Below are 72,089 nucleotides of genomic sequence, written 5' to 3'. Positions count from 1 at the left end.
TCTTGCCCTGTTGTCAACACTGCTTTGCACTCCTTAGTATCTGACTGACACTGATCCTCCTACTACTGAATATTGTGGGCCCCTGTAACAAGGTAGTAATCCATGAGAAACTATTACAACTGCATGCTCTAACTTTGAGCACCACCTGCAAAGGTAAAATTGTTCTCTCTATTGAATGAGAACTTATGGCCAACAATTAGCCACTTTATGCCTCCTCCAACATCCTATTTCCTTGCACAAATTTTAGATAATTCAAGCTCTTAAACAATAGGAAAGGTCCCTATTTCCTTGTGCAATTCCCAAGGATTGATCACCTGCCTGCATGCAAAATTATGCACACTCCATTAGTATACAAATAATTTTACACTAGCCTTAGTTCCTTCACTCCAACTAAGGAATTCGAATTCCATGCATGCATGAGCTATTTTGGGTTGATTGATCAGTGAACTGATAGATCTTTAAGTTATACTATTGTCTCACTAAACAAATGATCTTCAACTGACTCTATCGATAGTTAGAGGTCAGTTAACTGGGTATAACTGAAAATAACTGCACAAGATTGCTAAAATTTAGCAATCAACACATGCATGACTGAACTCCAATCTTACTAACTTGAACTTAATGGGATAACTAAGTAACAAGAACCATGTCACACTAGTAAATTGCCTCCAAGTTGTCCTGTTGAAGTGGAAATTCGATTTACTCAATTTGACTAAGGCTAAAGTCAAATTGAGTCTTTCTTGCTATATTTTTCAACAAATATGATATTACCAATATGTCAAACAAGGTGAGGTTTATATGCATTTAAATATTGTCAAATAAATATATAAGACACAATAATATTTCACTTGTATAAATCCAACTCAACAATTATCATTGGCCCAATTTCTTAAAATTCTATTAATTTTTGAAATCCAACTCATCAACATAGATTTTTCTTATGAGACACATTTTAGTCCTCAAATTTACTCTAATGTGATTGACACTACCAATCCCTCCACCTATACTAGAATTAAAATTTAGTGGTGTGCCTCTATTACTACTAATGTTACTCCCTCCACCTCTACTAGAATTAAAAGTTACTATTGTGCCTCTACTACTACTAATGTTCCACCCTCCACTCGATTGTCCACTACGCTATTCTTAATTTCCCTACGAAGCTATGCTTGTGAGCTATAACGAAAGGATAAATTAAGGGTCCGGGTTACCTTAGTATTCTCAAGATGTGCAGGGGGTGGTAATTTTTTTGGGTTGGCTTCATTGTCCTTGAGTCATACCATGTATGTCACTTGTTTGTCTTGTATTTCCACTATTTCTCAAATAACTAAAACACACCAAGCGCCTCTCCTTCTTGTGGCTCAATTATCGTTCTTTTCTTAGTGATTTGATCTATAATCTCCGCAGACAAAAAATCCTACCATAAAATCTCCAATCCATCTGACTAAACATGTCTACTTGCTTATTTCACTTCATTCATTGACTCCTTTGACTCCCTAAACATAGTTTCTCCCTCCTATCCACTCCTTAGACTATACCCCACAACCATTCCATGTTCCTTTAACAATTGTTTAGTATTATCTCTCACTTTTGCAACTCAAGTTAGTTCATGTGTGTTTTCATCCTCCCCTCCCTATTCTAATTCCTTCTTCACCACCTTCTCTCTTTGACAAATTTCCTCCATCTTGTTTGGCCACCACTTCTTGGTCATTCCATCTCTTTCAATACTCTATGTGCTCTATCGAAATCTTGTGCTTCCTCCATGGTATTTTTTCTCCCCTACTTTCTCACTTTTGTTAACCCCATCTTCGGTCAACCCCATGCACAAGGGTTTACTTTTCCAAAGTTTGAAATTCAAAGGGCATATACTCCTCTATTAGGAACATTTTCACCCAAGTCATGATCTCCTTAATCAGTCTTTAGTGGGCTCCCTTCTTGAACTAGTCTTCTATTCTTGAAAAGACTATATCAACTCCACTACAAACTCAATGAAATATCCTTCTATAGCCATCTTCGCCTAAAAGCCAACAATCCTTGCATCCTCATGATCAAGCCTATATAGCACAAGCAAAATTTGTATATTCCACTAGATCTTTCTTCTCCTTTTCCACACTAGTTTCTTTTTCTCTCCCAATATCTTTAGCCACTTTAATAATGCAACGGGGAACTATACCAAAGTATTTCATAAATATCATGGTTATCATGCATACATCAGGATTGATGACCCTTAATTTATTCTTTCTCAAAATAGTCAATTTTTTGGGACCATTAATCCTCTATGTAGCTTTAGATCAAATCATTAATCATGTTTCTAAAATGCAATACACATAATGAACAGTTCTGGAAACATAACTATTTGTTGACTCAATTTCAAACTAGAGACTACATAGGTGTCCAAAAAAAGGAGCTATTATAGTCTAAGAAATGGCATATTAAATCCCTAGGAATGGGAAGGTCTCACCCAAAGCACTATGCCAAGATTAAAAGTTGTATAGGGGTTGTGAAACATGTTTTTCGCAACTAACATTCAACTACATGTGCATAACTTCCTTACTCTATTGCACCATTGAAGTACCTATCTTTGCATCACTCTCATCTATTCACACAATGAACAACAAATCATCATAACTAGTACTCACATCTATTCCAGTGTGAAACACAATGGATCAAAGAGTGTCTATTCACAAGCTTAGTTAAGGAAAAACAATAAAACACATCATCACCATAAAAAAGAAGATAATGAAGATGTTAAACAAGGGATGTATTCCATTGATATTTATTATGATCCCATACATTTGCATACATCAAATAGGGTTATACCCATGCAAAACAATTTATGGAAATCATATTCATTCCTGGGCCAAAATCCCTTACAAAAACAGATGGCTATAGTAGCCATTAACTATATTTCATAGGTTAATGGATTGAGTAATAGTAGTCTTTATAATATATATCCTTGTGCCATGTTACTGCTCAATCTAGCAGGGATCCTAGGAGGGGTTCTGTTGTAGCAGCTACAACCACCCTCCAAAATTTTGGCTTGCACCAATTTTGGAGCCACTCTTAAAGAGTTCACTTGATGACTGCACACACTCAGGTTCACTTTGTGAGCTTGCATGAGTCCTTACATCCACCTTGCTTGTTCATTGCATTCAATTCTTTGCATACTAATGTCTTGGTCATGTTTGCGACCATGTTCTGGTTATGCTTGAAGTCCTCTCTTTGTATGTGCTTATTGTATTTGCTATGAAAGTATTTGTCGCACTCACACACGGAGTCACATTCATTGTTGTGCAAGTGTCATCTCGATCAATGAATGAGCAATCATGAGTCTCACGCTTGTCGCTTACACCGTCGATCAGTCTTGTTGAACATATGCGTCTAGATGGTTTGGTTGTTTCATCGTCAAGTCATGCGAGTGTGTGTCGTATGATCACCTATGCATATTTCGCTTGTTCACACACTTAGCCATTTTTTTAAGGTTCTAACGACTTGACTCCCCTCTGACATTCAAACCATCACCCTACCATTGACTCGATCGACTATCAACTAGAACAGCGCAGAAGCACCAAGCTAGTCTTTTCAAGATGCGCTACCCGCAAGCAATCCAATCAGCTCTCATGCTGTTCTATCGGATAGTCAGACCCGACAGTCACCCTAGGACTGAATCCCCTCAAAAATTTCACAAAGGCCACTAACCTCACCCGCTCAACTAACTGAGGAAATTGCATAGATAGGCTGGATAGACACTAAGTGCCTGTCCCTGTCTCCCTGAGAAAATTGTGCAATTTTCCTAGTCAGTCATCCCAACAGTCGACCAATTGTTAAACTCAGAAATTGTGTAGTGTTCATGAGTAGACCTTCCACTATCCATCAGTCAGCTCAACTCAGAAATTGCGCAGATATGATCAGCAAGCCGACCTCCCGGCCTCAGTGCAGTTTTCCTTGTCAGCATCCCCTAGCAGCAGACTGTCAGTTCCCTCTAGGAATTGCACAGTTTCTGTTGCCAGTATCCTGAACATCCAACTGGAAGTTCCCTCTAGGAATTGTGCAGTAATGGCTGCCAGTGACCTGAGCAGCTCCCCAGAAAAACTGCACAATCCCTGCCTGTTGACCCTTCATGCAGCCCAACCTATTACTATGGAAAATTGCGCAAATCTGGCTGTCCAGCCCCACTTCATGTTCGTTATGAAAAATGCACACATCATGTCTGCCTTGCCTTCCAGCAGCCCGGACTCTTCCTCCCAAAATTTGCGCAATTTTTCCTCACAACCGAGCCAAACCTTGCAGATAGTCACTGTCGACTCTGATCGCCTGTCTCCATCTCTCAGTGACTCTTGCACAGTTTTCATCAGCAGTTGCTCGGAGCCATCATCCCGCATCACGGGCTTGCTATCTCTCTCGGTCACCTGCACTGAAATGATCATGTGTCATGGCAGACTAGGAGGTTTTGGATTTGATGGTGTCTCGTCATGAATGACGGCAGGTACAGGTACACCAACGAACTTGGCAAGACGACGAATGAGATGAACGAAGAGAGCACATGTAGAATGACAGGTTCAACAATAGAAGAATGAATGAAGCATGTGAAGCGGAAGAACGCGACGAACAAGCACCTTCACAAACATATGAGCCTATTAAGTCTTCCAACATTGTTGGGCATGGAATCCCCCCAAGGCATGTTTTGGGGCTCAACGCCCAAGTTTTGACCCGATATTGTTGTAAAGACTCTGCGAATTGCGAGCGCAGAGCGCGAAATGTATGATAAAGTCACGGACTTGTCCGCCCTAGTCTTGTAATGTAATGTCAACCTACCAATGGTCCGCGGACCATGGGGTTGTATAAATAAAGCGAGGCTCTAAGTGTAAAAGGGAGTAAGGAAGAAGTAGAGAGAAGAAAGAGTCTAAGTATCTAAGTGTGTCTTTGGGTCGTAGGGTAGGAGAAAGCTCTGCAGCTAAGTGCGCAGAGGCCTAGTAGTCCGCAGCTGAGTGCACGGACCCCTGCAGCTGAGTGTGTAGGGCGAAGTCGAGTCTGCAACCAAGAAAGGAATTAATAAAGAGAATTTTGGTATCATATTTGTGTATTTGTTCTTGGGTTAATGCATGTTTGATATAAATTGCAAATATATTATTTATTTACTCCGCGCACCTCTATGAATTGTTTATATTGTTAAGTATAACTTAAAGCATGCAAGTAGGCTAAGTTAATCAACTAGCATTGGAATACTAGTAAGGACTTGGGTAATAACAGTGTTCGGCCCCTAATTAGGGCTACGCGAAGGTAGCATCTCAAGCTGCGAGGTATGGGAAAGTGTGCGTAGTGACGTGCGCACAGGGTCGAACCACGAAACACTTGAACTCATAAAACATCTCCAGGGTGTGGAAACCTAGTTCTAGCACCCTCCCATACTACTTCGGGTGAGACCTCAGTCCGCGCTCCACAGACTATTGCCGAAAGGGCCAGTAGTACCGGGATTTGTTTGGCTAAATCACCTTTGAACCTGGGTCAGGCCCCAATAAGCCAACAAATGGTTCCGTTGCCAAGACCGGGATCTGCATAAGAGATGTCTGATGTAGTGTCACTGGAATCCAATAAAGAAAGAAATTGAAGGGTGGTTGGATAGAAAGATTCGTGAGTTCGCGGCGCAGGAAAATAGGAATCCGTGAGTATCAAAGGAAGAGTGGTTGGAGTGCTAATTATATACGAAAATCCACGAAATATTCTTTGCATCATTCCCCTTTGAGTTGTACGAATGGATCGCAAAGCTAGCAGACAGTCAGGGAAGGTTTAGGCTCGACAAACCGATTGTGTGGACTCTAGAGTTGGTACACAGACTGGAAGCATCAGAAGATAAGATCATGTGCGTTGTGGACCATTGGCTCGATAAGATTATAGGAGGGCTTATCACTGAGTTTTTTGTAGATACTTCAGTCAGCTATAGCGAGGCGGAATGATGCTTCCTCAAAGGACCGCGAGATAAGTACGTTAAATCTTTGAACACTTGGATTAAAATGCTACTGTGTGAAAAGCGGGTTATGCGAATAAATTGATGTTTGGGGCTACGCGAAGTGGGAGGATCTACAGAAACGAAGGTAGCACAGGGATAGAAACTATCCCCTTGATTTCACCTCCGCGAGAAAGCGAGGAAGAGCTCGCGAAAGTTTCACCAAGAAGTGCAATCAGTCTGATAAGGCAGCAAATTCCGCGCATACCACCCCCACCTACACCACCACCAATTTCACCATATTCACCCCCATCTTTGCCCACACCACCTCTGCCACAACCATAGTTCAATATGGTGAGGGCAATAAAGTTTTCGGTGTTCAAAGGAGTTGGGAACGAAGATCCGGACCAATTTTGGTTCGTGGTAAAGGTTGTATGGGAAGTGCAAGGAGTCACGGATGACAACATCAAGAAAGCAACGCTGGTCAACAATTTGCAGGATCGTGCACTGATGTGTTACATTAAGCATTCCAACGACAATCCAAATGAAGGGATCGCAGATATCGAAGTTGTGCTAAACAGGGAATTTAGCATGCCAAAATAAAAGACAGTCGATTATCATATTTAAGGAAATCGCGATGCTTCCAGGTGAGACCCACAAGGAGCTAGATAAGATACTGAAGGGTACCATTCGTGAAGCCAACACAACCTTGACGGATGGGCAACACCACGCATGGTTTGTAGCGTCGCTAATGCCCCATCTAAGAACCCCACTGTCATAGTAGAAGCTATCCACTCAGGCTGAAGCTTTGGAGATTGCAATGAGACTGCACGAGACCCCAATACAAGATCCTAACATGGGAGTCCAATAGATCCACGCACAGTTGAAAAACCTGTGTCTTGAGATGCAGGGTTTGAAACAAGACAGGACAACTCGCCCAGAAGCGCGCGAGGAGGTATGGTGCATAAAGTGCAAAGGCCAGGAACATGACAAAGACCATTGTCTAGTATTCGTGAACTACCTCGCGGGAGGAGAGCCAATGTAATTAAGACCAGAGGCACAAGCAGGACCAAGTGTGGTGCCTACATTATGGTGTGTGATTTGTCAGATAGGAGGAAAGCATGCTACAAATAATTGCCAGCTATTACAGAAGTATATGAGGACATCCCAACAGTTATTCTATAATTTCTGCAAGTTAGTAGGCCATGATGAGCATACCTGTAGAAGTTATGAACTAATGATGGATCAGACTCCTACCTACAGAGTTCAGACCGAAACACGAGCCCTTGATCAAAATGTAGGGATGGCACGCAATGGATTTCAGGGGCGCGGATGAGGTCGAGGTGTAATGGGACCAGGAAGGGGTTGCAAACAACTGATCTGTTACAATTCTAGAGGGCCAGGACATTATGCCTGTGTACAAATCCGACGAGAGCATCATGTTTATATTGTACCCAGTTTGATCATGAGATGGAGGACTGCCCCACATTGATAGCGAGGTTGCGCGATAAAGGAACACTCCAACCTCCCCTGACTCAGAACCTGCAAATGATGAGGTCTGAGCCGCGTGAAGAGGACCCAAATGTCAATATCATGCTCTAAAGTGGTATTGCAATAGGAGATGAAAAAGGTAAGAAGCCGAAAGAGAGTGCTTGGGTTCTCAAGGCTCCAACAAAGGAACCAGAGTTCGATTTGAAGCGTGTGAAGGAGACATTCATGGAAGCTAAGAAGATCTTCATGGAGGCCTCCACTTCAGGTAGTAAAGACAAACTAGAACCGTAGATGGACCCATAAATACTCACTACCTTTCTAGAGACATGCATGAAGTTGCTGCGCGACAGCAAGGCTGTGAAGGGACTGCAAGAACTCATCACTAGATGTGTTGGGTCAGGAGAACCGTGCATAGTTCGGATGCTCGGGAAGCACACAACATGAACAGGAAGGGAGATGAGATTGACCGTGAAAATTGGGGAATATGAAATGGATCAAGTGATTTTGGATCTAGGATCGGATGTGAACATCCTACCAAAGAAAACATGGGAGCGCATGGGCAGGCCTGCACTGCAATGGTCACTGATCCAACTGTGAATGGCGAACCAGCAAAAGATCCTACCCATGGGAATATTGTAGGGAATAACAGTAGATATCGAAGGTGCGAGCACGCTTGCAGATTTCGAAGTGATAGAGATTGTTGATGATAGAAATCCCTATCCTGCGCTACTGGGAATAGATTCGGCCACTGACACGAATGGAGTGATAAATCTAAAGAAGCGCAAGATGATTTTTGAGAAAAATTCACTACGCATAGTGGTACCTTTAGACCCTATGGAAGGATCGCACTACACAGAGCGAGTGCACGACAATGCTCTAGACTATATCTACAAGATAACTGCGCAGGAGCAAGACTGGGTGAATCCAACATCGAATGGCAAGATTTCATGGGAGCGTGAAAGCTCCTGCACCTCAGATTCGGACGAGGAAATAGAACGATGGGAGAACCGGTTACGCGAGGTAACCATGCTCAACAGCAACATGATGATAAGATCACTACGCTGCGTGGAAACAGAAGTAAGAGATCTACCTATATATGATGGGTTGAGAAAAGTGGATGATTTCCTGAACAAAATTGAAAGAGAGGTGTCGGAACAGCAGTGGTTCAATGCTCTGAAATGGGTATTGCGCGCTATTTCCGCAAGGTGGTGGGGTCGCATCAAAGAAGTTTTGAGGACTGGCACGAATGCAGAAGGACGATGCTCATGCGGTTTGGAAAGCCTCAGATGCGGATGAAAGCCGAGTATGATGGACGAAACAGCTTGCACGCCCACCTCTCTAGATGCGTACAGGCATATGGTATGCAACCTGCATGAGTGCACATCGTCCTCGCGATAGGAAATAGGACCAACAAGTAGGAGAGGGAAATACGATGGCACGAACGAAGAATTATGATAAGACCAAGCGCACTGAAGATTATCTGTGTGGAAACCTTTGACAAAGTATGCGAAGTACTGAACACAGTCCACCATGTGAGATGCACTAACTGGGACCTGCACATACCAGCGATTCTATGGGCTTATAGGACCATGTGCAAAACCCTGACTGCGCAGGCACTTCTGATGTTGAAGTATGAAGCAGATGCTGTAATCCCTATGGAGCATGCAAAGCCTAGCCTGCGCATGGCAGCACTCGTAGATACTACGATTTACGAAGCCTGGAAAGAAGGAATCACACAGCCGCAAGAGACAGAACACATGAGACTTAAGGAAGAAATCCAACAGGGAAACCTTAGACTCCACGAACTTGAAAAAGAAAGGGTACGGTTAAGAGAGAAAAGCACTTTGATGGACACAAAGGTCAAGAAGCTGGAGGATGAGGTAAACGAATTGTTTCTCGCTGAAAACACTAGAATGGTAAGGCAAGGTGCGTATGATCATACTGACAAGTTTGAGAACTATCTTCATGAATTGGTTAGTCTGATACCTGGGCTTGGACTGCATATCGCCAAGCGTAGTGACCATTGTAGTGCATTGCAAATGGTGAAGTGCGCGATGCCGACCACAACAATAGAAGGTGGGGATTCTCCGAGAATCATGATGGAGGATAGGATGGAGCCCCACATAGGTGGTGCAACCACCTAACTAGCAAAGGAAAGGACAGTCTTAATGCTCCAGGCAGTTGGAAGGAAGCACGGGACTATAAACTATTCTGCCCAGGAGCTGCATGATATTGGAGATGCACGCAAAAGCAGAGAGTCACAAGGTTCGCAACCTCGCACGGGGGACTGCACTACCACCTGGATTGGCCAAAAAGTGACCGTTGAAGTCACTTTTCACGATGGGATGATCGACTTGAGGCCAAATGGAGTGGGCGGCATACATTAAGATGTGATTTATGGGCAAGATTTGGGAAAATCTGTCTCCAAGAAAGCATTAATGAACCGAAATTGGGTGGAACGTCCGACTTCGAATTCAAAAGGCACTATAAAATGCAAAGGGCTGCCTAGAAAACAACACTTGGTCATTTGTGAATTGAGCGATTGAGCAAAGCCCTGAGCATTATGAACTGAGCATTGATTGAGCCCCTGAATTCGCAAGCGACAGATTATAGCCTAGATACAATGACAGCAACTAAGGATGGTTTGGGAATAGAAGAGGTAACCACCGGTGAGGCCACGTAGGACCTAAATGTGGAGGATGTTCCAGAAGGTGTCGGGGTTGTAGCAGATATCCCCAAATCACCGCGTATGCCAAGACCCAAGAAGGATAAACAAGCAATGGCTCCTGTACGCATGTCCCCGAGGAACCCACTGCACAGCAAACTATCAATGGAAGAGAAGGGGAAAGTTGTCACGATAGAAACAAATGAGGAAGAAGAAGATTTGCAGGCCCTTATCATCGCAGAGGAAGAAGACGAAGGCATGGAGGAGGATATTCAACCTACACACTCTATGACAAAATTTTCCGCATATGTCCCCCCATGAAAAGGGAAGGCCAAAGTGCCCAAGGACCTGGACGAAACCAAGAGTTCACTCCAAACCCCGCTCCTCCCAGACGGCATTGTGTTTGAAGGCATGCACCTGGGCTGCGTGCCAACCATGAAGTTTGAAGATTGGGACCTCGCTGACTGCGAGAAGTTCCCTCACCTAGAGACCGGGAACCTCATGAAGCAAAACACCACGGGCGTGATGACAACGTTAGAACCACAGAAGTGGCTACATGGAGTGGAAAAGGCTGGGCCACTGAACCTACTATGGGTGTTGCATTTCCACCGCGCCCCAATAGCTATTTTCGTCATCAGGAAGCTGCTCTGCCTGGTGCATAATTGGTATCTATGGCTGGAGGAGCCCATCCCCATCACAGCAGACCTAATTTATCACATTTCTCGGCTACCATACAAAGGAAAGGACCCCGAGACCATATTGGAAGGGAAGGGTAGTGATTTGGCCCTCACAAAGGCCATGAAGATGAAGTACAAGCTGGAGAAGAAGAAGAGGGGCTATGCCATCTCCAACATCAAGGATAAAGCGGTATGCGTAGCAACCCAAATCCTGGTAGGCAAAGTTACGCAAAAGTGTCGCGCAGATGAGGTGCCTGCACTGGTGATCACACTGGCCGAGCAGTGCGTGGAGGGGGTCCAGTTTAACTGGGCTGAATTCCTCTGCACATAATTCTTGAAGAATTGTCGCGAAGCCCAGGAGTAGGGTAAAACCTTCCACTATGCGTGGTTGTTGCTATCCATAGTGCTTGTAGTGGGGGAATTGCCAGAGGACAGTCAATTCCCCACAATTGACAGAGATTTACCAGAGGCCGCGAAGTATGCTTCGCTCTGGGCCACGAAGGATGCAAAAAGGATATGTGATAGCAAGATCTTCTGGGTGCTCATGGAGATGAACATCTGAATGTGGATCAACCGGAAGCCACGCTTGTCGCCCACGGTGTACAACAATCTGCAGAGTTTTGTAGAATTTAAGGCAGACATGCACAACATCTTTATCAGGGAATGAAAGGACTCGACGTAGCAATGGACAAAGATACCTTTTCTAGCCATTGACGACACCATTTTCACTGTCTTGGAGGCATGGACTCCGGAATGGTGCGCCCCAGATCTTGCAAAACTCAAGAGGGCAGCAGCACAGAAGAAGAAGGACAATGCCAAGTTGCGCGTCACACAGTTGGTCGAGAAAAGGCGGAAGGAAACATCAACAGCTGAGGTACGGGCAACACGGGAAGCAGCACAGAAAGCCGCCAAGCAGAAAGAGGCCGCAGAAGCAATCGCAGTAGCACAGGAAGCATCCGCGAAGCCATGCGAGTTCCAATCAATGCCCTCATAGGGGCAAGATGCAAAGGAAGAAAAAACAACAGAAGGGAGTGCGGACCCAGGGACCACGTCCACATAGTTGAAGCACCCACACACGGAAGAGAGAACAGGAATGAGAAAGAAGGTCAAGGCCTTGAAATTAGCCATTGACCCGATCACCCTAACCGAGGGTGATCTACATGACATCGGCGAGACAGTGCGCGATGTCACCAATGAGGCTCTTCAGGATTTTATGCAAGAGCACCAAACTGTGTTGGGGGCCCTCAGAGCGCAGTTGCAGGAGTTACAGGTGCGTCCCCCTTAGGTGGGTACCCTTTCAACCCACCTCGCAGCAGGATCCTCGGCAGCAGAGCAGATGTTGCACACACGGATGGAAAACATAATAGTGTTGCCAAAAGGGGCCCTAGTGACATCGAATGAGGTCGATAAATTTTTGGTTAGCATGATGAAAGGCCTTGGCCTTAATCTGGCTACCCTTCCACGTGAGACACTATATCTATTACAGGATGGGATAACAGCAGAGCTACACGCTAGGGAGAGCCGCGCAATCCAAGTCCTCAGCAAGCAAAAGATAAACATGGAACAACTCAGCTTGCAGCGCGACAAATTGGTGTCAAAAAATCAGCAGTTGGTGCAAGTGGTAGGTGACGCTTGCCACACTGTTTCGGAGCTGGTCATCCTTACAGATCTACCAGCGAAGGTACGGATCCATAGGCTAGTAGCAGGAGTTTGTGAGGCCAGGGAATAAATGACTAAGGTTCAACTAGAGCTGAATCTTCATATTGTCGAGCTGCGATTAAAGACGCAGCCATCCACTACCCCAGAAGTCAGAGAACAACGTGCTAGCACTATCACAGCGGGACTGTAGAAAATCGGAGGTGCAATACGAGATTGTACCAGCATGTTGGAACAAACACTTGAGGTCCTCACAACTCTACAGGAGGACCCCAACATCCAGCGCTTGGAGACAGAAGCGCGCAAACTCCAACATCAATACGACAGTGTCCAAGGAACTGCGCAGATAGTAGTCTTCACCCAGAGGCTTGTGAGGATGCAGCAAGCCAAAGCACTAAAGGTGTAGGTGGACACGACGCGACACAAGGAGGTTGTTCTCAAAGTGCGCGTTCAGCCTTGGATCAACAAGGCCTTCACTATCACGAAAAACATTGAAGGAAAGCTCATGCACATACAGGGGATGCACACATTAATACAGAGAAGCACCCCAGACATAGAGGTCTTGGAACAGCGGATGCAGTAGATTCAGCAAGCAGCAACTCAGTGCATTACTGACCTCAGCATAGTTCGAGAATAGTTGAAGGGACTCTGTGCAAAAATTGCTGCACTGACCGAGTGACTCGAGGGCGAGTCACAATGTTTGTGTTGGGGGCCTGTTGGGCATGGAATCCCCCCAAGGCATGTTTTGGGGCTCAACACCCAAGTTTTGACCCGATATTGTTGTAAATACTCCACAAATTGTGGGTGCGGAGCGTGAAATGTATGATAGAGTCACAGGGTTGTCTGCCCTAGTCTTGTAATGTAATGTCAGTCTACCCATGGTCCATGAACCACGAGGTTGTATAAATAGAGCGAGGCTCTAAGTGTAAAAGGGAGTAAGGAAGAAGTAGAGAGAAGAAAGATTCTAAGTATCTAAGTGTGTCTTAGGGTCATAGGGTAGGAGAAGGCTTTGCAGCTGAGTGCGCAGAGGCCTAGTAGTTCGCAACTAAGTGCGCAGACACCTGCAGCTAAGTGCGCAGGGCAAAGTCGAGTCTGTAACCGAGAAAGGAATTAATAAAGAGAAGTTTGGTATCATATTTGTGTATCTGTTCTTGGGTTAATGCATGTTTGATATAAATTGAAAATATATTGTTTATTTACTTCGCGCACCTCTATGAATGGTTTATATCGTTAAGTATAACTTAAAGCATGCAAGTAGGCTAAGTTAATCAACTAACATTGGAATACTAGTAAGGACTTGGGTAATAACAGCATTCGGCCCCCGAGTAGGGCTGCGTGAAGGCAACATCTCAGGCTGCGAAGTACGGGAAAGTGCGCGTAGCGACGAGCACGTAGGGTCGAACCGCGAAACACATGAACTCATCAGACATATCCAGGGTGCGGAAACCTAGTTCTAGCACCCTCCCATACTACTTTGGGGAAAACCTCAGTCTGTGCTCCACAGACTGTTGCCGAAAGGGCTAGTAGTACCGGGAATTTCTTGGCTAAATCACCTTTGAACTTGGGTCAGGCCCTAATAAGCCAACAAAATGCAAGCAAGGAATAACATGCTAAAGCTTCATCAAGCGAACCAAGGACCATCAAAGACTCCACGCGCTTTGCCATGTGGAGGTGAAGCTATGATACACCATGAAGACATCCATTACCTAGCAGAACTATAGCTCGACATGCACTCCAACAGCAGCACGAATGTACCAGCATTGTCATGTCAAGTCATGTCAAAACACGTCATGAGTCACGTCGCCCACATCCTCACTATGGGCTTGTTGTAATCAATGTGATGTAATGTGGAAGTCCAAGAGACCCACTTGTTGAACAAAGAGCCATGTAAGTTGAAGAGTCATGGAAGTCAAACAGTCATGAGGATAGTTGAACAGCCACAAGGATCAGTTTCACCCTTGGCTATAAATACCCCCTCATGTGTACATATAAAGGACTTTTCACCTGAGCGCCTCCCACATAGCCAAGAGAGTCTGTAATCTTTTCTTTGAGGAGTAACTAGTGGCTCCAATGCCCTGCTGATGGGTTTGTTGATGTATAGTGTAACGATGTGTCTTGGAACTTTCGCTTAATTCAGAAGCCTGTTAACAGGCCAGCATGTTTTCACACATGTATTGTATTTGTTGTAAGATTGCTCTTTAACACTTGTAATGCATGTTTCTTTAACCTGTGTTCTACATTTGAACTGCTTCATTTGTTGTAATACATAATCTATTAATGGAAATGTGTTTTATATGTTGTTAATGTTGTCCCGTCCATGTTGACTTCTCTGCCGGACATCAGACAGACCTTTCACCTAAACCTTGTTGTAGAAATTATTTCACTCGTTCGGACTATTACGTGAGTGTTGTACATGTTATCTTACCTTGTATGTTGTAACTGTCGCATCCGAGTGGACTGCTCCACCAGAAGCTGTGTATGTCCTTTTGTGTTGTGAGTTCCTAGCCAAGTTGGGATTGATACCTTTCAACTTGAAAATCACCTTCACCTTCTTCCCCTCACAGTGAAAGAACCATTGACACAAGTACACTTACACTCACCAAGCACCCGAACATCACTTCTCGAAGACAAAGCGAACCACTCTCATGTGCTGACAAGCAAGAGTTGATGCAAATCCTTAAGACAATGGCAACCGGGCCATCATACTGGATGGGACTCCCACACCAAACAGTGTGAGGTCTAGTTGGGACTTCATACCGAGGTGATCCCCTGAATGTTGGTGGGTCCAGCACCGTCAACAGGTTTCAAAGGGGTAACTATAGACCAAATGGAAACAATGGGATAAGGACCCAATGTCACCTCAGTCAATGTCCCCTCCTCTTTATTGAATTTCACCGATGGGAGGAGTCTCGGTATAGAGGAAATAAAAAAGATTCAAGATAGTTCAATGATATGATTACATGTAGAAATTTCTTGTAGATTCAAACAGCAGATTGTAATATGCTAAAACAAATGACTTGAATCTACTCTACTCATTAGCAGAAACAATAAACAATCGATGAAATCACGAAGCATATAAGAAAAATAATTCTATCACAGATAACACAATGATTTTTTGGGGAAAGACAGTTAAAAACCCTTGCTATCTGTATATAGAATTAATCAGAAAATATGAGAAGATTACAATTCTTTTCTCAATCCTGAGAAACCTCTACACTATCTCTATCTATCTCACTGCTTCCTAGGCAAGCTCAAGCCAATACTTAGCCAATTTTGTTGCCTGCCAAGCTCCTATTTCCTTGTGCTATTACTTTGAGAATTAGCCCATATTTAATTGGGAAATCCCACAATTATGAATTGTGCAATCCTCATAGGCCTTCTTTTGATTGCATGCACCACCTCTACAATTCGCATGATTATACAACTGATAGTACATTGTCCCTGAACTCCAACCTCAACTGGGTATTTCTCTCTGATCTGACATGCATGAGTTCATTATGAGTGAATCTTCAATTTACTAATCAACGCTGGTTGCACCCAACTAGTGCTAGTTACACCTCACTACAGTTAGTTACACCCCACTACAGTAAGTTACACCCCACTGATACTGGTTACACCCCACTTTTCTGATCTCCCACTAATTCTTCCATCAATTGGAACTAGTTTAACTGAATTTAACTCAATTAGAATGAATTAAATAATTACCACTCAAAATAAACTCAACTAGGGCTCCTAAGTGTAGGAGACATTCTACATGACTCTAGTTAGACCCTCAACTCGAATTAACTGAGTTAACTAAGTCAAATTAACTTAGTTAACTATTACAAGTTGTCATGGGATATGGAATTACAATTTAATTGAAGGACAAATTAAATTAGGATTTTTTCTTGTTGCTTTTTCAACACTCCCTCTAAACAAGAAAGGGATTATTTTCTACCCCAATCCTGCCTCTGTGAAACTTGGATTTTCATCTTGACAATGCCTTTGTCAAAATATATGCATCCTTCTCCTCTATAGGAATGTACTCCAGCAACATGATTCTCCTCTGCACACAATCTCGTAGATGGTGATACCGGATGTCGATATGCTTGGACCGATCATGAAAAACTAGATTCTCAGAGAGTTTGATAAAACTTTTATTGTCACATTTAATCATTGTAGGATCCATCTTCTAACAAAATAACCCAACAAGGATCTTCCTCGTCCAGATAACCTCACAAGTTGCTTGACTAGCAGCCATTTACTCTGCTTCTGCTAAACTGAGTGCAACTAATCTCTACTTCATGTTGTACTAATAAATTGTTGTTGAAACAATACTAAAGATTCCCTCTGATGTGCTTTTGCTTTCCGATGGACTCCATGCCCAATATGCATCTCTAAAGCCTTGAAGCTTCACTCCCTCTGTCCATTTGTACCAAATACCAAACTGAGTGGTGCCTCTGAGGTATCTCAACACATGTTTAGTTGCCTTCCAATAAAGTTTGGTTGGCTTAACCATGGCTTGAATAAGCTGGTTAACTGCAAAACACATGTTTGGTCATGTGTTCACCAAATACATAAGTGAACCCACAATTTGTCTATAAATAGTAGCCTCCACTACTTCACCTAAAGTAGCTTCGTCCTTCCTCCAGTTAACTACTAGAGGAGTCTCCATGGGTTTGTTTCTCGCCATGTGGAACTTCTTTAGTATCTCGTTGGCATACTTTCCCTGAGAGACAAACAGTTTCCCATATCCTTGACATACTTCCATACCAAGAAAATAATGCATGAGCCCCAAGTCCTTCATCTCGAATTCTCTTGCAAGATTTTATCAACTTCTCATCACATGTTAGAATCAAATCATCGACATATAATATTATAATCAACAATTTACCTTCAACCACAATATGGTAAAGGTTCACATTTGCTTCACTTTTGGTGAAGCCCAACCGGATGAAATAGCTATCATTATTGGTGTAACAAGCACGAGGTGCTTCTTTTAGTCCATACAACACTCACTTGAGTTTGCACACATGTGACTCTTTGTTGAAGGTCTCAAATCATTCCAGTTGCTCAATATACACCTCTTCCTCAATCATACTATTGAGGAATGTTATCTTCACATCCATATGATGTATCTTCCATCCCATCTGCGCTGACAGTGCTAGAATAGATCTGATTGAAGAGTACCTTGCTACTAGAGCAAAGGTCTCATCGTAATCAATTCCCTCCACCTGAGAGAATCCTCTGGCCACAAATATGGCCTTGTGTTTCTCCACACTCCCATCTGTTGCTTGCTTTACCTTGTAAAGCCATCTGGAACTCACCACTGACTTGTCTATTGGTCTTGGGACCACTTCCCAAACATTTTTTATGATAATGGAGTCATACTCCTCAACCATGGCATCAATCCATATTGTTTTCTACATTTCTTCCTCAAATGAGGATGGCTCAACCTCTACACTCTCACTCATTAGAGCCATGTAGCCAGTGCATCGATATGGTGACCTCCTATGCTTACGCTGTGATGTGGGTGCTCCCACATTCTCTCTAGCATCATGCATCAATTTTTTAGCCTCTCTGGTGCGCTTCCTTCCATCTCTGGAAGTCTTTGCATGAGTGGGTACTTCCACTCTCTGCTCCTTTGCATGTGGTTGTTCCACATCATCCTGAGGTTCCTCCTTTGGAGCTAAAAGATCCTCATCTGCATGTAACTGAAGATCCCTCTCAATGGAACATATCGTGGTCTTCTTTCATCGAACTTCACATCTCTATGAACCACTATCATCATGTTGGATGGCCGGTACACTCGATAGTTCTGAGGTGTATTAGTGTACCCCACAAATATGCTCAACTCAGTTGTTGGCTCTAGCTTTAAATGTGAAGCCTTGGTAACATGATAGTAGACTTATGAACCAAATATCCTGAAGTGTGCCACATCTAGTTTCTTACCTGAAAAATATTCTTCTAGTGTACTCATCCCAAGAATTCGATGAGGGCTTATGTTCTACAAATAAACTAATGTGTTGCATGCTTCAGCCCACAAGTACAACCGTAGGCCCTGATCATGTAACATCATCCGTGCTGCTTCCAAAATACTTTTGTTCTTCCTTTCAACCACCCCATTTTGTTGTGGGTTATGAGGTGTTATTAAATCTCGTCGAATGCCTTCTGATGCATAGAAGTTCATTCAAGACATATTCTCCATTGTTATCACTTCTGAGAGCTTTAACTTTCCTACCAGTATATTTCTCGACAAGTGCTTTAAATTCACAAAATTTAGCGAACATCTGATCTTTCTTCTGCATGAAGAAAATCTAGCACTTACGAGAAAAATCATCAACAAATATTACATAATACATGTGCTTGGTCGTGGAGGCTGTCGAGAATGGTCCACACATCTGAGTGAACTTGATCAAGGATTGCTTGCACTTGACTATCTATATCATGAAAGGAATATTTGGTGTACTTCCCCAATGTACACCCTTTGCATGTGTCTCTCTGCTCTAGTGTACCCTTGGGAAGTCCTGTAGAAATTTGTTGCATGATCTTCAAAGCTTCGTGGTGCAAGTGACCCAATCTTCTATGCCACAACTCATCGATGTCTCAGCTCTGCACCTTCTCTGCTTTAGTGCTCAAAACAACACAATCTTATACATCCAATTTGTGGAGGTTCTTCACCCGAACCCTGATCCGCTTCACTAGTCCTGAGGCTTTGTGATGAAGGAAATCCTTTCCCTTGTTAAATATCACATCGTAGCCACGGTCCTCCAACATGGCAACTGAAACCAAATTCTTCTTCAAACTTGGAACATACATGACATCTTTTAATGTGAGAGGAGTACCAGACTCCCTCTGAAAGGTAACAATATCAATGCCTGTCATGTTATACCTCCCATCATCTCCCATATCGATGTGCATTTGGAGTTCCTTCTCCTCCAAGTTCACTGAAGAACTCTTTATTTCCTACCATATGGAATGAGGCTCCACTATCCAGGTACCACACACTACCCAACACCGATGTCACCATGCAAGCGATGAGGGTGAATCCTAGCTCAAATTGTGAAGAAAGAGATTCACCTGCCACTCCTGATGGCTTCTTACCGGACTTCTTGTGTGGACACTTTGTGGCATAGTATCCCAGCTTGTGACAATGAAAACATTTAATCGTCGACAAGTCCTTCTTCTTTCCGCCCTTACTGGAGTCTGATTTGGAATGGGATGACTTCCCCTTCCCTTTCTTCGCCTTTCTAGCTAAGGTACAGTTCTCATCATCTTGCTTGGATGAGGATCGATCTCTGGTGCTCTCTCGAATATCTTCTTGTACCAAGTGAGACCATAATCGCTCCTACTATGGTAGCTTCTCCCTCCCATTAACTGAGTCCTAGTAACTGTGTCAGCTCTTGGGGAGGCCTATAAGTGCTAGGCTCACCATACCGTCTTCAGCAACAGTAACACTAACACTTCCAATCTCATCTCGATAATGGGTGAACTTGGTCAAGTACTTCAGTATTGATTTTCCCTTCTCCATCTTGATCTTTTTGAGCTTGTCCTTCAGTGCCAACTTCTTGTGGTCACTTCTATTTTGAAACATGTATGTCAAGGCCTTCCACATTGAAAATGGAGTTTCCTTACCATGGATTTTTGAGACAATATGATCTTGAACTCCTTCTAGGATAATCCTTCTCGCCTTTGCCACACACTTTCTCCACTTTGTCAGATCATGAGCATCAGTTGGCTTAAGAATATCTTTGTCTATGAATTCCTTAAATATGTTGTGTTCCAACACTACCTTCATCTTGTCCTTCCAAGAAATATATTTCGAACTACCCTCGAGGGCATATTCGAGTCTCAATCCGTAGAACGACATCCTACTGGCTCTAAAGTATGATATTGCAAATTCGACTTCTCCTGCAAAAGACAAACTCGTATTCTCCTCTTTTATAGTGATTATAGATCTTATACCATGTAGAAGTTTCTTAGAGATTCAAACTGCAGATTAAGATATGCTAAAACAATTGACTTGAATCTACTCTACTCACCAGCAAAAACAATAAATGATCAATGAAATCATGATGTGTATAAGAGAAAGAATTCAATCACACATAACACAATGATTTTTTGGGGAAAGCCATGGCTAAAAAGTCCCACTATCTATATATTGCATCAATCATAAAATATGAGAAGATTACAAGGCTTTTCTCAAGCCCAAGCAACCTCTGCACTATCTCTATCTATTTCACTGCTTCCCAGACAAGCTCAAGCCAATACTTAGCCAATTATGATGCCTGCCAAGCTCTTATTTCCTTGCGTTGTTCCCTTGGGAATTCGCCCATATTTAATTGGGAAATCCCACAATTATGAATTGTGCAATCCTCATAGGGTTTCTTCTGATTGCATGCACCACCTATGCAATTTGGATGATTATACAACTGATAGTACACTGTCCCTAAAATCCAATCTCAACTGGGTCTTTATTTGATATGACATGCATGAGTTAATTATGAGTGAATCTTCAGTTTACTTATCAGTGTTGGTTACATCCCACTAGTGTTGGTTACACTCCACTACAGTAAGTTACACCCCACTATAGTAAGTCACACCCCACTGATGTTGGTTACACCCCACTATTGCTGGTTACACACCACTATTCTGATCCCCCACTAATTCCTCCATCAATTGGAACTAGTTTAACTGAATTTAACTCACTTAGACTGAATTATATAATTACAACTCAAAATAAACTCAACTAGTGCTCCTAAGTGTATGAGACACTCTACATGACTCTAGTTAGACCCTCAACTCGAATTAACTAAGATAACTAAGTCAAATTAACTTAGTTAACTATTACAAATTGTCATGAGGTATGGAATTACAATTTAATTCCTAATTTAATTCAAGGACAAATTAAACTAGGATTTTTCTTGTGTCATTTTCAACAGTAATGTGATTCCTATGGCCCATTCACAAGAGACTCAAATAATAGGTTGGTTTTCTTTAGAAGCAAGCTGAGGGGCTCTCTAAGAAAGGCTCAAGGGATGCTTCGACTTAGGGGTTAGACATATTCCTTAACAAAAAGTGTCCTAGACCTAAGGATCTTAGGAATAGAAGGACCTCTCTTTAAGGTCTCATGAGATGACAAGCGTAGAAAAGTTTGGGACCACAAGAGAGACCTAGGGGATCTAAGCAAGGCCTAGGGTTTCGAGATGGCCATTAATAGTATGACTAGTCCAAGCAAGGATAAGAGGAAGGGGTCAAGAGAGATTAACTTCCTTTGAGATTTCAAGCGCAATAGACCCTTTGGAATGTCGCTAACCTAAGGAGACCTAGATCAAAATGGTTTTGAGACTGGGGCTTGATATTTATCTAAAACCAACAGTGGGATTGTCATCAAAATTGGAGGTCAAGGAGAGGAGACACCAACACGATCCTCCACCAACTTGCACCTCAAATGGATGGTTGTAGAGGAAATCATTTGATGCCTTAGCTAGGTCATCTAGGGTTAGGGCAAAAAAAATAAAATAAAATAAAAATAAATAAATAAAAATAAAAAAATTGAAAGGGGAAAATTTAGGGTGATCACCAAGGGTTCAGACCAGTGTCTAGCCAATTATGGAAAATGGAATCAAAGTGAAATTGATTTATGATTTTCGCTCTTGCAAGGAGTCATCTTGAAACTTTGCATGCCTTAGAGATGCAACAACTAGGTTACAAGTGAAACTTATACTTCTTTAGACAAATTAATGAAGTTTCAAGGTGAAAGGTATTAACCCGCTCCTAGGAATAGTTCAATATTTTTGCCAAGATGAGTAATATACACAATGAGCCACAATTATATGTGTTTTGAATTTCGAATGAATAATTAGGTCACAAACATAATCCAAGCATAGTGTTCCATACATTAGAAATAAAACATGAAAAAAATTGCATAAGAAAGTTGTTACGTGACAAAAATTATATATCCATCCATTTGATTTGCTATAATGAAGCTCCAAGACAAGATAGCAATCTTCCAAACATCAAAATGCATCAATTAACTTCCAATTCATCCAAAATAGCAAGTTTAAGATCTTTTATCCAGAGAGATCTCAATCCCAGTGATGATGAGAGATCAAATGAACCTCTCTCATATTTATATGATCCTCCAAGGGATTCGAATGGCCTAATTATGCCTAATAATGCCCCTACAATAAAAATAGCGTGCAAAATAACATCTTTTTGGTGACAATCCTACAAAATAACTCCACAATAAGAATAATTAGCCTCTCAAGAGGTTCGAAATGATAGATAAGTAGCTAAGAGGGTCGTTGGAAGGCCAAATGAAGTCCAACATGTGCCAAAATGAATAAAAGGGCTCCAAAAATAGTGATGAAGGGGATGGCCCCTTAAGCTCCGAGAAAATTACATGTGGTGCCCCTAAGTAGTTGTGGGTGCACAAAATCATCCTCATGGGTCTCTAACTAAATCTAACAAACATACATCCCATCTGCAAGGGTTGGAACAATGATGCAAGCCCTTTCTTTGTCTCCCATGGTGAGATACAACCCCATTTGGGCCCTAGATCAACTGCCTAGTGTGTTGTGCAAGAGTGTAGCTGGTTGGGCAAGATGGTCCAGGTGCATCATCATCATCAAATAAGTTGGACACGAGCAAGAAATGGATGGTGCTGAAAGATCCCATGGCATGGCTATATGCTCTCTGCTATAGTGGATGTTCATGGCTCTCAACACACACCCTATAAATACCAATATGACCCTCTAGAGGGTTTGGACTTCGTATAGGGAAACCAAACCCCAAGATGAAGACCAACCTATAATCCTGCATAAGATCCAATGTGTCTCCTCACCTTCCACTACAAAAAATCATTAGTGTAATTGAGCAAATGAGCTTACAATTCATGGAACCAAGTGGGCACTTCATAGTGGTATGCCCTTCCATAATTGGATTTAATATGTATAGGTGTCTCCAAGTTCAAGGAGGTTAATCAAAGACCCCATTAAGTGGTTTCAACCTCTAAGGGAGTGATAGGTCTATGGTACATTTGTCATATGGCTGGTGTCATGTGATATAATGTTGGAACAGTGTGGGGCATCAAGGGAAGGATCCAAGCCACATGTCATGGTACAAGGGTAGATATGATGAGGGAAGCCTACACATGGGTGTATAGATATAAGAGGGAGAAATTGTGGTACGTGAGCTACCCTGGCCTTTGCTTTTCCACCTTTCTTCATATGCAATTTTTTTTTATTGATTTTTTTTTTATAACTACTCGGAACTCCAGGGGATGAGAGCATGATGTGAATGATATAGCAGTGAATACCCCCTTTAAAGTTGGGAATTTCATCACCCACCAGGGGTTGGACAATCATGGGTTCGTTAGTGATGCATGGGGCCAATATAGGGGCCCTAGGAACCAAGATGATGGCCATGATGATAGGGGTAGATCTCATGGTGGCTTTTTCCCATGCACTAAACTTGTATGTCCCAACCATCTTTTGCATTTTATGGTACATTTCTTGTTGAGAGTAGCCAAATTATGTTTTTTACTTTCTTTTTAGCTGCATCAACCTCCAAGGCATCGTTCCAGGCCTGACCCAAAGTGTGGACAAGTGGAGGGGGAGGCAAACTCCTTATGGACCCAATGGACAAATGTGGACCCGGATGGGAAATATGTTAAAAGGTTTATAATGAGCAGAGGGGAGTGATGTATGTGGTGTCACGAAGCGGGACCATGCAACCAAAATCGAGGTTTCCCATGTAGTATCACTCCTAAAGCTATTAGCCAGCAAAGGAGTTCCCATAGAACTAGGATACAAGGTTAACCACCAAGTTGGACAAGGGTACAAGAGTACAAACCAAGCCTATTCTTTCCTCCAAATCCCCCCACTAATCCATGCCCAAAAGTGTCCATGATAAGTAAGCAAAGACACCCAACTACATAATGAAAGCCATACCTTCGAGGTTGGAAGACCCACCTTCAAACATACAATCATAACAGAGGGGCGAGGGCACATAATGGCAAACTCAGGGGACGGAGATGGTGGCATATCAAGCTATCCGGTCATTGCAAAGGGTTGATGGCTGCCGACTGAAGACAATCTAGGAGAAAAAATTCTCCTATGGCTATCACCCACAAGTTGTGGGTAACATGCCCAAGGACAGGAAGGTACATTCAAAACTCTACAAACCCCTTGTTTTTCTTTTCGTTTCAACTTGATGGACTCATAGTTGTCTCCTTTTGCTTCAACCATGTGTCTCTATTCTTCTGCAACCTCATCCTTAACCACCTAAGATCCTACCTATTGCTCCAATTCTTGTCTTCCTTCAACATACTCTTTACTTCTAATGATATTTTCTCCATGGAACAAGATCCCTATAATGTCCCCAACCACTTAGGAGACATAGACAGGGTTTCACTAGCCTAATAAGTTCTCGTAGGCTAAGGCGAGGAAAATTTTAATAGTGAAACACGATTTGCCTAGGAAAAACATTATAAATGCTTAAGAGGTGAAAAGGAAGACATATCCCAAGCTATTGAAAAACGCACTTTCATTTTATAAAGTGAAAAGTTCATAAAATTACGTTATGAAATTAAAAAGGTAAAATGGTTGCAAAAGTGGCCACAAAATTATAAAATGAGAAAAGTGAAGAAAATATTTTTGTGTGTTTTTAGAGAGAAACTTAAGGTTTAAGAAACCCTAGTCATCATTGCTAGCTTCATCGTTGAAACTATACACTCTAGTTCACTCAATTTTCATCATTGAGTTACCAAGAGAAAAAAAGATTTGGAGAAGAAAATGGAGATGCAAGGTTTTATCAATTGATTTTATCTTTTAAGATGGGTTTTTCTTCATCTCTTGGACAGGTTGTGCATACCCATTAAAGGTGAAGATCCCAAGCTTAAGAAGGGTGAGTTCCATTGCCATCAAGCCAAGATTATTCTTAGTATTGTGAGTCGAAGTTTTGGGTTGAGCAAAAGTCGAGTTTACTCTACCAAATAAGTTAAACCTTGTTGTGATTTATTGGGTCGAAACTTCCAGTCAAGAAGGTCAAGTTTCCTTCTATCTTAAAGGCTGAGTTTGTTGAAGCATGTAGCTAAGTTTTATCGATTGTGGGTCAGGGTCCTCACTGTGAGAAGAGGATGAGTTCTCCTCTCTTATTGTTGGTTGAGTGTGTCATAACAAAGGTTGAGTTTTCATTCCTTGTTGGTCATGCTATCACTCTCTATTATCTGCATTTGAACGTTGAGTCACCACTACTAACAAAGGTCGAATATATCTTCTTTGTTGGCCTGTGTATGGTGCCATTGCCATCTATATTATGAGGTTGAGTTCTCTATGTGGAGTTGTTCATTATCTCTATTCGTGAGCTTCATTTTGGGAGGTGTGCCTATATCATCAACATGTTGAAGTAAACTCCAAGTTCACAACTTATTTGCATATTGTACATTCATCTTTACAAGTTCAAAAATTAAAGTATGTGTTGTTAGTGTTCATGAGTTGCTTTCTAGTGGTTAAATTTATTATTATTGGTTGATGTATTGCGTATAATGATGGTGTGACTCTCCTAAGAATAATAAATACAATATATTTATGTTGAGAAATACTTGAAGGCCTTTCCTTATCACTGTGCATCACTATTTGGTCTTAAACTTATTAAAATATGCCTAGAATACCTTGCATACAAATTGTTTATAGAAATCCCACAGTGAGTCGAATTGTATAAACTCAGAAATTTGGTGGATTTTTCAAGAGATTCTGAGAAGGGAATCTTACAATTCTAATATGTTATATTTGTTGATCTCGTCCATCTCTATCCTACCGACTACCACAACCATGCCATCTTTTAAAATTCAAAACAAGAGGCTCAACAACACTAGGTTGAGATTTAAAGAGTTTTGAACTCTAAAGACCATTTAGAGATTCAATATCTATATATTATTTGAAAATAATATATCAATTACCTTTTTAAAACTTAGATTTAGATATATATAATCTCGGGATGCTTTACGAAAAAAACAAGATTTCAAACTCGAGAACTCGGCTCTTATCCATGGCTTCCACTGATCCTGTTGCGGATACCGTCCCTGCCAAGCCCGTGGCGAATGCAGCTGTCAAAGCGGCTGAAGAAAAGCTCGTGCAGGAACCGAAGGAGAAAAAGGCGAAAAACCCGAAGGAAAAGAAATGGAAGGCTGCCAAGGGTTCTAAACCCCCGCCTGCACATCTCCCTTATTTCCAGAGGATTTCTGAAGCCACAGTGGCTTTGAAAGAGCGCGGCGGATCTAGCCCTCACGCAATAGCAAAGTACGGGAGCGAAAAGTTTAAATCTGATCTGCTCCCTGTGTTCAAGACGAAACTTAAGGCACAGTTCCAGAATCTGTCAAATTCTGGCAAGCTAACCATAGTGAAAGGCTCTCCTAAGCTTGAGGGATGCAAGAAGACGAGTAAGCCCAGCAAGGGTTTAGTCAAAACCAAGCTGGATCTCCTGACCCAGATACGGGCGCCTACATATTTCACATCCAAGGAGGATGTGAGACAAGTGTTTGATGAAATGCCCAACCGAGATTTGATCTCAGAGAGGGATCTGATCCCAGCCTTTGCAAACCCGTGTGAGATGCAATGGTTAGAGAACGTATGGCCTTTGCTTGGCCCTACAGATTACAGAGTCGGGAGTTTCAGTGGAGCCTCGATTCCGTGCAAACCAAACTTGGCAATGAAAATTGCGTGCTGCCCTGCGAAGGAAAAGAAGGAACTCGATTACCCTAGGATCGGCACAAGCGTTTTGAGCGAGGGAGCGTTCTTCAGTAAAAATGGAGCTTTCAGGATGGAAAAACGCAGCTTATATTTAAGGTATGAAGGAAAAACCCATTTTATAGAATATCAGAATGCTGTTCTATTAATATATGATGTAGATCTGAGCACCTACATACCATGGGGCTCTGCCTGGGAGCCATTACCAAGGGACAGCCAGATCTGGAAACCCCATGGGATGGAAAAAATTAAAAAAACAGGGGATTTCCAGGGTAAAGATTGGATCCAGATCTTCATCAAACAAACAGGGGGCAGCCACTGCTGCATGCGACTCAGCAAGAATTCAAACATACAAGAGCTAAAAAACAAAATACAAATCCAACTTGGAATTCCCATAAGACACCAGAACCTGATATGTGCAGGGCGTAGCTTACAGGACCATCTTACTCTACAGGAATATGGGATCTGTCAGGATACAACCATATACCTTAATCTAAGACTGCGTGGAGGCTGCAATGGATCTGGCTCAAAGACCTCAGGCTCCTTTCGTGATGCAGTAAAGGGGAAGGGAAAGATGCAGGACAAACCAATGTTACCACCAGAACAACCTGGGCCACATATAGTAGAACAAAAACTGGAACATGCAATGCTCCAAGTTACTATACCAGAGGTAACTGCAATACACTCTGACTTCACAAAACATGTTGTAATATGTAGATTCAATGGTTTCTGGCCAAAATCAGATGCTTTACATCAATGGATACATTCCCGCTGGACACCAGAATGTAATATATACCTATGTTCAAAAGGTTTTTTCATTGTTCAATTCCACACAGAGGAAGAAAGGGACAGCATCATCAATGAGGGGCCTTGGTTTTGGGGTAGTGCAGGTCTCTTTGTTACCCCTTGGTTTGCTGATTTCGACCCAAATACTATGAAAATCACAACAACACCTGTTTGGGTGAGGCTTCACAACCTCCCATTACATCTCTGGCACCCCATAGTATTATATGCCATTGGGAATTCCTTGGGGAAACTCCTAAAAGTTGATGAAGACAGAAATAGCAGAGGGATACACACTTTTGCCAGAATTTGCGTTGAAGTGGACTTGAGTCAGGGGCTGCCTGATCAAATATCATTAATCTATAATAACACCGAGCGGATACAGCCCCTAGACTATGAAAACACAGCATTCAGATGCCGCAGCTGCCGGCAAACAGGACACCTTCAAAATTCTTGCCCACTGGCCAGAAAGAATACAAAAGGAAACAAAAAACAGCCAAAAAAGCCAAATGGGTGGCAGAATACAGAACCGCTGGAAGAAGAGGACAATCAGCCAGAGCATAAAGTGAATCAAGAGGAACCGGATATAAATATGGAACAGAATGGTACACATGAAGAAAAAGCACCAGACCCACAAATGGAGGACCATGTTCGGCAGCAGGAAACGCCACGGCCGGAAGCTAGTGGCAACAAAAGAACCCATGGATCAGAAGGATCAGAATCCGACAAAGAACCACCAGCGAACACGCAGGAATACTCACAGGCCATCATTGTTCCCCCTTCTGACTCACAGGGTTGGCGTAGGGTGGAGAAGAAGAAGGGCAGAAAAGTATAGGCTTTGATGTAATTGTAAACTTTTTTTTATTCTTTTTTCGAGTATACTTGTCCTATTCATGGACAGCTATCTGCATATGCTCTAAGCATCTACAAAATGTAATTTATTTCAATATGAATATAAATTACGACTTTTTTCTACGTGAAAAAAAAAAACTTAGATTTATGTTTATAAATACTTATATACCTTACTCTATTGGTTTATTTTGACCCTTACAATTTAATGAATAAATTTTCACATTCAGTATCTAAATGTTCCTATTTAGATTGATATGCATTAGTTAGACAATCCATGTGATATTTTGTTTATAGAATATCAAAACTCATAATTTAATATAGTCAAACTACTTTCATAATAGAAGGGGCTAGGGGAACTTTACATGATGGGTTTTACTTGCAGGGATAAATTGATAGAGTAAGTTATCAGATATAATAATTGAGAGAGAAAAGAACAAAGATAGAGTAAGCTATCAGATATAATAATTGAGAGAGAAAAGAACAAAGAAGATCTTTACATGATAGTTTTCCCCTGTTATAAATTATTATATTATCAAATATAATGATTAAATTATATTTACAATTAAATTATATCATGCCAATAAAGACAACAATAAATAATTAACAAAATTGAATATACACCTACATGAGGTAACATCAACTTAAACTTAAAGAGAATGAAAGAAATAATTCATTGACCAACTTATTTTCCTTTAAAATAAACATCCTCCAGACTCACCCACTCTCCTATTTATTAGGACACATCTACTTTTTATACATTCTATATGTCTTTATAAGAAACTTTCCAAATTGTTTACAAGAATCTTTCTGCATCATTGAGTATTAAATATGTAACATTTCATTGAAAAAGCTATCTAGAGTAGCTTGACCAGCAAAGGACTCACCCGACCCCCGAGTGCTTACCAGGAATAGGTCACCAGTCCAAGTCAAACCAGCTATGTATTCAGCTTGACTTAGGGATGAATCAAAATAAAAATAAAACAATTCTCATTAAAGACAATTTTAACGATAGTGCTATTTTCAACACTTCCCCACAATATATTAAATCTACAATATAATTCATCAGTCTTCCAGTTGTGGTATACTCCATTCTCCATGATCAATACTAATTTATTGCAAGCTGGATTAAGTTTTTGTCTTGCGTCCAGAAGTACATCTTCCTCGAGTGTAGTAAGTCTAACACCCAAAAAAAATGCAAGTTGGCCTATAATGCGAAGGACAATGACCCAATCACCCATACAGTGCAAATCCATTTGCAAGTTTGGGAAAAACACCCATGCAATTCCATGTGCAATGCTGGTCGAATCATCAAAGCATATCCAACATTAACCATGTTGCATGCATTCAAAACCATAAATACAAGATAGCAACAAACCTTGTCATGGGTTATACATGCCTTTGTTCGACTTATAGCTCTGATGTACCCACTCACACATTATGTGAACCATGAAAGTTTCTCTGTGGACATTCATCTTCAACCACTGTGACCATAGCTCTTCTAAGATCAAAACTTCTAGCTCACCCAGGCTAAAAATTCTTGGGTCTCCCTAGGTAAAAATACGTGGATCTGATACCATCTTGTCAAATAAAAATGACTAAGAGAGACCTGCAAACCAAATTACATTTGTAATGAAACTAAATCCACCAATAACCAGTGAAAAGGAGAAGGCATTCAGATGAGATAACACAGTAATGGGGTGAACCACCAAGCCAGCTAATTTATTAATTCTTCCTGTAGCAGAATCTTATGTTACCCAATCTCCCATCTGTTACAATGCTTCTGCCTTCTTTTTATACACTATGCATCGATGTCCTTTATGGCAGTTACATTACAAGAAACTTTCCATATCCCTGACTGACAATACATAACAATTTTCCATGAATATTTAAAACATTTTCGGTAGAAATCACATTGGAAGAGTTTGGTCGACACGTTTTGAACCAACCGTGTCATCAAGACAAGATGAAGAAGAATCAGATCAAGGCAGCAGGTTCCTGAAATATGCAACATCTTATTAATAGTAGATTTAACAGCATTGTTCAACGGCCTCCATAGGGGGTCAAACGCTTCCTGCAATTTAAAAGATCAATATCATCCATGACATTAATTTGCACAGAATTCTTTATTCATGTGATTTTCACCAGGATACAGTGCCGAATGTCCTTCCAGTTATATTTATTTGTTGAGAGAAATAGAACATTGACTCTGAATCCACTTATTATCAATCCTGTCATAGAAGAAAATGCATGAAAGGCTCCGTCAAAGTGTCTACATATCTGTTAGGCAGACAGAATCCTCATAACATTTCATGTGTATAATGTTGCACCTCAGAGTTTAAAATGAACTGAGACAAAAACATCTGTGTATTTCAAATAGATGCAACCCCTGAGGACACGTATTTTCGTATGGCAGCCGTCCAAGATAACTTCTGTTCAGAACATTTAAAAACCAAAACTGTGAGTGATCAGAAGTAGGGTTTCCCACAAAATTACATCAAGCAGAACCCCTTCTGAATATAGCTCTTTGAATGCTGAAGTTCTGATGCATTATAAATTTCTGCGTGGAATACTTCAGCAACAGTGTAAACATCGTCTGGCAATCTGCATTTCGGAGTAAGGTAACACTGATGAATAACAGATCAGTCACTTCTTTTGCAGCTTTGCTTGACCTTAACGGTGTAAAGTGTCCCTGCTTTCAACTCTCACTGAATTCTCACTGTTTGCATTTGAAGCAAATCCAACTTCCTTGGCCTCTTGTAATATCTTAATAACAGTGAGCAACAAACAACACTCACAGAAGAAGCTGCCATGGCAGCCCCAGCAATCCATGGAGGAAGACGGAACCTACATAATGGAAACAATAATCCAGCTGCTATGGGGATACCAATTACATTATAACCTAAAGCCCACATGTAATTAAGTCTGATCCGGGTGAATGTGCTCCTTGAAAGGTCAATGGCAGTAATGACATCTTCCAAGTTGCTTCTCATCAGTACTATGTCAGCAGCTTCAATGGCTATATCTGTACCAGCACCAATTGCCATGCCCACATCAGCAGCAACAAGTGCTGGTGAATCATTGATGCCATCGCCCACCATTGCCACTGTCATCCCAGACATCTGCAGAACCAAAAGCAAAAGGAAACAAGTTCTTTCAGTACAAGTTGAACAGACTTTTATAATAAAAATGTTGAGAGCTCAAAAAATGTTTCTAACCTCTTTGGATAGTCATACTAAAAATGCTCTTAATCGGGATAAAAATTCTTCAGGGAGGAATAAAAGTTTTGGCCAAGGCTTGTGGGGAAAGAAAACAAGGTAATGAAATGTTGCTTGAAATGATCTAGGTACCTGTAACTCTTTCACTTTCTCTGCTTTTCCATCGGGCAGTGTTTCAGCCATAACAGTTTCAATACCAACCTCCTTGGCAATGGCATTTGCAGTACCCCAATTGTCTCCTGTGACCATAATACTTCTGACTTTCATCAATTTCAAAATGGACACCACATCATGTGCCTCTGGCTTAACTGGATCTGATATTGCAATTATTCCAACTAACTCTCCATCGATAGACACCAATATTCCTGTTCGAGCCATCCCTTCAACCTCCTCCAAAATGTCATAAGCATCTTCAGAAATAATGATTCCAGAATCTAACATCAACTTGATGTTGCCCACAAGAATATCCTTGTTGTGCACTCTAGCCCTAACACCATGGCCAGTAATAGACACAAAATCCTGTGCTTCAGGCAACCTGCTTGTCTCTAAACTTCCTTCTCTCAAAGTTTTGGCATACTCCACCACAGCCTTGGCCAAAGGATGCTCACTGTTTGCCTGGAGCACAAACCCGTTGTTAAATCTAGCTAACAAAAAATATAAGGCCTACACTGATAACAGATACAAATATGATATGATGCAAATCAAAGATATATCAAACAGTGTTATGTTCGTAATTAGTTGGTTATAAAGGAATGCATCAATGTGCACCTTACCAAACCTACTCTACTCTACAAGAACCAATCACAACAACGGCTTCTATGATACCGGCCACCCAAGAATCAACAGATCCCAAGTTAAAGTTAGAACAAGTAGGGTAATCAAAGATTAAAGATGCAGGACGTACCTCTGCTGCAGCAACAATTTCATAGAAGTCACGCAGAACCATGTTTTTTAAAAGCTTGGTGTTCACAACAATAGGTTTTCCAACAGTTAGTGTCCCTGTCTTATCAAATATAATGCAGTTCACCTGTGGACAGCAAAATCTCTATTCATAAATGAACATTTTCTTTAAATGACCAGCATAACAAGATTTAGAGAAGTATTTCTCTAATTCTTGATAACTGCTTCAAGTTCAAAGTTCAAACCACAAAAAAAAAACAAATTTAATAATAATCAGCAGTTAATATATCGCTTACTTTATGTGCACTCTCAAGTGCCTTTCCCCCTTTAATGAGAACACCTTGTGTGGCACCAACTCCAGTACCCACCATGACTGCAGTGGGTGTTGCAAGCCCCAAAGCACAGGGACAAGCTATAACCATGACAGATATGCCAAACTGAAGAGCAAGCTCAAACTCATCCATGGAAGAAGGAATCCAAGACTTGGGGTATGAACCAAACTTGCCTGCTACAAACCATGCCAGCCAGGTAGTAAAGGAGATCACAATAACCTACAAACCAGGGAATTGAGGTAACCATGATTGACTTCAAAAACAGAATTCCACATGAGCAAGGTTGAGCCTGTGAATGCTTATTGCTGTTGAGCAATCATAAAACTGCCAAAGACTCATTTTTACTTAACTGTGGAATAAGATGTTTGAACTTTGAAATCTAATAATGCATGACAAATCAGGAAAATACTAATGAGAATTTTGCTAATTACCAATGGAACAAAGAATTTTGAAATTTTGTCTGCAAACTTCTGCACTGGTGCTTTAGCCATTTGTGCTGCTTCAACAAGCCGAACTATTTGTGAAAGAGCACTCTCTGAGCCAACATGTGTAGCTCTTATATGCAGTACTCCATTTTCATTTACCGTGCCACCAATGACTTCATCACCAATTCGCTTTGCAACAGGCCTGGCTTCACCTGTTACCATACTTTCATTGACATGACTTTGTCCCCAAACAACCAAACCATCTGAAGAGACCTTCTCACCTGGTAAAATTTTTATTGTATCATTGCGTTGGATCAGTTGACTGCTAATTGTACGTTCAGATACAACATTTCCATGGGTATCAAGAGTCAATAAAGTGGCCGTATCTGGTGTCAAATCCATCAGCTTGGCAATAGCTTCTGAAGTTTTCCCTTTGGCCAGAACTTCCAAATATTTTCCAAGAAGAATAAAGGAGATAAGCATGGCACTAGTCTCAAAAAAATCAATACCCCTGAAAGTATTATCAGTTGCAGCCCTCAACACTGTGTAGACTGAATAGAAATAAGCTGCATTTGTTCCCAAAGCAATTAATACATCCATGTTAGCTGAGCCATGACGTAAAGCTTTATATGCACCAGTATAAAAGCGCCATCCAATGATAAATTGTACAGGAGTTGATAGGATCCACCTTAAAAGTTCTCCAAGCTTTAGCATATTCACCAATTTTAAGTCTAAACCTCTTCTAATTCCTGGAGTATACATAAAAACCATGGCTAAGAGAAATACTGGTACAGTGAAAACTAAACTCCATAGGAAAGACTTATAGTACTGCTTAATCTCTTCACTTCTGTCAGGCCCTCCTCGTCCTCCAGGCTGAAATAAAGTTGCCTTGCAGCGTCCAGGATATGTCTCCTCAATCACATCGATGAATGTTCTAGGTCCAGTCAAATCTGGATTGTATGACACAGTTATTTTTTCTAGTTGCAGATCCACTTCTGTATCCTCTACTCCCGGCAATGCTTGCAGTGAATTCAGAATTACTCCAATTTCTCCACCAGAAAGGATGCTCTCCAGTTTAAGATCAACCTTATTCCTATCTCCCCCAGTACTAATCAACATAGCTTCAAAACCAGTGTCATCAATGGCATCAATCAACTGCTTGTAGTTAACTTGTTTAGGGTCATATCTGATTTCTGCTTCTTCAGTTGCCAAAGCGATTACAGCTTTCTTCACTCCTTGAACCTTTTCTAAGGCAGATTCCACGGTGTTTGAGCAAGAAGTGCACGTCATTCCTTTTATGCGAAGCCGACATACAGTTATTGCAGATCTCTCATCAACATCATCTTCTATTAAGGTGGCTTTAAAGCCTGCATCTTCAATTGCCTCCCTAATCGATTCCTCCTGCAGATGTGTAGGAAATGGTTTTGGCAGAAAGAAAAGAATAGTGCAGTCCATTAAAAAGGCACAAACAACAATGATTTGGCATGTAAAAGTTAATCTCAGAAACCCACCCTTGAATTCAAATCCATTAAATCATCATGGTGTCAAGCATGCACGTTGTACCTGCATTGAAATTTATTATTAATGTGTTTTAAGATGACAAAGTCCATAAATTTTGTGAATCTGTAGACATGAAGGATGCCCAATTGAGGACTTTGACGGATATTATGCATTTCCTCATGGAATGAAATAAGTCACAAGGGCCACAAAAAGATTATATGCCTTGTCGCACATAAAGTGTTGAAGGAAATACAAACAAACAGGTATCTATGGCTGCAAATCAAACTTATGGAGAGATAAAAATGAGAGGACAGAAAGCTTCCTAGCGGCCACCTTTAGAGAGAGCAAGCATCTCCTACTGTTAGGAGAAGAAATTGGAGGAGAACAAAGGGGAAATCATTCCTCCACATAATCTTCAAAGCTTGGCAATATGCAATTGATATGATCTAAGTCAAATAATGCAAATATTCACACACAAGAATATAAAACCAAAGAGATCAAGCATATATACATATATCTGTCCACTCATTCGTGTTTTTTTTTTCTAGTTAAGACTAACCTAAGTACCCACGGGGGATTTGAACCGGTGACCTATCATCCACTCATTCGTGTTAGATATATGTAGAGTACAAAATTGCTGGAGAACCAAGGTTGGGCTCTACCCCCTAATCATCCCTAGCTAAATCATGAGCTTTATAAATGAAAGGAACATTGAATACCCTAACCCCAATGAACAAGGAACTGTTTCATCTTTAAGGGATCAATAATGAATGGAAGCTCCTAACCCAAGCTATATACGTAAAATAATTATGAAAAAAACACGCAAGAGGGGCGGTAAAAATAAGCCGAGGAAAGGGATAACTCAAGTCCCACAATTGGTCCCTCTTCACATCATAACACTCAAGGATGTTATGAAATTTATAGCCCGATACAAGACAAGGGCATCCTCCATGAAGTAAACCCCTGATCATAACACCTTTCACCTATGTTTTGAAAGGGTCGACCTAAGAATTGTTCCTCCCCTTAGGGTTGGAAGCACCTAATAGGGCCTTGTGATAACTCTCCCATTCCTAAGTAAGCAAGGTAAATTGTTTACAAACCATAAGCTAGAAAGACATTTGAAGATGATGGTTGGGTAAAGTACTTTGAAACCTTTCACATTGAATATGGCCCACTCTAATACTTTTATGGGTCTTGCACCCATGATGTTGATCTCACTTGATTCCCTGAGTGTGCTAGATCCTTTGCTCTTACGTATAATTACCATCACTTGAGGGATTGCAGATGCTTCGCCGACACTCTAGAGAGGACATCCAACCTCACTTGATGATTGCACTAGACACTTTGATAGAGGACGTTGGACACCTTTAGTGGAGCATTGACCTTGGGATGCTTGAGCACCAATGATGATCCCCTGAACTTCATCTAAGACCTTGGATGTCGCCCTCCCAAGCTAGGATGTTTCCTTAAGAGCATATGTGCCCCAAACTCGACAAGGCTCTCCCAAGCTAGCATTGCACCTACTTGATGGACATTGCCCTATTTTTTATGATGTTTGATGATGATGATGACATGAAATCCCTCTGGAGGGGATGGTACATTGTCCTACATGATGATGTCATGTCATAGCACTATGACATCCCTTTCATGATGATTGGACATCCTTTTGATAAGTAGATGTTACCTTTGATATGAGATGCATGTTGAAAATATTAGCGAGAAAAGGGTTCCTTGATTTGTTCCTTAATCATAGGAGCCAGAACGAGTTCCTTCTTGTGCATGACTCAAGTTCCTAAAAATTAGGAGATTCCCTATAAATTAGGACAAGTTCCTATAATTTAGGAATTTGTCCCTAAAAATTAGGACGAGTTAGGTTGCAATTAACTGATGTGTTGAAATTGAAGGTCAAGTTCTTGATTTTCTAGTGTGAGTTAATTGAGGAAAAACACAAGTGATTGAGTTTCAAGTGGTTGACTCGAAATAGGACAAGTTGCATGAGCAGTTAACTCATGCTAACTCAATCAATCACAAAAGCATTCTTTACTTAGAAAAATCACTACTTTTAGCCATTTGAATTGCTATAAAGAAGGAACGAAGGCACAATTTGATTATTATCTTGTGAGCAAGAGTTGGTGAGATAAGATAATAGAGCTCATGGGTTTGTGAGCAGGTTGCACAGGTTTGTGTGTGTGAGCTTGTGAGAGAAAAGTGCCAAGAGAAGCTTGTGCACAGATTGGTATAGGGCAGCAGAGATCAACAGTCTTGCAAGTGTTTAAATCTTAGATCAACCAAGAAAGACAAGTGTGTCTTTCAGATTGAAACAATTGTATTTCTAAGAGATCAATTGCTCAGTTTTTTATATCAATAAAATTTTCACCAAGCAGAGGGATTTCCTAGTTGGGTTCCCTATAAAAATTATGTGTCTTGAATTGTGGATTATATTTATTTATGTTCTTATTCTGCTGCAAATTTGAAGTAGAGAAATTATGTGTTTTAGTGAAAAGAAATCAATTTTCAGATTGTTCACTATAGCAGATCAGAATTTCATGGATTTTCTACAATGCACCCCAAGGAGTCATCTATTGCACTTTTGGTGGAGAGACACACCTTTTCGAGGATGACATCATCCTTGGAAGCTAAGTTGCAGGAAACGTTGCCCAGGGGTCTGTTTCCGGTCGCACTGGCCCGTTTCACACTGGGGAAACGTGGCCAATACGGCCAGAAACGAGTTTCCATGTCGTACGATAGAGTTTCCAGTTAACACTTGACGTTTTCTTTTTCTTTTTTACTTTGTTCACTTCTAATTTAGTGGGGCAGCCTAATGTTCAAGTCTACGGCCCTAGTGTTGATATGCAGTTCATGGTAATGTTAAATTCTTAAAGTAAAAGTGACGTTTTCCTTTATCTTTCATTTTCATCCTTTTCCTTTTACTTAAATTTTTAACATTACCATGAAATGACTAAGGATGTTTGCGAGTGGTTTCGCCCTCATTGGATTTCATATGGAGAAAGTAGAATTTTAGATCTCACTCAAAATCCAGCAGACTTATCTCTTTTGAAGGATTTCAAGATTGGGGGGATTGCAATGTTTCCATTGGTTTTTGTCATGTACTAGGGTATGGAACTTGTATTTAATCAAGAGAACCAAGCCCTCTATGCAAGGGAGACTCCCAATAATCAAAAGCACCTAGGGTACTAGGGTATGGAACTTGTATTTAATCAAGAGCACTTAGGTCATTCGACTATGTAGGAGGAGACTCCCAATCAAGCACGAGACAAGAAATTAGAAATTTCTCATGGCTGATTTTGGATATTGTTATTTTCATTATGTGATCATTCATGAGTAAATGTGATGTAAATTTAGAGACATATACATTATGCATTGACAATTGACAATTTAATCATAATGTAATAAATTAGAATGTATCATGTATGCTTTATGATTGCACATATTTCTTAAATGTCCTAATATATATATATATATATATATATTGTTTTTCCCTGCTTCCAAAATTTGGGGGGGGGGGGGGGGGGTCACGTTTTGTACTCGTGCCCGTTTCGGAAACTCGTACCCATTTCCCCGTTTCATGCAAATTAGCTTGGAAGGAATTCGACTCACACATGTGGACTAATTGAGGCTTACTTTGTATGTCTTAACATTGCTTTGGCTATCTTTGGGGGTCAGCTTATGACCTATCCAACTTGTAATCATAATTTGATATTACTCTGGGGCTTTTAAGCTAAAATTAAAAGAATTTGACTTGGCTGCCCTTGTATAAGCACGGAGAGGTCGAATTTCTTAGACTCATTGTCACACTTAGAGATCAATTCACACTAGCTTGTCTAATTTCTCTTGTGCGTTATGGAGCACTAGTTGAGGAAACTTCTTGTGGAGGTTATTTTATTGGATGGTTTTGTCTATTGGACGTTATTGTTGATACTTTGATGATATGTCATATTTTAATGTAAGTTATCTTCTTTTATCTTGTACTTGTTGATGAATTAGGGTCTAATGAATTTTTTATCAAAGCTTTGTTGATGTTTTATGGCTTTAAAGTCTCCTTGAATAATATTTTCATCACGTTTCTCTTGAGGAACTTAGGTTTAGCTTCCTCCCTTTAATTTCCAAAGAAAATAGAAGGACGAAAGGGTTTAACGCTGTGAGGAATATGTAAAACTTTAAAAGTAATACATATAGATAATAAATAATAATCATAATAATTTGTAATTAAATAATAATTAGTTAAACAAAGAAGCATGTCTCTACAGACATGACTATTCGTGAAGGGGTGCTTCCTGGCTATATATACAGGGCCCTCACTCCCAATTGTATCATAATTCTCATTCATACATTTTAATATATATTCTTGTATCTCAATGGAGATCTTTATATTCCAATTCTTCTGGAGTATTTAGCCTGAAGAACGAACTTTGTTCGTTCCACTTGGTATCAGATCATTCCTCTAAGTATATGAACCTAGGGTTTATATTGTTGTTATATGTGTTTTCAGCGATTGAAAATTGTTGTAATTTATTCTCTTGTTTACTCATTGATCAACCCTAATTTTACACTTGTTTATCATAGATTTTGGGGTTGTTTTCTTATTGCTGTTATAAAATATTTGCATGTTGTAAATTGTTGATTGAAACCCTAGTTTATAACAGCAAAGTGTAATTTCTTGATTGCATGTGTTTGGGAACCTATTTGAGCCTCTATTGGTCAAACTAAGCCCTCTAGATTTAGCCATAGGGACCTTTGAACTCGCTCTCTTGAAATTATACCTTAAATCACCCGAAACCCTAATCATTGTATACTTGTCCTTGGGTGAATCTTGTTGTAGAATCCTTAGAGGCATTTAGCTTAAGTCTATTTGGGTTACTTGATCCCTAAGATCTACTAGGAAAGCCTCCCTTGTGGGGATTGTATCCAACCACAAAAAAGAGGGGATTAGCTTGAGGTGATAGTGGTAACTCTCCCACTGTTGCTCTCAATCTAGATTGCTAGTGAGGCTTTGCACTAGGGTACTATATTTTATAGTAATAGTCCAATAACTCTTGAATATGGCCATCATATCTTGTATCATTTTGGCCAAAAATCCTTTTGTCGTTGTCATTAGATTACCAGTTGTTCATTTTATTGTCGTTGATGGATAGTAAGGAGTCAGGACCTCTACAATGAGCTAGATCTAACACTACAATAGAATCTAGGTTGAGCAATGCATGAATCTTAAGAATCAATGGAGTCTCTTAAAGAATTGCAAGGAGTGATAATGTAGGGCCAAATGATAGTCCTATGTTGTTATGAAACGTAAAATAATGATATGCATATTACAATCATGGAAAGGCCCCATGTGAAATAATACAAGTGATCAAGTGTATTGCAAATTTTAGAAATGAATCCAAAGGTCGAATTAGCAACTATGTATATTGTTCAAAAAAGCATGGTGTCCATGGGTTTTAGCACCAAAACATCATGGATTTTGTGCCAAAAATCAAAGGTGCAAGCATAAACTTATCAGTCTATGATTAGCAAACAAAACCCAAGACTGAATTTATGAAACTTGTAGAAGCTTTTGTGGAAATAAAATACAAAAACTAGTTTTTGTTGGAGCAATGGTTTTATTATTAGACACTAGGTTTTTACTTGTTGAAGTAGATAAGAAAAAGAAGCAACTTGCCAAGGAGGCTTGTTAGCATTGATGCTAGCTTCTGGAAAAACTTTGGTAGAGCTAGTGTTTTCTTGGATTTCCCTAGCTAGGGTTTTGGAAAAGTAGAGGATTCTACCGGACTTCTGATAAGGTTATCTTATGCACATGAACTTCATCTTTATACATATATATGAAGCTTTCAGTTGTCCAAAGTTGTCTATATTGAAAATTTGATTTTCAAACATCAAATTCTTTATGGCTTGGTAATTTCCAGCACTAGTATGTCTTGATGATTTGACATAAATTAAGGCTGAAATTATTAAGTGATTTAACATTAATCTTGAAGAAGATAGGGAAGATTTACTGCTGTAATTACAGTTGTCATGAAGTGAATTTAAGATCTGTATTTTGCATGATAAAATTACCCCTAGAGGGATGAAACTTATCGGCACACTTTGGTATATTTTCACTTGGATTGCCTTGTTGATTGGGGTTGTTAAGAGGTGAAATATTTCTGTTGTTGCTGCTGCTATATTTATATTTCAAAATAGTAACAAGGCTGAAATTCATAGGGTTAAGATCTGGGAATCCTCAAGGAAAGAGGTGAAATTTTCTGAGTTGCATTAATTGCCCTAAACACAGAAATTTCTACATGGAATAAGAGCTTTTGTGGTTGAGATCACTCTAAATGTAAGAGGGAGATAGTACTTTAGCCGTGGTGTACCTAGGGGAGGTGCTTGACCTTGTCAAGGTTGCCGGATGTGAAACCCTAGGTTGTTGGATGGGTTGTTACCTCTACCAGAAGCTTGGTATTTCTAGATAGATGAGTTGACCTGTGCATTCTTCTGTCTTTGTTATTGTGATAGATCTGATCCAGTTGTCATGATCTTGTATGGAGACGTGATTATCTCTATAGGGTGCCTTGAACAACTCACGATGTGATGTTTGGAGATTTTAACCCATGATGTTAAATTGAGGTATGTTGGAGTTTGGCAAGTTGCTTATGATCCTAGATTATGTTCCTTCAGATTCATAGGGGGTCAGCGTTCTTTGGAGTTTTGAGATGTTGTGATAGCATCCTATGATGGATGGGTGATAATACCTTTTAAGGAGACAATGGTCGATTTTGAGACTACAATAGATACAAATTTGTAGCAGACTCGATAAGAGTTGGTGAAAACACTTTCCTCATAAAGGAGTGTCAGCTTTTCAGGTTACCCGAAAGTGTTTATGCCAAGGACACTTTTCCGTTGAGATAGCCAAGTCGAGGATGGGGAACTTGTTCTTTGTCTAAGGAAGAGGCAGGCAACTGTGGTGCTCATGGCTTTGACTTCAAAATTCATTATATTCTCAAACCAGTTGCCTGCTTCGTGGAATGGCCTACTGCCAGAATAATGTGAACAAGCCGAGGCCGGAGCCAAGATGAAGGTGGACCTCCAGAGGAACCCAAATCATTATATACGGGCCAACCCCAGAACACATCAGCCCCGTACACTAATAAACAACTACATTATCAAGAATAAAATGGCCCCAAATGAAACCAATTTGCTCTGGTCGAATAATTTGAGTGAGATGCAGGGGAGACGCAAGGCAGGGAGCTTGGCTAAAACCTTATAGGAAAAATTGAGAAGAGTAATTGGCCGCCAACTCGTAGTCAATTTAGCGTTCCCCTCTTTCCAGATGAATTGATGAAACCTTTGTTGAGAAGAGATTTTATGGATGTTTTTGGACAACTTCTTTCCACACCCTGACCAGGTCAAACCCAACACAATGCCATGTTGCTTTGAAAATTCAGACGGGAAACTACCATCAGTGCTTCTATCAACTCTGGAGAGAATCAAACCCTAGAAAATTTGTCATCGTCCATCACCATCAGCGCTTCCGTCAGCTCTGGGAGGTCAAATCGTGGTCGCAAATTCTGCTGTTCAGGGAAACTTTCCAAGAAATAAGGTCAATGAACATTGCACATTCGTCCGTGGATCAGACATGCATGAGACTGGAAAACATTACGACAATGCGCAACAAATTCCACTCAATTTCGTCCTGATTGATAACCCTGCCTCATTCTGTCTTGAGAACGCCAGTTTTCTCAAGCTCTTCCTTGATAGCAAACGATTTAAAGGAGGCTTTCGTGGGCTTATCTTCAGTCTTAAGGCAATGAAGCCGGGACCTAATTTGAGCACTTCAAGCCTGTCGACTCTCATCAACCTTCCAAAAATGGTCTGCAACTCACGATTTAAGACTGAAGGGTAATATCATAGGGAGTGCAATGGCTTAAATTCAAGGTAAAGTAGAGTATATACATTTTTGAAAGGTTTAGATGGATTTTAGTAGTCAATTGTTGGGTTTTAGCCGATTCTTGTCTCACAAAAAATACAGTGTCATATACCCTCAATCCTTGTCAGTATCATACATCAATTTGATATATATATATATATATATATATAACCTTGAAGATTATGGAAAGTCTCCCCAATGCAACTGATTTTTTATAACAGTTCATCTAAGCCATTAAAAAAAACACATATTCAAATGCCTTGAATTGGGATAGTTTCTTTTGATAGATGATTTGGGATAGTGACAGGTCCGTTTGTTGTCTACTGTGAAATTGGGTCCCAAAAAAAACAAACTGAGTGTTTTGGGATAGTTTCCTTTGATAGATGACTTGAGATAGTTGACAGACCTGTTTGTTGTCTACTGTGAAATTGGGTCCCAAAAAAGCTGTCAGTTCATTTCTTTTGTTTATTTGTGTCTTTTACAAACAGACGACCAAGTCTGCTTTGTGAACCTCTCAAATTGAACACCTACCAACAAATTCAAACAGGAAAACAAGAAAAATAAGAAGAGAAAGCTTACATCGACAAAGGAAGGATGGTAGACAATTTGGGCCTTGCTGTGAAGAACATCGACGGTGGCATCCTCAATACCTTCGAGGCGCTTGACAGCCTTCTCGACGGAGGCAGCGCATGCAGAGCACTGCATGCCAGAGACCTTAAAGAGGGCCTTTCGGATCTCCAGCAGCTGCCTTGACGAGTCCCCGGGGGATTCAATGGGGTACCTAGGCATCGATGGATAATGAGGAGGCGGAACCAGAACCACAGCTGATTCCTCTCTATTCTCCCTGTGCTTCAGCTTCCACAGGCATGACAAAGCAAAGAACCTGCTCCCCATTCTCGCGTTTTCTGCAACAGGATATCGAATTCAAGCCTTCAATTATAGGGAACCCAAGTCCGATATCAACAGAAATATGCTGGTAATAGTGACGAGGAGGACCGAAGAGGAGCAATCGGCCATCATCATCGACCTGAAGGTTACCTGATTATGGCAAATTACATATATCGACGCAATCTGGCAGCGGCTTTAACAATGTGCTTTGCGTTCAAAACATGTGTCTAAACCTGGTGTTTTTTCGCGTTTTGCGAGTTGAAATTCAAATACTGACATACATCTATATTTAAGCGCGTAGAAGCGGATTGCGTGCGCCGCGACGTTGGGTCACCCTCTCTCGTCCTGACATTGATTTATGAACGGCTCACTTGCCAAAATTATGGACAACTCACCTACTAAATTTACACGGAAAGACCGCGATGGTAAGGGTTTTTCGTCATACACGTGGCAGATACTCCGAAGACATAGACAATTATCTATCCTTATAGTATAGGCTCCGCGTCTTACGTGGCAAGTGCTTTGTGTATGTTAGAGTTACGTTGTTTGAATTTAGTCTTTGTATCTATTACGTTTTAGGTTTGTTTAGTTAATTTTAACGTGTAATTTTTTAAATTATATAATTAAAAATTAATTTATTTTCAATAAGATTAGAAGAAAGGAAGAAAGAAATTATTTTAATGTCTACGAGGTTAAAGATAGTTTATGCGACAGATGGCTTCTTCTTCTGCTTGATGTATTCGGCCCTTTTTCTGTGAAGCTTCACAATAAATGCTCTCAGCTTCTCGACAAACCCCTCGCTAAATAGATTATCCCAAGAGCTCGCTTTTTCTGTGAAGCTTCACAATAAATGCTCTCAGCTTCTCGACAAACCCCTCGCTAAATAGATTATCCCAAGAGCTCGCTGCCAGCATATCTGCATAACTTTGAAGGACTCACATTCTGAAATGAAATGTTTTTCTGTTTCCACTTTTTTGGAAAAACAAAAAAAGCATACCCTTTCCTTCCACACTTTCTTTGGCCTTTCTAGCGCCCTGTTTCACAACGGAGTTGATGAAAATTAGTCATTAATTGAGCAATAAGAATTTTGGCTCTCCAAGAGATACTGGTCTCTATGTATGCTTTTGGTTGATAATTATGAGTGGGATTAAACACTTCAATATAGTAATTTTTCTTTCTTCCTAGCTCCTTATCCCAAGTACGTTTGTGGAACTTTACCATAACAAAAACTTATATCTCTTTGCTATTTATGGGCACGTGTTCAAGCAAATACCCCATTTACTAAACATGCTTTTGGTTGATAATTATGAGTGGGATTAAACACTTCAATATAGTAATTTTTCTTTCTTCCTAGCTCCTTATCCCAAGTACGTTTGTGGAACTTTACCATAACAAAAACTTATATCTCTTTGCTATTTATGGGCACGTGTTCAAGCAAATACCCCATTTACTAAACCATTTGTTATTTTGTTGCATCCAAGTTTTTTTGCTCTTGCACAATCCATCATTAAAGACAACCTTAGGCCATCTACCATCTTTCATTTGCTCAATTTTTTTTAAATACCTTTGGCTCACACCATAGCAATTACTTCAATAGGAGCAATCCATGTTTCACTTAACAAGATATCATAAAGAACTGCGCTTTTCATCTTAAATTTGTTTGTAATCAAACGCTTTTGAATTTTCTCAATTTGTCTCCACTGCATGTCGGAGAAACTGCTAACCCACAATTCACAACCATAGAGAATCACCGGAATCACTAGGAGCCCAAAAAGAGTTTGAGTGGTCTTCCAGTCCCATAACTCTGTCTCTCTACATCTATTTTGAAAAGCATAAAATGCTTTCCAACCTCCCAAAGTTCTTTTCTTTCTACAACAATTCTAGCTTAGATATTTGTTGAAGTCAATCCCGAGGTATTTGTAATCTGCAACTTCTTCCAGAATGTTGCCTTCAAAGTAGAACTGATGTTGGTTATGTTTTCTTTTCTTAGAGAAGACCACTACTTTCATTTTGCTGATATTGACTTGCATCCCCACACTTCTACAAAAATGCTCAAGGGATTGTAAGTGCTCTTGCAAACCAAGAGCCAATTTAGCAATCAAAATAAGGTCATTTGCATACAGAAGAAGCATTATAACAAACTTGCACAAATAGATACCATCATCCCCTTGCGAATTTGACCACCCCTCTAGCTTGTCAATATATAAACCAAAAAGGGTAGGAGATAGTGGGCAACCTTGCTTGACCCTGATATTGCTTTTAAAACTTTCAGAAATGCCTGCTGAAGTTCTAATTTTGACTTTGTCATCTTCATAGAACCTATGCACAGCTGCTCTCAAATGTTTAGGAACCCCAAGTTCCTCCATTCTCTGCCAAAGTTTATCCCTAGGAACCGAGTCAAATGCTTTTCTGAAATCAACAAAGCAACAAAAGGCTTCTTCCTTTTTCTCCCAAACTTTTTCAATGATGTGCCATGCAATGATCAACTGTGGAATGTTTAGGTCTAAAACCTGCTTGCCCTTTAGCACGCTTATCTCTTTCTTCTGCCCACTTGCTAATTGTGTTTTCTAGCATGCTTCCAAATAGCTTTGCAAACAAAGGGTTTATCATGATGGTCCTATAATTGGAGGGATTATTGACGTCACTGCTCTTGAAAAGAGGTATTTCCAGACTAGTTGACCAATCTGTTGGGAGCCCTTGTTGTATGATGTTGTTGAAGATTTTTGTAATGTGAGGTGCAAGAATCTTTGAGCCCACTTTAAATATTCTACTTGGAGTTCAGCTAAGTCTTTTGCTTTTCCAACGCCCAACTTCTTGTACCCATCTCTACCTCTTGTACCGTGAAGAGTTCAGTATTAGTGTTGACCAAGGGGGGAGGATCAACCTTGGGAACCTACTCATAGAGTTGTCTTGCATAATCAAACCATTTAGACACTGTAATATTATTTCCAATTTGTATCTTTTTCGGTTGGAGCTCCTTCCAAAATAATTTGGGATTATTTTTCCCAAGAAAGATTAGTTATTCCCTCCTTGAAACCATGAAATCGGCCTTTTTCTTGCTTAATAACTGCTTGTACGATTTGAGCTTTATGTTATTCTTGTTTGACTCCACATTCTCCTTGCCTTTTGCATTCCTCGTCAAACCAAGCATTAATCAAAAAGCAATTTGTTTCAGAGTTCTTAATTTTTGTTCTTTTGCACTTTGCAAGTGCGCATTGAATTAAATGTGTTAATTCATGACTATGAAGGTTGTGAATTGTAATTTTCTCATTCTCAAAGAACCTCTCTAGCGTCATTTTAAAGGTATTACAATTTTCTGGCGTCAAAATAATTTTGCCCTGTGGGGGATTTTGTTGGACATGCTGAATTTACTCTAATTGTTTTTTCTAATCCAAGAGAAACATAAATAAATTGGCTTGTGATCTGATTTTAAATCCCACAGTTGATCTCCAACCAAATCTTCTTCCATTTTCTCACACAAACCATGCGAGCAAATTACATAATCTACCACACTTGCTCCATTGTAAGTATTGCAAGTGAAATTACCAGACTTTTCCCATCTAGTCAAGCCATTACAAATGACTATATCAAAGGCCCCACATAGAGTAAGCAATTGTTCACCAAAGAGATTGCAGCCCTTGTCCTCTGAAATTCTTTCCCACTCATGATTACTTTCTTCTGTAAGCCAAATAGGGTCACAATCATCTTTACAACAAAGAATGTCAACTTGCTCACTTGCAGTCCTAGCATTGAAATCACCCATTATAAGGACTTCACCTAGCTGTGAATATGTTGCAATATCCGCTTTTAAAGCTGCAAATGGATCTTTGTGGTCAAGCCTCTTACCTTTGTATATTTTTGAAACCTGTGGCGCAAAATAGCATGCTGCAATTCTGATGTGGTTTCCATTTTCTGGTATTTTGAACCAAATAAATTGCTTATTTGAGTCTTCTTTTTCTAACTGAATAAGACAACCTTCTTTCTCCCTTATTAAAACCATGATACCCTCGTGCCCTTTTCCATTCCCTGCTGCCTTGTTCCACACTGCCATCTTCCAGTATCCTTCAAACAAAGGTGTCTTGCACCCTTCATGCTCATGTGTTTCTGAGGCAAATTATGTCTCTATTTTCCGCAATAGGCTCTAACCTAGGTCTTGTCTCCATGGGTAACCTCTGCAGTTCCAACAAACTAATCTTAAGGAAACCTGGGTATGACTTGATTGCTATTTATTTTGACATGCAAGACTTGCATTTGAGTCTTTGTCCCTGTTTTCCCATACTAACCTTGCTTTCTGATTTCATGTTGAAGAGTTTGTTGTCTCTTCTTTATTACCTTGCTGCTATGTTCTGGAAGGAGGTCCAAATTGCGCTATCACAGCTTTGCCTTTATAAATCCATGCTCTCTTTCCTTCATCTCTTGCTGCCCTAACCTTTAAAATTTCCTCCCTTCTTTCCTCCTGTTGTTTTACAGTTAAATCTTCTTCTAGGAAAAAACGAGAACCCCTCAAAAGATGTTTCTTACTTAGAATAATATATTTATCACGCAAGCTAGGCAAAATGACTTTTATGGGCCTGGCTCTCTCCCCGTTAAACTTACCCACCCTCCATACTTGACATATTTTCCTTGCCTTAGCAACTTGTCTTTCAAGAAGTCTCTTGCAAGGTCAAGAGTACATTCATTTTTCCCATAGTCTTTCACCCCTTTAATAATTATGTTTGCTGCCCTATTTTGTCTTTCCTTGCCTTCACTATCTTGCATGTTGTCAACCTGAATATTTGTTTCTCCTTCCTTATTAGCAGAATTGCTAATAACTTGAGCCCAAGTTTTGGAAACTTTGGTGGAATCTCCTTTCGTTTCTTCTCTTGCGTTCTCTTCATGGTTGTTTATTTGCACAATCATTTTCCCTTTATCTTGGGAGGATTTCACATTCACCACCTCTGTACTTTCCACTACATATTTCTTTATATTTTTCACATCCGCCTTCATGTGTTGTCATTCTATCTTCCCTATCAAGAGAGCTTCCTGTAGCAATGCCACTTGTTCTTTTAAAGCTTTCTGCTAATGCATTGTTCTCAGTCGTTATTAGATGAATTTTATGATCTCTTTCCTGCCCTTTAGCTTCTAAAACCTCCAACCTTTGTTTTGCATTTAACAATTCTTTCACATAAAGATCAGATGACCAGGTGAGAGGTGTGGGTGTGGGAATATATAAGACAAAATCATCAATGACTTTTCCTTTGGACTTCTTGTTGCCACGTGCTTGTGGAGGAGACTTGTTTGAGTGATTTTTGTGAAGGGCTCGATTACTTTTCTTTTGAGACCATTTCCTCCTTGCTTACTCCCATTTTAGACGGGCTATTCTTCGTTTTAAAATGCCTCGATATTGTTTGGCATTAACCCAAACCCACTTCCTAGCTTTGGCGGATGAGACAATTTTCACTTGTCCTAAATCATTTGTCTCCACATGTTCTGAAATTTCTGGTTCCTTTGTCATGTTTGAATGCATTTGTTGTTGCTTGCTCGCTGCTTGATACTTCTGTTGCATAAAAACTCCCTGCTCTCACACTACTCACTGCTCACTGTTCACTGCTCGCTGCTCGCTGCTCTCACTACTGCCCACAATGCTCACACTGCTCTGCTCTGTTCATACTGCTGACCACACTGCTCACCACGCTGCTCAATGGTTGGACAAAAACCTCCAGCCAATTCAAACCCAGCTGCTCAATAATTCTTCCATTGTTTTCTTGGAATTTTTTATGGTTTAGCGATGTCCTTTGCACTGTGGACTTATTGAGAAGATTCCCACTCAGATGAAAGCACTACAGCTCTGCCTCTGCCAAATCAAAACCCTATAGCTCTGCCGACATAGTATCAGAAGCGAGGGTTTTTTTAACTCCAGGATTTCCGCTCAGATCAGAACCCTACAGCCCAAGGTTTCCTCGTTGACTGCTAAGATTCCTGTGGACTGCGTACTCGCGCAATTCTGAACCCTAACTCCTCGTCTCTACCTGTCTGTCTCATGCGTACATTACTGCGTACATTCCTGAATTAAATAGACATGGAAATTGGCCTCGAGCATTCAACCAAAATTGGTAGATCATTGCTTTTGAAATTTGAAGCATGCCCGCATGTTCCCAGAACTAGAAACACAGTGTTGTGATTCTATAATTTTTTTTTTATTTTAAGTGATTCTCATGATTCTATCTGGTTGTGATCTGTGGGCTAGCAGTACATCCTACATGCGGCAGAAATAAATTAAGAAAAATCAAAATCTTTGATTACAAACAAATTCAAAATTAAAATCAAACAAATTCAAAATTAAAAGCACAGTTCTTTATGCTATCTTGTTAAGTGAAAGAGAGCAAATGACCTAAAGTTGTGTTTAATGACTTATTGTGCAAAATAAAGAAGACTTGGTTTTCCCAAAATAACAAATGGTTTAGTAATTGGGGTATTTGCTTGAACATGTGTCCCACAAACAGTGAAGAGATAAAAGCTTTTCTTATGGATAAGTTTCACAAACGTACTTGGGAGAAGGAGCTAGGGAGAAAGAAAAAGTACTATATTTAAGAGTTTAATCCCACTCATAATCATCAACAAAAAGTGTACATAGGGGCCAATATTTCTTGGAGAGCCAAAATTCTTATTACTCAACTAGGGACTAATTCTTAACGACTCTGTTGTGAAACAAGACCTTCGAAAAGGTCAAAAAAAGTGTGGGAGGAAAGAATATGTATTTTGGAAAAGAGGGAAAGGAGGAAACATAAAAACATTTCATTTTAAAATGTCAAGCCTTGAAAGACAGCCGGGAAAGTTATGGAGAGATTCTCGTAGCTAACTCTTGGGATAATCTATTAAGCGAGGGGTTTGTGGAGAAGCGAGGGGATTGTGGAGAAACTAAAAACATTTATTGTGAGATTTCACAGGAAAACAAAATCCAAATGGAAAAGCAATCTATTTCATAAACTATTTTTAACCTCGTGAACATTAAATAATTTCTCTCTTTATAACTAGTCATATCCATTTACTTAAAAAAAAAAAAAAATTAAATATTAAATATAAATTATAAATAATTTTGATAATAAAATATTTAAATATAATTTAAAAATAATAATAATAAAATTATTTAAAATATTTTTTTAATATATAAATAAATTTAATATCTCTTAATACATTCAATTTCTTGCCGAATTTCAATCAAAATCAAAATTAATCTGAAAAGTTGGCCAAAGAGACTAAAACATTTATGCATCTTCCTTTTTATCAATGGGCATGAAGTGGCGCATGCACGTGTAGGTTATGGATAAAGGAACTTTCAAATCACATGTTTATGGAGTTTTAAAGTAAATGTTCCTAAATGTTCCTAGTGATTGATTAATTATCAGTATAAATCCATTTTAATTATGAGAGAATTTAATGTTTTTAGGATACAAAATATAATTTTTAAGTGTATATAAAATATAAAATATAATATATAATTTTTCATTGTTTAGATTGTGTATCTAAATGTTATATAGAATATGTATAAGACCAAATAAATGTTTTAACTATAAAAAATTATTTTTTTATAATATATATAAAATATATACATAATTGACATTAAAATATTTTACATAACATTTATATTGAGACATTTTATAACACAAATTAAAATAGTTTTTTATTATTAATACATTTTTAAGTATATGTTAATATTAATTCATATTAAAATATTTTATTAATAACCCACATTGAATATTTTTTTTATACAATATTAAAATATTTTATTTTAACAAATTATTTTCTATATATATATGAAGTTGATATCGACATAAATTAGTTAACCTAAATCTTCAAACAGTTTATTTAAATCATCTGTTCAAATATTTTGAAAAATATAAGGTTTAAACATCTTACATATAATTTTTTTTATTTTTTTTACTTCTAATTATTTTAGAGCATATTTTTTAAATTATAGCCCATATTATTTTTCTATCTAAAATATAATTTATTTATTTTTATTTTACTGACAAATTTACACATTTTCTTATACTGGACTGTAGAATAAGCAAATTTACATATCTTCTCACACTGGACTGTAGAATAAGCTTCTTGACTATATTTCACTTGAGAAAATTCAAGAAAAATTAAAATAAAAATTACCGAGTAACCATAAATAACTCAACTAAAAATCTAAAACTAAACTGAACTGAATCAAAATGATATTTCAACAAACTTTTAACGAAACTTATTTGTGAGAGATTTGAGATAAATAGTATTCAAAAGGCTCATGAAACAAACTACGGATAAACCCAGGAATCTCTTTGTAGACATTTGACACCAATTAGTAGATCATTGAACTGAAGGTTGAAATAACAAATCTATCTATGTTTGGGGCATGCATGTGCCTTCACTGTTGGTTCCTTAAACACTGTTGCGCCTTCACCTACTGCTACAACTACTACAGAGGTTGCTACAGGTACACCGGCGCAGAACATGTGGAGCAATAGGTGGCTATTCTAACAAATTTGTGCTCATAAGCCTAACTGTGGAACTCTAAATTAGGATCAGCCTGAGAAAAATCTACCAAACTTTGCAAAAAAAGTAAAAGTTCCGTATGCCTAAAGCCCAAATTCCGGTGCAAACAAATTTTCTCCAAGAAATCGACAAATGGTGGCAAAAGTATGTATGTTTCTAATGCTAAGACTATGCTCTCTTCTGAGGAAAAGATACTAGTTCGAAATGCTCCTAATCCTAGGGCCAATCCTAAAGTTGAAAGCTCTGTGGACACCGGGGAGGAGAGAGACATGTTCTTTGAAAACTATAGGAACCTTCTTAACCTTCAATGTCCGGATGAGGAACCTGAGAAAGCTAATATTCTTTCTGCTAAGATAAGACCAATGATAAAAATACTCCGTCTTGAGAGAAATTCTTATTTGCTCTGGTTTTATTTCAAAGATTTTAATAGACAGTTTTTGAGAATTTTTGTAATTTTGGATAGATATTTGTGTTTTTAAACCCTAGAAGTTCGACATCAACTCCGGGAGTTTACTTGTTCTTTGTTGGGATGATAGGGATAGAATGTTCAGTATTGAAAATCTTTTGCATTGACAGGGATAACAGTGAAACCTTGATTTTGTTATTTGTATCTTATGGTAGTGAACTTTCCTTTTGGATAAAATGCTTCCTTTAAACTTTTATTAATAAAAAAAACAATATGTACATACGTTTTATATAAAATAGGTTGGCTCATGAATGCATCTGCCACAGGCAAGAAGTAACAATTAGATACACCCATAGGGATATCAAAAATTAGATTATGCACCCGGTTGGCTTTGCAAGTCCAAAATCATACGGACATAGGCCAAAGGACAAGGACCTAACATTAAGTACGGTGGCCAGCTGGCTACACAAAAGATAGACATAAAGACCAAGCGGTGGCAACGGATCCCGGTTCTGGAGGAGGGTTACAATCATCTGGATTCAGGCCCTAATCCATGAATGGTGGCCCGTCAACAGGTCAGGTCATGACCCATCCATGTTCTTCCTGTTCAGGACACTTCTCCATTGAGATAGCCAAGGACACTTTTCCGTTGAGATAGCCAAGTCCAGGATAGGGAACTTGTTCTTTGTCTAAGGAGGAGGCAGGCAACTGTGGTGTTCATGGCTTTGACTTCAAAATTCACTATATTCTCAAACCAGGTGCCTGCTCTGTGGAATGGCCTACTGCCAGATTAATGTGGTGCCTGCTCTGTGGAATGGCCTACTGCCAGATTAATGTGAACAAGCCGAGCCAAGATGAAAGTGGACCTCAAGAGGAACCCAAATCATTATACAAAAGCCAATCCCAAAATTCCATTGGTAAAACAATCAAACTGGAAACCAAATAAAGTGTATATTAATTGATCTCAAACAATGTACAATGTGTATATATTAATACATAAGAAAATAGTTGAATTAGTTTCCAAATGTTCTTAAATTTCAATAACTACTCCAACTAACCCGAGTTTAATCCCCAGAATTGAATTAACGGTATAACATCATCAACACTCTTATAAACAACTACATTATCAAGGATAAATGGCCCCAAATGAAACCAATTTGCTCTGATCAAATAATTTGAGTAAGATGCAGCAGAGACGCAAGGCAAGTACCTGGGCTAAAACCTTATGGGAAAAATTGAAAAGAGTAATTGGCCGCCAACTCGTAGTCAACTTAGGGTTCCCCTCTTTCAAGATGAATCGATGAAACCTTTGTTGATAAGAGATTTGACGGATATTTTTAGACAACTTCTTTGCACACCATGACATGTGGCTTTGAAAAATCAGATGGAAACTACCATCAGCGCTTCCATTAACTCTGGAGAAGACCAAATTCTAGGAAATTTGTCATTGCCATCACCATCAGCGCTCCCGTCAGCTTTGGGAGGGTCAATCCTGGTCGCAAATTCTCTCTTGTTCAGGGAAACTTACCAAAAGATAAGGTCAATGCACATCCCTCCGTGCATCAGACATAAATGAGACTGGAAAACATTACGACAATGAGCAACAAATTCCACTGAATTGCGTCCTGACTGGTAACCCTGCCTCATTCTGTTTTCAGAGCGCCAGTTCTCTCAAACTCTTCCTTGCAATCAAGCGATTTAAAAGGGGCTTTCGTGGGCTGATCTTCAGTCTTAAGGCAATGATGCCAAGACCTAATTTGAGCACCTCAAGCCTGTCGAATCTCATCAACGCTCCAAAAAATAGTCTTAATTTGGCCACTCATGATTTAAGATTTAAGGGTAACATCATAAGAAATTTATCTAATGGTTCAAATTCAGAGGGTGGTTCAAATCTAAAATCCAGAGGATAGAATATGTAGAACGTTATAAATTTTAGATTTAAGAAATCAAATTGCTACACCAGTTTGTCTCTCACAAACCAACAAAAAAAATCTCATACATTATTATGAAGTGTAACTGTAACCATTATTACCCTCCTCAATGCTAGTGATTTTCCTAATAGTTCATCTTAAAAAAAAAAAAAAAAACCGAAAAAAACAGGCATACATACTACATACTGGCAAAGGCCTTGAATTGGGATAGTTTCTTCTGATAGATGATTTGGAACGAAAAAAACAAACATACATACTACATACTGGCAAAGGCCTTGAATTGGGATAGTTTCTTCTGATAGATGATTTGGGATGGGGACAGGTCTGTTTGTTGCCTACTGTGAAATTGGGTCCCAAAAAACAAACTCAGTTCTTTGGGATAGTTTCTTTTGATAGATAATTTGGGATAGTTGACAGGCCTGTTTGTTGTCTACAGAGAAATTGGGTCCCCAAATTTCTTTTGTTGATGTGTGACTTTTACAGACAGACGACCAAGTCTGCTCTGCGAGCCTCTCAAATTGAACACCTAGCAACAAATTCAAACAGGAAAACAAGCAAAATAAGAAGAGAACGCTTACATCGACGAAGGAAGGATGGTAGACAACTTGGGCCTTGCTGTGAAGAACATCGACGGTGGCATCCTCGATACCTTCGAGGCGCTTGACAGCCTTCTCGATGGAGGCAGCGCATGCAGAGCACTGCATGCCAGAGACCTTAAAGAGGGCCTTTCGGATCCCCAGCAGCTGCCTTGACGAGTCCCCGGGGGATTCGATGGGGTACCTCGGCATCGATGGATAATGAGGAGGCGGAACCAGAACCACACCGGATTCCCTCTCCCCTCCATTCTCCCTGTGCTTCAGCTTCCACAGGCATGACAAAGCAAAGAACCTGCTACCCATTCTCGCGTTTTCTGCAACAGGGTATCGAATTGAAGCCTTCAATTATAGGGAACCCAAGTCCGATATCAACAGAAATATGCTGAAAATAGTGACGAGCAGGACCGAGGATGAGCAATCGGCCATCATGGACAGCCTGAAGATTAACAATGTGCGTTGAGTTCAAAATCTGTGACTAATATTGCCCTTTTTAGTGTTTTGCGAGTTGGAATTCAAATACTTAGGGGCATATATCTATATTTAGGCGCGTAGTTGCGGCTTGCGTGCGCCGCGACGGGGGGTCACCCTCGTCACGACATTGATTTATGAACGGTTCACTTGTCAAAATATGGACAACTCACCTACTAAATTTACCTTGGAGAACGGGATGGTACGGGTTTTCTCATCATACACGTGGCAGATAATCCGACGACATAGACAACTATCTACTTCGACATACACGTGGCAGATAATCCGACGACATAGACAACTATCTCCTTCGACATACACGTGGCAGATAATCCGACGACATAGACAACTATCTACTTCGACATACACGTGGCAGATGAATGTTAGAGTTAAGTTGTTTGAATTTAGTCTTTGTCTCTATTACGTTTTAGGTTTGTTTAGTTATTTTTGACTTGTAATTGTTGTTTTATGCAATTTTTTATTTACATGATAAATAATATTATTAAAATTTATAATTTTTTAATGGTTTAAATTTATTTTCAATAGAATTATGATTTAGGATTAATGGTGAAGGTATGTCACGTTATTATACCGTTTTAGATTTTCTTGCATTTCAAGTTATTTGTGGAGGTTCAATATTCATTTACAAGAATATTAAGGATGGGATATTTTAGAGATAGTTTTATAGAGGTTAAATGTCTATTTATAACCATAATAATAAGGATTAGGGATAGTTTTAAGTTAGAGGGAATTTTGAAAGGAAATTTTTTTAAGTGTAGTTTAATTATTAGAATTTAATTTTTTATTTTTTATTTTTTTTTTTTATTTTTTTTTTATTTTTTTTTTTTTTTTTTTTGTTTTGTTTTGTTTTGTTTGGAGTTATAATTTTTTGTAAGATTGTAATTTTATTTGGGTTGACAATAGTTATAGGGGTTATTTTCAATTTTTATGGAAAAATCTAAATTGAGTATAGTTGGGGGTTGGGCAATTGCACAAATAATGTGGCTTGCATATGGATTGTTGTAAAGGTTCTTTCTGGCCAAAGAAGCAAACATCAAAGATTTAGTGGTGTTGGAAGATTCACATTTGGTTATTCATCACCTTGTTCATGGATCTTTGCCTAAGGATTGCAAGTTGTGAAGCATTATTGATCAAATTAGGAATCTAAAACTAGTCTTCTCTACTATTAGCTTCTTTCTTGTGTTGAGAATCAACAATTCTTTTATAGATGATCTCGCCAATAAAGGTGTAAACTTGGACACAAGAATCTTAATGAGAAATGGCATTCCTTCCCTTACAACTATTCCTAAATAGTGGGTCTGATATGTATTGTAAATTTTGTCTATATGTAAAATGGCTAATAGATATTGAGAATAAGAATTGTCGTGAGGTTATGTCAAGTATAGTTGGCCTCAAAGATTTTCATTATACTCACTTGTTGTTTAGGTCGCAATCTAGACGTAGATTTTGATTTAATACAATATCTTCATCAGAATTTAAAAAAAAAAAAAGATCATAAGTTAAGTTGTTTAAAATGTGTTTTTAAATATATAAATACATTCAGTGAACTAAAAAAAATTGAAACTTAAAATTGTAAAAATTCCTATGGAATTTCAGTAACAATTAACAAGAAAATTTGCCAAAACAAAAAAACAAAAAATTAAATTAAAAAAAATATTCATAATTAGCTATTTATCCTTTTAAAAATATTTTTTAAATCTGTAATTTAAAGGTAGGGATATTTTTTTATTCCCTAATTTTAAGGCGGTAAAAATATATGCATATTCCTTTTTATCAATGAGGACGAAGTTTGAGCTTGTACTTATGGGCCAAGGGGAATGGAAAAAAATTCACGAAATGGAACTTTCAAATCACATGTTTATATTTATTGATGACAATATCACTTGGGTAATGATTACTAATCAAGTCAACGATACATCATTATCCACAAAGCTTGAGCATGAATTTGTGCGTTAAAGTTTTAAAAAACTTTCAAGTGACATGTTTCAATTTATTGATGACAATGACACTTTCGTAATGATTAATAATCACGTCAATAATCATCATTATTCACTATTGGAGATAAATTGTACAACATGGGGTTCATTAAATTTATTGTGATAGAATTTATGTAACATTAGCAATTGATGTGGATGGTAATTGAATTTATGCGACATGAATAATTGTTGTGGAGGATAAACTAACTTAGTAGAAGTCTATGTGGAAGTGATTAGGCATGGATAAGAATTCATTAATGTTATAAGTAATTAACTCAAATGGAGTATAATATCAATACATAATTATGTGAAAATAAAATAGAATATTATTCAAATTAGATATATAAACCATAATACTTTGTTGGTGATACAAAAAATGAGCTACAAAGGATTGAAGTGATGTAGAGGATCTTTATAACTCAAGTTATGAGACAAATGCATGAGCTTAATCTTGCGAAAGATAAAAGAACTCTCTAATTGCAATTGTGAACTAAGAGTGGAGCCATTTATAAGTGTAATAATACACACAAAGAGAGAATGCATGAAATTAGGTGGTCCTTAGTAATGGGCCTCAAGCACAACATATGAAGACAACTAATTCCTTGAATCTTGGAAGCAAGTTGGCTAAGGTAGGGGTTAACTAAGACCAACTTAATTATTGGTCCAAACATGAAGTACATGTAGTTGAATTTGATCACATAATTAGTAGGGCATGCCAATCCTCTACATTGTAAGATCTAAATGATGTGGATTGATGAATTGTAGCTTAGGTTCCATGTCAAATCATGTATTGATCTAGCAGTTAATTTATTACCATGTGTATAGGGATTAACACAAGGCCAATGGCACACGGAAGAATATGCAACAACATGCAAAAAAAAAAGTGCATGCAGGTTGTAGAAAATACTATAATGATAAGCATTGGATTTTGGTTGCTCAATATAGGCCTGTTGCAAATTGAACTGCCCTAATGCACACTAAAATTGCTCAAATGCATATATCAATTGTCTCCTTAAGGTAGTAACCACCCTCATTCCAATGTAGATAGAAGCACAAGTCCTTGCAGCATTATAATTTTCTATTGAAAATGAAAGAATTAGTGTGTTATCCAATAAATAAGGAATCGTTTGTCACTTTTTATCTTGTGTGAAATGCTTAATATGTGTAGGCCATTGACATGCTTTAACAATCTAAAAGGATTTTGTAGCTTTGTGTTGTGTCTGTCACTATGTCTTACTAATACTTTGGTTAAAATATGTTGATGCACTATAATTCGAGTCAATGTTAACTAGAGTCTCTAGTTGTGTAGTACTTCTCTAAAAAATTGGAGTATTGTAAGATCATAGGAGCTACATTTAACATAAGATACATCCAAAGGTATGGGGGTATATCAAGCTTAAAAACATTACCACTACATTTCTTGATGGTGGTGTGTGGATTATATCATAGTGCTTTGAATTTATGACGTCCTCCCTTGAATCTTTCTTATTGATATGAATTTAAACGTTGTCCCCAACTAAATAATTGTTTGGGATGTTGTGCTTTTCATGGCATTTTTTATACTTCTCCAAGGTTTGCCACTTGATGTCATCAACCTAGCAATGAATATTGTAGATTTGTTCAATGAAGCACATTTCTTTGTTAACTTATTTCTGAGTGGAGGCATGACGTAAGATAGTAGTGTGTTTAGAATATGTATCCACATGCAATGACAATTTCAATGAAGCGGGATAAAAATACAACAAATTGCACTATTTTCAGCAAACCTTTTTGGTGTATTTTCTAGTATAACTTGACAACATATTACAAAATTTCCAAACAACACCTCATTAATTCAAACTTATACCTTCCTTTTGGATTTGTTACATTTGTAGATTGGTCTATGGTCTTGCCATGTTGCATTTCAACCAAATTTTGGGTGATTTGAAGTAGATTCAATTCATGAAATTATGGCAAGGCATTGTCATAAAAGTGAATTCATTACATGTTTATTCTTCTTTACATACATATTTAACTAAGTATAGAAAGGCATATAATGAAGCTTATGAGACAAATATAATTATAACAATACACATATTAAATTGGTGAAAATATCTAGGCAGAATATCAACTACAAAATTTAATTAACAAAATGTGTTTGTGCAACAATGATACAAACATCATGAAGCCAATACTAACTAATAATTATCTATCCAACTCTACACCAACCACCTCGACCAACACAAACCCATTTGCACTCAATAATAGATGCATATATAATACATACTTGAGGGAATATAAAGGATTCCATTCCTCTCTTTCATATATCATATAATATATTAGTGTAAAAGTGTCAAATGAACTTCCATCCACAACCATTCATTGAGGTGTATGCTATATCATGCTCGCGTTGAAAATTTGTATATGTTGGCATCGATGTTATGCACCTAGGTCATCATTTGGGTATGTGCAACTAAAATATAAGCACATTCATAACACAACTTATTCTTGGTTTGATGCACGTGAAGCCATACATGCCCATACTTATATATATTCTAGGATAAACTCTCTTTCTACCATAATGTAGTCATGAACTTCACCTGCTGAAAATAAAAAAGATAGAGTTTGGATGCACTACAACATATCACATTGCGTTGAGTGTGTTTGTAATTATGGCGTATGAAAGCCAAATTCTCATCCTAATTTGTTGGGTCCCTATAATACTAGTGATTACCCCATTACTATTGTAGTTATACCCCTTATTAATATTGTTGTGCCCCTATTTCCCCCATATTGTTATTATTGTGCCACATAGAATCCCTCTATTGTTATTTTTGTGGCTTTATATTATTATTGTTACGTCGGCTGGATTATATTGCGACTCCTTGGACTCCTATATATAGAAAGGAGGTTTTGTCATTTGAATCATCCAAGGATTGTTCATTTATGTAATGTAAAGGAGGTTGACCCCTCGAAGAGGTTGAATTCTAAGGCGTTGATCTATATTTTCTATCTTTTCTTCAGCTGGTTTCATAACATTTGGTATCAGAGCTTTGGATTCTAGGGTTTTGCTGCTCCAAACAGGTCATCGTGGCATTTTCTCTATAACTTTTTTTCTGCGACGTTTCAGAAGTTGAAAAAAAAACCCATTTGAGAAGAAATCGCACTGAACCTAAGGCCCGAATTTTAGAGCTTTTCGTGTTATATTTGTGGATATATGACCTGAGGAAGCTGGTCTTTTTGCAGACTCCTGAATTACATTCCAAACAGGTGACCTGGGGAAAATCGTCATAACTTTCTCTCTGGGGATCGGATTGAAATTTCGTAAGAAGGTACAGAAAGAGGACAGACTGTAGTTTCTTGTGTGCATTTTTTAGATCCAAAGGTTGAAACAGTGACTCGTGGCACGTCGTACAAGTTCGCTCTACTGAACTAGTCTATAATCAAGTCACTGTGGGAGATTTCGCATAACTCTTCCTTGGAGAATCCAATTTGGGTCAGACTTGTGGCATTGGAAAGAGGACACAGAAGGCTACTACAAGTCACAATTTCAGAACTGGATGATCTGAATTACAGAGATACATCAGATTCAATATCAGGCTTCTACAAAGTGAAAAAAGGTGTGTAGTTTTTTTTTTTAAATTTTTGCGTAAGCTTGGTTTGAAGGAATTCAAAGGGCATAGTAAAGCATTATTATCGGTAACTGATGCCCCGAGGAAAGAAAATGCAAACACCTAGTAAGGAACCTGAAAGCTCTAGCATGACTCATGAAGAAGAGGAAGAAATGCTACATGATATATCAAAATTACAAGAACAAGTGCAACAAATGTCACGCTCACAAAAGCTAACAGAAGCTAAGATAAATGGCGTGGAATCTAAGATAAATGGCGTGGAATCTAAGATAAAGGGCATGGAAGCTAAGATGGATGATTCGAAGATAGATTTGAAGAGAGACATGGCAGATTTGAAGACAGGCATGGCAGATTTGAAGATAGATTTGACAAATTTTCTACAAGAAATACTTACTAATGGTGAAAAGGTAGTAAAGGAAACTCATGATGAGAACAAAAGAAATGTTAATCATGATTCCATAGACTCTAATGTTGGATCGAAGACCCACCATATTCCAAAAATCGATATGAGGAAGTTTGATGGCAAGGATCCCGCCACATGGATATTACAGATGGAGCAATTCTTCGATCTCAATAATGTGCAAAACACACAAAAGGTACGTATGGCAACTTTATATTTGGAACCAAATCAGTTTGTATGGTATCAATGGCTTTGCTCTCGTAAACAATTTATCACTTGGGCAATTTTTACGGAAGAATTGATAGCACATTATGAGGATACAAAAAGCAACACTTTTTTTAGCCAATTGATAAGTCTCAAACAAAAGGGTTCAATAATGGAGCACATTGAGGAGTTCCAAAAATTGAACATAAGGGTAAAAGATATTCCAGAGGAGCATAGGATTGATGTGTTCATAGGGTCTTTAAAGGATAATATCCAACATGATGTTCGCCTTTGGGAACCTGATTCATTAGAGAAGGCATTCAGGTTAGCAAGAAAAATGGAAAGCAAAATTATGGCAACCAGGAAGCATACCACTCACAACTATAAAGACGGAAGTGTTGTTGCCCCTAGTCTTCCACAACCTATAAGGTTGACACCACAACAATTGGAAGAAAAAAGAGCAAAAGGGCTTTGTTACAGTTGTGATAGCAAATACACTAAAGGTCATAAGTGTGCTGAGAAGAAATTATTCTACATAGATTGTGAAGAGGAAGAAGAAAAGGAGCAAGAAAGGTCAAAAGAAGAGGATATACTCCAGGAACAAAGCCTAGATGAAGAACAAATAAATCCGACCATATCTTGTAATGCATTGGCGGGAATTACCACTCCTCAAACCATCAAGATAGAAGGACAAATCAAGAAGAAAAAGGTAATAGTGTTGATTGATTCAGGAAGCACCCACAATTTTATTCATTGTAAGGTAGCAAAAGAATTGAATTGCTTCCTATATCCAGCACCAGAGTGTCAAGTGATGATTGCAAATGGAGGAACAATAAATTGCTCTGGAAAGTGCCATAATATCAAGCTATCCATGGGAGAATATGTATTGACTAGCCCAATGCTTTCCATTCCAATGGGAGGTGCTGATGTTGTACTAGGAGTCCAATGGCTACAATCCTTGGGTACAATAGCTTTTAATTTTCAAGAACTTTTCATCAAATTTTCTATGGAAGGAAAGGAAGTTGAATTAAGGGGTATTGCAGGGAAACCAGGAAAGATAATCAGCTCTAATGGTATGACAAAGCTTCTAAAAAAGGAGCAAAGAGGTGTAATTGCACAATTATGTTCGCTAGATGTTTCCACATTGGAATCATCTATTTCTCCAGATCTCCAAAAAGTCCTGGACAATCATTCCAAGGTATTTGAGACTCCCAAAGGTCTCCCACCTATGCGTGATCATGATCATGCTATTCATCTGATTCCAGGAAGTGTTCCTCCAAACATCAGGCCGTACAGATATCCCTATGTCCAAAAGAGTGAAATTGAACGTATGGTTGCAGAAATGCTAGAGGCTGGTATAATTCAACCGAGTCAAAGTTCTTTCTCTGCTCCAGTAGTATTGGTGCACAAGAAGGATGGATCATGGCGCATGTGTCCGGATTATAGGGAGCTCAACAAGCTCACTATTAAAGATAAGTTCCCCATTCCTGTCATTGATGAATTACTGGATGAATTGCATGGATCAATTTACTTCACCAAGTTGGATCTTCGTTCAGGATATCATCAAATCAGAATGAAGATTGAAGACATTCCGAAAACAACATTTAGAACTCATGAGGGTCATTATGAATTTTTGGTCATGCCTTTTGGCCTTACCAATGCACCTTCAACATTTCAAGGTTTGATGAATTCAATTTTCAAACCATTCCTTAGAAAATTTGTGTTAGTATTTTTTGATGATATACTAATCTACAGCAAGTCTTGGAAGGATCATGTTGAACATGTTGACAGGTGCTACAACTATTGGAGGAGAAACAATTATATGCAAAAAGATCCAAATGTTTCTTTGGAGTCCAGGAGGTGGAATATTTGGGTCATATTGTATCTCATGAAGGAGTTAAGGTAGACCCTAGCAAAATTAAAGCCATTAAGGAATGGAAAATCCCCACATCCATAAAGCATCTGCGAGGATTTCTTGGGTTGACAGGGTATTATCGCAAGTTTGTTAAGAATTATGGGAGAATAGCAGCACCTCTAACAACATTATTGAAGAAAGATGCATTTTCATGGACTTCGGAAGCAACAAAGGCCTTTGAACATCTTAAAGAGGCAATGTGCCAAGCACCGGTCTTAGCTACACCGGACTTCACAAAAACCTTTATTGTGGAATGTGATGCTTCAGGAAATGGAATTGGTGTTGTTCTAATGCAAGATGAAAGACCCATTGCTTTTGAAAGTCGTCCAATCAAGGGAAAGTTTTTAAGCAAAGCTATTTATGAGAAGGAAATGTTGGCAATACTCCATGCACTTAAGAAATGGCGACCCTACCTAATGGGAAGACACTTCAAGGTAAAAACGGATCATGATAGCCTTAAATACTTTTTAGAACAAAGATTATCCTCTGAAGAGCAACAAAAGTGGGTCACAAAGATGTTGGGTTATGACTTTGAAATCATCTACAAAAAAGGGAAGCAAAATGTGGTGGCAGATGCACTCTCAAGAAAGGATGAGGATGTGGAAGCATTGTTGTGCGCCATTTCTATTATCCAACCAGATTGGATAAACGAAGCAAGGGAGGAATGGAAGAATGACGAAGAAGTGTGGGCACTTATTCGAAAGCTACAACAAGATTCCAGTACGTCTGATACATTTAGCTGGAAAAATGATTCGTTATGGTACAAAGATCGCTTATACCTCTGTAAGAATTCCCAGCTAAAACAAAAGATTCTTATGGAATTGCACACTTCTCCCTTAGGAGGGCACTCAGGATTTTTAAAAACTTACCACAGGGTTAAGAAGGAATTTTTTTGGGATGGCCTTAAATCAGATATTCAAAAGTTTGTGGCGGAATGTTTGGTTTGCCAACAAAATAAAGTTGAAACAATTAAGACACCGGGTCTATTACAACCTTTATCCATTCCAAGCCAACGTTGGGAGGAGGTTTCAATGGATTTTATCACAGGTTTACCCAAGTCTGAGGGAAAGAGTGTCATCATGGTGGTAGTTGACAGACTTACCAAGTATGCACACTTTTGTGCATTATCACATCCATTTAAAGCCAGTACAGTTTCTACTGCATTTATGGAAACAATTCAAAAGCTACATGGAAACCCAAAGATTATTGTAAGTGACAGAGATCCCATTTTCACTGGAAATTTTTGGACAGAATTATTTTCTTGTCTTGGTACTCAGTTAGCTCATAGCTCATCTTATCATCCTCAATCTGATGGGCAAACTGAGATAGTAAACAAATGTTTGGAAGGATATCTTCGTTGCTTTGTATCTGATAAACAGACACAATGGGTCAAATGGTTGCCTCTGGCTGAATGGTGGTATAACACTTCCTTCCATACAGCAACAAAAATGACCCCATTTATGGCACTTTATGGGTATCAACCACCATCCATCACATCATATTTAAGAGAAAATTCTAAGGTTCAGGCAGTGGAACATCACATCGAACATCAACAACAAGTCCTCCAACTCTTAAAGGATAACCTCGTGTTGGCACAAAATAGAATGAAACAACAGGCAGATCAACATCGCAGTGAAAGAAGTTTTGATGTAGGTGATTGGGTATTCCTACGGCTACAACCATATAAGCAAATGTCCCTCAAGCAAGCTAAGAAGGATAATAAATTATCACCAAAGTATTATGGTCCGTACAAGGTGTTGCAAAAGATTGGTACTATGGCATACAAATTGGAGCTTCCTGCAGCTTCTCGATTGCACCCAGTTTTCCATGTTTCATGTTTAAAGAAGGTTATAGGTGACAAGCTCCCAGTTCAAACAATATTGCCAGAACTTGACGAGGAAGGAAAAATTATATTGGAACCGGAAGCAGTCACAGAAACAAGAACTCGACAGCTACGAAATCGATCAATTTCAGAGTATCTTATCAAGTGGAAGAACTTATCCGCTGAAGATTCCACATGGGAGGATGAGAATTTTATGCAGAAGTATCCAGAACTACTCAAGCGTTGAGGACAACACTTTTTTGAAGGAGAGGGGCATGTTGGGTCCCTATAATACTAGTGATTACCCCATTACTATTGTAGTTATACCCCTTATTAATATTGTTGTGCCCCTATTGCCCCCATATTGTTATTACTGTGCCCCATAGAATCCCTCTATTGTTATTTTTGTGGCTTTATATTATTATTGTTAGGTCGGCTGGATTATATTGTGACTCCTTAGACTCCTATATATAGAAAGGAGGTTTTTTCATTTGAATCATCCAAGAATTGTTCATTTATGTAATGTAAAGGAGGTTGCCCCCTCGAAGAGGCTAGATTCTAAGGCGTTGATCTATATTTTCTATCTTTTCTTGAGCTGGTTCCATAACATAATTTTATTGGACATGTAAAGAAAATGCACAAGATTCTAGTTCACAACCTCTATTTTTCTATCAATTTGACGATGAATGGTCATATACATACAAAAGCTTATGTCAAGTATGCCCCAAAGAGATTTCTCAAAGCTGGAAATGACTATAGGGCCTTTGTCATTGATAATATAGGTAGGCAATGCAAAATTAACTTAGATGTAAGTGAAGAATTGTTTTCTTATGCCTTATGTTGAATCCTCTTAATAGGTAAAGGATCACCATCTTTATAATGAATCGGCCACAACAAATATTGCATTTTGATTACATCGTCATGTGCTCAAAAAAATTGTCAAAAAATGAATCTAGATAGATCCCCATGGATGTGAAGGTATGGAAAAATGTGTGTAGAACCCCTAGTTTTGTTTTATTTGTTTTGTTATTGTGCAAACAACACAACCCTTTATATATTATTGACATCAAGATGGGGGCAAGGCTAGTAAAATACTTCTACAACACTGAAAGACCTTATGGATACCAAAATGACCTCACTTGGAGTAATATGCCGCCCAATCAAGTTTGTCATGCTCGTATTAGTTGTAACAGATGTTCAAAGGTGAAACAATCTATCATGCATATGAAAATATTGGCACAGTTTTCATTGGAAAACCACATAAACATGGGAAAATATTTGATCTATTTCATAATATTTTCAATCCCATGTTTGATGTCATAAGTATCCCAAATATTTTATAAGATATGACTGCGTAATTGACTCAAAAAAATCAACCACAAAATAAGAGGAGTTGCAGTTATGGTTGATCATTAAATTTAATTGTTGCATGTATTCCATCTGCCTCTACTAGCACACAATTTGGAATTTGATCTCTATATCTGCAAAGTAAAAGGATCATGGCCAAAATGTATGGTAATGTCCTTACTTGAGATGTAATGTCACAATTGTTTGAGAACTTGGATGACTACATAAAGCTCTCAATCATAGCTCAAATAGTTCTTGAAGAAATCATTGAATTTCAAATGGTATGTCACAAGGTGCATGCATTGAAAGAAGGCAATGTCTAGCACATACTATGAGATTTCAACATATATTTGAATAGATATATATTAGGTGGTCGTAAGACTAGGGAGATAATTTTCACTTTAATTCTTAAAATTCTTATAATTTGTTGTGTTATATCAATATTCCACTGGGATATACTTTTTTTGTGTTTCTATGTAAGGGGATGAGGATAGAGTATGCAATGTAAGAGAGTCCCAACCTAAATATTCTATATAATTTATATAAGCCCAAAAAATTGCACCTTTATTAGATTGATCGGGATATGTTAGTCATGGAGAACTCGAACCTTCCTTGGATCCTTGTGCACACCTATGTCATCCACTATGAAACCAAGTGCAATATATGTTTCATAGTGAACCCACATCTCTCCAAGGTTACAAAGAGCTTGTGGTATTGCAACGTATTTAGAACCATAACAACATTTTCAGGGTGATTTTTACATTTCCTAATAAAAATCAACATATTTTCAAGAAAAACCACAACAAAATTACTTGTGAATGGTTACAAAATAACTTCCATAAGGTGCATGAATGTTACATGGAATTAGTTAAGAGTCATCACCAACCACTAGCATAACCAATCCATAACTTTGAGTTCTTTCTAACTATTCCTAGGGTCAATGAAAATTTGGTGATACTCGAACTCTAAGTCAATTTCAAGTGAAAACATCGATCCATTTAGTGTCTAAAGGATCATCAATATGAGGAGTGAGATACCTTCATAATAATCTTATTTAAGAAATGGTAATTGATTGTACATATGCATATCTCTTGTTAGAAATTGTAGCAAGAAAGGATAAATTTGACTTTTGCCTTAGTCAAATTTAGTAATTCAATTTTCCACATCAGCAGGATGACTTGGATGGCAGTTAACTTGTGTGACATGGCTTTGTCTACTTGTTTACTCAATAAATTTGATTTATAGGCTAGAAGTAGAGTTGTACATGTAGTGATTTCTAAAACTTAGCAATCTAGTTCAATGAATTTCAATTTGACTCAATTAACTGAGTTCAAGAAACTAGTTGAGTCAGTTGAAGGTCAATTGAGTAGTTAAGATTGTTGTTAACTCACTCATCTCCTAGTTAACTAGTCAATCAGCTAAAAATAGACACAATCATGCATGGAATTCAAATTTCCTAGTTGAGGTGGAGGAAAAGGCATGTTTGTATTTATATTTGTATATTGTTGAGTGTAAAATGCTTTTGCACTAAGAACGTGAATCATTCCTTGGGAATTGTGGAAGAAAATAGGAGGAAGGCAAATTCCTATCTTTTAGGGTCTAATTTCCTCCGAGATTGTGCAAGGAAATAGGAGGTTGTTTGAGGCTTGAATTGGCTAAGTGTTGGCTAGAGCAGGTCATGAAGAAGAGAAGAAGATTGCAGTGTAGGGTGTGCTTCAGAGTTGAAGCAAGACATTGTATTTTTTTCTCTTGTCATCTAAATTAATGCAAAGCCGCAGAGGGGTTTTTCCCATTGTGGTTCCCCTGTAAATCATTGTGTTCTTGTGGTTTTTTAATGGTTGCATGTCATTGCATGTGTTCCTAAATTGTGATTTCCATACCACAAAATAGTAGAGGAAATTTGTAATCTCTTGATTTCAGTTAAAATTCATCAGTAATAGCAAATTTCTAGTAATTTCTACATCTCTTATCACCCTAAATTTACTCATTGTGACATTTATGTGGCCATACTTGAAAATATGGAAAATCCACATATACCACACATATATAACATAGTGAATTGTGCCATTTAGGTCTACCCTAATTGGTGGAGAGTGGGAGCATTATTCTCCCCATCCAAGTCCAATTCCTACAAGTGATATGGTATGTTAATGAGTATATTGTTGTGATGAATTTTGAGTCACATTGTTAATATGACCTTTTTCCTTGAAGAATATAAGGTTTACCTTGGGTACCATCCTTGGAAAGAGGGGAAGTGCCTAAGGTTTTCCATAAGATATGATGTGTGTTTGTGTATGTCTATAATGTAAAGGATTACATGTTTACTACCTCCGGTATCACACAACATATCCCTCAATACTGATGCCAATTGCACTAAAAAAGATAAATTTCGTAGCTCATAAATGCACAAGGACATCCTAAAGTAGCAAAATGGTTGTGTGAAATTGGCCTAATCCTCTCATCTCATTAACACTTGGTCCTTTTGGCCTCCTTTGAGTCTAAGAAATCACATGGTTTCCCATGAATAAAGGAGGAGCATTCACATGGGAACTAGTTTAGATTTGTGATCTAGTTTTTCTTATAGATAGAAACCATGGCTATGCATTTAGAAAGAAAGGGACTTTAGAGTATGGTTATGGTAGAGAAATAGAGCCAAAGGGTTAAGAGTCCATTGCCTCCACTCACTTATTTATTGTTTACTTTCCCTCTTACAATTCATCTATCCTCCAAAGTAACTAGTCAGAAGGTGGAATGCTAACCAACTTTACAAAAGGTTGAGATTGAGAATAAATGGAGGTTAAAAGGACCCTTACAAGGAGAGAAATAAAACTCACCTATTGAAATCTCTCTCCTAATCTAATATAGAGTATGTTTTTTTTACTTTTCAATTGGAATAAATTGGTTGTCACTCTTTCCCCCAAAAAATGTTGTTTGAATGATATTTAGATCATTAGATTAAGTGTGTAATGTCTTTATAGTTATCATACATTTTAGAGGATCTTTTAGTTGGTTATATTCTTGTCCCCTCGGCTTTCATTATCTATTCCTACCTCTAACAATTAGCTTGGAAACAATTTTTCACTTTTATGTATGAAAACCCCCATAGGTGACTCCATGAGGGAGCTCTTGGTTGTTTCTAGGTTTGGTTACTAATATTTGGTAGTTTTCAAGTGAGAAGCCAAAGAATTGCCACAAGGATGTTAAAGTCCCCATTTAAAACTTTAGATTGTAAACCTAGGGACATACTACTTTGATGAGGTATTGTGCACCATGTGTATAAATACATGAATACACCCATCTTTTTAGAAAGGGGAAACTTTGACTCTATGAATGCAAGGGCTACTTAATCAACAAGAAGGTTGAAATATAAAGATAACGAATAAAATGAAAGTGGAGACTAACATGCTACAAAATGACTAAATTGAAGGAGTTGCAAAACATAACTAAAAGAACCTGATAATCAAGAGACTAATTCTACTTAACTTGAAATTAATTAGAGCTAAATAAAGTGCTGCAAATGAAAAGCAAATCTAACTAAGTTGTTGCACTAGAAGGCTAAAAGAAAAATACTTTCAAATAAAGCTAAATATACTTCAATTGATCTACTATAAAGTTGATTCAAATTATTATAAGATAGAAGTATTTCTACTTAAGCTAATCTACTATGAATATGAAGAAGAACTAATGTAAAAATAGGGTCAACAATACATCCTCACCAATGACATGAAACCATTAATTATACTTGAAATTATATGTTGGGAACTACTATAGGAAGTGAATGCTACTTGAATTAAATAATGCATAATGCAAAATAGCAACAAAATAAACTAAACGCTGTTGAAAGAAGGGAATTATAATAGCACACAAAGGTTCCTTATTCAACCTTGAGTGATCCTTGCGCAAGGATTCTACAGGGAATCTATAAAGACTACCAAGAAAAATATGTCTAAAAGTAAAATTTTTATATTAAGTTACCAATCCATGACAACAATTCATCCTCTAAAAGTTCAAATTCACTAGCTCTTGTTATGGTTCTCGATTCTCAAAATAGAAAGGCTAAACTAAGCATAACCCTAGATGTTATTTATGCAAAAAATACTACATTAATAACCACTTCAATAAGCCCTTGATTGAAGGGCTTTTGTCCTCAAGATCCCTATAATCAAGGGCTTATGTTTTAAGGATCAAGTCTTGTTCTATCTTGATATTCCTCAATCATGGGTTCAAATTGAGATGGTGCTAGATTTGGTTCCATAGGTCATTGAAGAACTGACATGCCTTAGATATTGAAGAGGGGAAATAATCCCCCTTTTCTATCATGTGGATGTTGGTGAGAAATCCCCTTGAAATTTGACTTGCTTGAGAAATGTTTCAGTAAATCCTTAGACATGCGTGAAATTATCAAAACCATAACTAAACTAATATACATCGCACGTGCAATCAATCAAATCATCTCATTAATATCCAATTACACAATACTAAGTACATAATCCAATCCCTATCAATAATTGTGTATGTTATCAAGTGACCTAAACACTACATACTTCTTATACATACAAAAATCATTGCATATTCCAATCCCATGCAACACAAAGTGACCTCATGGATTATAGAGGGAAAGTACACTAAAAGGAATATCATAATGCATGATATTGACTTGGAAATTGTGATGTATGAATTGAAGAAATGCTTGACTTTTGTTAAGATTATGTTAGAGTTTCCCCAAAACAATGAGGGATCAATTGTGAATGACTCCTTATTGAATGAACATTTGTTCCTTATTTCTTCCATTAACCCCTAGAGTGGATACATTCTTGCGTATGTCTAGTCTCAACAATTATATCCTCAACTTTATCTCAATGAATGTTGACATATTTTTCATCATGCCACAAGATAC

General features: G+C 38.7%; 1 protein-coding gene across 3 annotated transcripts; it reads right to left on the bottom strand.

Moving 5' to 3' along the window:
• Positions 1–30,449: 30,449 nt before the first annotated feature.
• On the bottom strand, positions 30,450–56,029 carry LOC149186355 (putative copper-transporting ATPase HMA5). 3 transcript variants are annotated; one of them, XM_089410978.1, is made up of 6 exons: positions 55,411–56,029; positions 33,673–35,067; positions 33,206–33,460; positions 32,914–33,036; positions 32,142–32,624; positions 30,450–31,913 (listed from the first exon to the last, which is right to left on the bottom strand). In XM_089410978.1, exons 1-6 carry the CDS (start codon positions 55,729–55,731, stop codon positions 31,497–31,499), a joined length of 2,994 nt encoding a protein of 997 aa, XP_089267104.1. In that variant the 5' UTR covers positions 55,732–56,029; the 3' UTR covers positions 30,450–31,496. The 3 variants fall into 3 exon arrangements, with proteins under 3 accessions (XP_089267104.1, XP_089267105.1, XP_089267106.1); XM_089410979.1 differs by lacking the exon at positions 55,411–56,029 and adding an exon at positions 43,670–44,226; XM_089410980.1 differs by lacking the exon at positions 55,411–56,029 and adding an exon at positions 35,178–35,227.
• Positions 56,030–72,089: the final 16,060 nt, after the last annotated feature.

The sequence above is a fragment of the Pinus tabuliformis genome, chromosome 3_1, assembly GCF_031772625.1.
Source record: "Pinus tabuliformis cultivar Carrire ecotype Pingquan chromosome 3_1, CPIR1, whole genome shotgun sequence".
NCBI lineage: Eukaryota > Viridiplantae > Streptophyta > Pinopsida > Pinales > Pinaceae > Pinus > Pinus tabuliformis.
The sequence above is the reverse complement of the archived record's forward strand: the minus strand, read 5'-3'. Positions and strand labels throughout refer to the sequence as shown.

Coding starts and splice junctions, on each gene's coding strand:
- LOC149186355 (XM_089410978.1), bottom strand. CDS start 55,731: ATGGGTAGCAGGTTCTTTGCTTTGTCATGCCTGTGGAAGCTGAAGCAC. Junction 35,068..55,410: donor ACCATCCTTCCTTCGTCGAT/GTAAGCGTTCTC, acceptor ACACATCTGCAG/GAGGAATCGATTAGGGAGGC. Junction 33,461..33,672: donor CAAAATTCTTTGTTCCATTG/GTAATTAGCAAA, acceptor CCTGGTTTGTAG/GTTATTGTGATCTCCTTTAC.